At 34.0% G+C, this 72,089-nt stretch overlaps 4 protein-coding genes across 5 annotated transcripts; 2 read left to right on the top strand and 2 right to left on the bottom strand.

The window, feature by feature from the left end:
• The first annotated feature begins 24,701 nt into the window (after positions 1-24,701).
• On the top strand, positions 24,702-42,798 carry LOC149426351 (uncharacterized). Of its 2 annotated transcripts, none has more exons than XM_089650784.1 (5): positions 24,702-24,904; positions 40,274-41,233; positions 41,494-41,581; positions 42,190-42,331; positions 42,639-42,798. In XM_089650784.1, the coding sequence occupies exons 1-5, from the start codon at positions 24,884-24,886 to the stop codon at positions 42,793-42,795; spliced, it is 1,368 nt and encodes a 455-aa protein (XP_089506910.1). In that variant the 5' UTR covers positions 24,702-24,883; the 3' UTR covers positions 42,796-42,798. The 2 variants fall into 2 exon arrangements, with proteins under 2 accessions (XP_089506910.1, XP_089506904.1); XM_089650778.1 differs by having other exon boundaries at positions 41,488-41,581.
• A 1,377-nt stretch (positions 42,799-44,175) lies between these two features.
• On the bottom strand, positions 44,176-51,007 carry Dera (deoxyribose-phosphate aldolase). Its single transcript, XM_089650794.1, has 6 exons — positions 50,783-51,007; positions 50,276-50,469; positions 49,141-49,297; positions 46,686-46,915; positions 44,600-44,746; positions 44,176-44,390 (listed from the first exon to the last, which is right to left on the bottom strand). Exons 1-6 carry the CDS (start codon positions 50,823-50,825, stop codon positions 44,184-44,186), a joined length of 978 nt encoding a protein of 325 aa, XP_089506920.1. The 5' UTR covers positions 50,826-51,007; the 3' UTR covers positions 44,176-44,183.
• Positions 51,008-52,824: 1,817 nt separating this feature from the next.
• On the top strand, positions 52,825-60,752 carry Dus3 (Dihydrouridine synthase 3). Its single transcript, XM_089650768.1, has 2 exons — positions 52,825-53,140; positions 58,182-60,752. The coding sequence occupies exons 1-2, from the start codon at positions 53,131-53,133 to the stop codon at positions 60,068-60,070; spliced, it is 1,899 nt and encodes a 632-aa protein (XP_089506894.1). The 5' UTR covers positions 52,825-53,130; the 3' UTR covers positions 60,071-60,752.
• Positions 60,753-62,412: 1,660 nt separating this feature from the next.
• Positions 62,413-68,241, bottom strand: LOC149426348 (AFG1-like ATPase). The gene is made up of 7 exons (XM_089650759.1): positions 67,706-68,241; positions 65,916-66,101; positions 65,368-65,612; positions 65,118-65,289; positions 64,888-65,031; positions 63,780-63,896; positions 62,413-63,578 (listed from the first exon to the last, which is right to left on the bottom strand). The coding sequence occupies exons 1-7, from the start codon at positions 68,093-68,095 to the stop codon at positions 63,456-63,458; spliced, it is 1,377 nt and encodes a 458-aa protein (XP_089506885.1). The 5' UTR covers positions 68,096-68,241; the 3' UTR covers positions 62,413-63,455.
• Positions 68,242-72,089: the final 3,848 nt, after the last annotated feature.

The raw sequence follows: 72,089 nt of genomic DNA, 5'->3' as shown, positions 1-72,089 counted from the left end.
GGGGAGACTCTTTCTATCCTGTGGGAATCATTTTTGGTGATTCGCGATAAATAAATAATTATTCACTGGATAAAAAACACGACACTAAAACATGAAATAGGCAGAAGCTTAATGAGATAAACCTCTATTTTCAAACCAGACTTCCATTAGAAGATTAGTAATAGAAAATAGAACGACAATCGAGACGTTCAATTTCTTTCATTTGAACAAACTCGGGAAACTTATTTAAAAATGCTCAGTAAATATTATTGTATTTCATTTCGTATCGCCATTTCCTTCACATTATATTCTGTCAACGCTAATCTGAACGCTCTAAAAATTAATTAAAGCCATTTCTTTAGTTTCGCATTTCACGATAATATCTTTGTTTCGTAAAGCTGTCCATAATTTGGGTTAAGCTTTTTGCTATATTTTCTTTGGTTTTACCACTTTTTGACTAATTAGAGTCTGTTTGGGTTTCGTAACCGAAATTTGGAGCAATTTGAGCTTATTATTTTACAAATCAAAGATACAATGAAACCGTGTTATGTCAAAACCAGAATTGAGACCGAATCACCTGTAAGCAGGTACGTAGGTAATAATGTAATAATATTCTGATAGGTGGTGGCCACTTTCCTGTTTATTTCTAATAATAATACCTATGTTTACTTTAATAAGTCACGTTTTCAAGTGATAATTCTCACGTTTCTTCGACTATAATAACATAAAAACGATCCAACGAGCAGCTATAAGCAAATTTAATATTATGCCAATATGAACATTAAAAAAAAAACATTGCCTACTTGTAAAAAAGTATTTATAAACAAATATTCCATATTCTGCTCAATTGAGTATTAATTTACGATCCTCACCTGTTCTTAATGTTATTTTAATATTAACAAGTTTTTTTATAATAAATTACTAATAGTTCTTCTTCCTCTTCTGCTGGTTCTCCCTCCTATCGGAGGTTGGCTATCATCAGGTAATATTCACCCTGCAGTCTGCAACCCGAACTCAGCAGAACTGCACTTGTACCAGGCATATAGATTACGAAGCCATAAAGTGCTGTATATGTTATAGTGCCTGTAGGAACCCACTTATAATTTCATTGATTTTTAATGTAATTAACTGACCATTTTTACTCTCCATTACATTACTTAGTTCTCCCCTTAGATGATTTATATCATAGCCATTGGTAGGAACTTAGGAACTCTTCCATTTTACGACGAACTCGGATCCGGTGCAGTCAATGGAGCCTAAAGGATTCTGAACTGAATACTCCCTCCGTAAACACGACTTATTCTCAATTATGGAAGTATTTATTAACGCCCAGAAAAATAAATTTACTACACGAGTGTATTTGCCATTAGTTTAAAATATATTTTTTTAAATTATGTAAACATATGTTAAAAATATAATATTATTTTTTATCAAATTATGTATATATGTTTGGTAAATAATAAAAAAATTAAACTTTTTCCTGTGACTCGTTTGGTAAATATAAGACAATTTAAATTCACATATTATTTTCAATATTTTTTAAGCTGTCACACATAATTGTATCTACTTTGGTATGTAACGATACTCTGGGCAAATCTTAATTAAATATTGAAGACAATATTAGTGATTTTTAAACGCAAATCTGAAACAGAAAAATCAGAAAAGGAAACGGCCACATCTGGGACTCGAACCCAGGACCCTCGTCTTTCCGGGACAATGCTCTACCAACTGCGCTAATGGGACCCTATCCTCATCGGTCACTTTTAACTGTATCATACTTCGAATAAGAACTACCAACGTTGTCTTCATTTTTTCACCGCACATTTTTATTGGCAACTATCTTTATGTATGATCGCAAGATTCAACCCGAACTAAATTGTTGGTAGAGCATTGTCCCGGAAAGACAAGGGTCCTGGGTTCGAGTCCCAGATGTGGCCGTTTCCTTTTCTGATTTTTCTGTTTCAGATTTGCGTTTAAAAATCACTAATATTGTCTTCAATATTTAAATATTATAATTTGAGGTTTTACTCAATAAGTTATTCCGAAAAATAATAATTCATTTCTAGACTTGCAGAAAAAGTCAATAGATGTCGCACATTAAAAATAAAAACAATAAGATAGGTTTATCTATAAGACGCTGTCTAGGATTGCATTTAGTTCGGGTTGAATCTTGCGATCATACATAAAGATAGTTGCCAATAAAAATGTGCGGTGAAAAAATGAAGACAACGTTGGTAGTTCTTATTCGAAGTATGATACAGTTAAAAGTGACCGATGAGGATAGGGTCCCATTAGCGCAGTTGGTAGAGCATTGTCCCGGAAAGACAAGGGTCCTGGGTTCGAGTCCCAGATGTGGCCGTTTCCTTTTCTGATTTTTCTGTTTCAGATTTGCGTTTAAAAATCACTAATATTGTCTTCAATATTTAAATATTATAATTTGAGGTTTTACTCAATAAGTTATTCCGAAAAATAATAAATCTTAATTAATTAATTATTAATTACTTATATGTTTACAAATACATACTTACAAAAAATGTGGGTTTCTTTCAAACTGAACATTGAACATTATTGAACATTATAAATGATAACAATATGTAGACTTATAAATAATTTGTTCATTATTATTCTATTTCTCCATAAGTTGAGCTCCAGGAGCTCGTGTTTATGGGAGGAGTAAAATAAAACTAAAAGTAAAATGTGTTTACATTCTTCTACAACAATAACAAAATGTTGATTTTCAATGCTAATTACTATTATCAGCACGCTTTTTCTAGATTAAAATAATGAAGATTGATTTACGAAAGTCCTTGATAAGACTGTGAAACGTCAGTAGAGAATGATTGGCTTTGTTGTTTCACTGAGAATCTCCTGATTCACACACCAGCAGCTCCCACATAGTCAAAGGTATGTATTAGTAAGTAACTAGGCAGGTACCTACTTACTCACCTGCTTTGTTTTTATTTAATAAGGTGAGTTTATTACGCAGCATCTTCACATCTGCAGGAGAAGTAGAATCTTACCCGTGCGACCTTTGATGACCCTCAAGCACATTCCATTACACTATTCCTCCATTTTACGACGTCACAATCAGAGGCGCATCATCTTCTGCAATGGGATGGCCAAACCTCTTGGATTTTCCTCTCCGCAATAGCCGTCACTAAATTAATCAGTCTTCGTTAATTATCATTAATTACATTGTATTAACTTAATTTTTAAGTACGAAAGTAAAAAAGAATGTGCTGTCTTATCGAAAAAAAAATGTTTTTAGGAAAATGGTGTGAGATCCCTCGAAGCGTGTTTGGTAAAACCGGGTACTAAAGAATTACCATACCTACTATTGTCAGATATAAATTCTGCAACTAATAAACTTACGAATACCTACAATAACAACACGACAAAATACACTATTCCACTGCAACACACATAAGCGCAATTACATTACGAACTCCCCAATAAAACGGTTTCACACTATGGGAAACCAATACTTAGGTGATGTCGATATATTTAATATAATCACGTAAAAGATTTATTTCAACACTATTCCTAAATGGAAGTTGTATTTTTGTAAACCAGTCAAATCGCTGTATTTTTTTTAATTTATGTTCTTGTTATTTTTATTTTTGTTTCTTGCATATATTATTTTTAATGTAATTTTATTTTTATTATTTCTTTCTCATGTTTCAAAATTGTACCACCTACATGTAAAAGCCCTCTGGGCGTTAAATAAATAAAATAAAATAAATTAGAGGCTTGCGACAGTAAATTGTCTGGCTCTTGGATGTATTTTATTCCAGAAACATATTTTATATAATTATATCTATTTTTTTAAAAATATTATAATAATACACTTATTATTATTGTTTTATTATTTAGGATATTACTTACTTTAGAGGTTTTGCATTGAATACAGGCGGCTGTACTACTCGCGCCGGCTCTGGTCGCAACAATATATGTATTAGCACGGGAGATCCCAGTGAGGATATCATTGTATCTATTTTTTACAAAAAATATAATAAAACACTTATTATTATTATACTATGCTTGTGCCTCGCATGAATAAACAGTGATAAATCAGTTGCCTTTACAATGATTTTACAATTAGAGGGAAATCATTACTTTTATATATTGCTTGGAGTTAATAATGGATACATTATTTATCAATAAAATGCCCAAGGTAGGTACAGAAAATTGGTTTTTATCGCTGTTTTTTTCATTCCTATGTAAATTGATTTCTTCCTTAATTTCGTGTAAAAACTTGTTCGTGGGCAATTTTAATTAGGAATGGATTAAATAAACTAAAATAAAGCGCATATTTAAATGTTCACAACAAAATTTATTGGATTATATTTTATCAGAGATGTGCTTTATTTCAAATAAATCCATTTCAAATGGAAATGCAAAATGCAAAATGGGTATTTTCCATTTTGCATTTTAAATGCTTTTCTAAAAACCATTTTCCATTTTGCATTTTAAATGCTTTTCTCAATGCATTTTCCATTTTAAATGCTTTTTGCAACATTCTTCATACTATTTTTACTCATCTTTTTTTCATAAGCCCCAAATATCAGTCGGTCCTCAACCTCGCCATGAGAGATAATTTCCATTTGTCAAGTTGCTCCCTGGTAGGAGCCCTGGCAATTGGGTGAAACCATTAAAAAAAATACTGATTCAAATACTGAACATGGGGCCATGACGCTGTAATATTAAATGTTAGATATAGTTTCTATGTTTTTACGTTGGCAACATTAGTACCGCGCAAATTTTTTGTGGTTTCATAATCTGTAGTCGTGGTGTTTTTGGATTTACCATCACGTATAATGTTTGTTCTACATTGATGTCAATTATTAAATGACAAAATTGTTTAAAAATTCTATAATTATTTTAATTGTTTGACCTGAGAAACCATTTTGCATTTTCAATGCATTTTGAAAATAGGTATTTTGCATTTTGCATTTGAAATGCTTTTCTAAAAACCATTTTGCATTTTGCATTTTCAAATGGAAAAGTTTTGACCCATTTCCATTTTGCATTTTAAATGGTTTTGGGTACCCATTTTGCACATATCTGTATTTTATACATTTTCTGATGAAGAAACCATTGTTTTTGAAACGTGATCCTTTATTGAAAAGTGGAGTAAAAAAAGTTTGTTATTTAATATTAAAATATGGCCAGAAAATTATTTTTCTATTACTGAATAAGAGACTATATCTTATTTCCGTTCCTTTTATGTACATTTATTGTGTACCTACTTACCTATGTATAGTTATCAGTGGCGGTTTTCTCTAAAGTGCGTTTGTGCGGCGAACCCCCATTAAAAAGATGAGAAAATAAAACAAACTTGTTTTATAATAATATAAGCACATTATAGATAGCACGCTATTAAAATTTCGCCTTCAAAACCCGCGCCACCGAAAAATACGATACATATTCCAACTTTGTGCGAGTTGTAATCCGCGCCAAACTCTTCATACAAAAGAATTTTAGCCGGTACATACCCTATGACGGTGACATATACAAAATTTGGTCTTTCTTTGCAAAAGTAAGACAAATTGTGTGCGCCGAACACGCGTTATGTTATCACGTGACCTCCGAACATTGACGAATGTAACCGAAGAAACCCGAGAACTTCGCGGTCGACGTTTGAACTTTGAACCATAGGGAAGCAAATGTTATTTTTTATGTTATATTATGGTATTTAACTTTGTAGTCATTTTTGTACATATTTTTGTTTTCTTGTTTCTGCATTTCTCCAACCGTTTGCTTATGGCATTTGCAAATCTACTACCTATTGAAGTAGACTTAGTAAATTTATTTCGTGCCACCTTTATTTGTTTTTTTTTTAATGTTTTAAATATCTATTATATATTCTACGAAATTATTCTTCTCGAAAAAACAATAATAATTAGCAACATACATTGAGTGCTATAAAAACATTAAACAATTTAATTCCTATAAAACTTTTCTCATTATCTAATATTTGTGTCTAGTGTAAAGTGATTTAAAAACAATAATATGTAGGTACCCCTCCCACTAACTTTATTTAAGTTGTGTGACTGCTGCCGTATTCGACTATTTGACGAAGGACAACAGTAAGTAAATTTTAATTAGATATGTTTATCTTCTCTTGAATTTCTGAACCCCCTGTTAAAAAGACCACGAACCGCCACTGATAGTTATTGTGTACCTACTTACATATGTATATTTATTGTGTACCTACTTACCTATGTATATTTATTGTGTACCTACTTACCTATGTATATTTATTGTGTACCTACTTACCTATGTATATTTATTGTGTACCTACTTACTTATGTACATTTATTGTGTACATACTTACCTATGTATATTTATTCTGTACCTACTTACCAATGTACATTTATTGTGTACCTTCTTACCTATGTATTTTATCCACCTTTTCCTTAAGGGGATGCACTACGTCGTGTAATATTTTAAATTGAGCAGCTTTCAATAACAACCCTTACGTAGATGGCGATAAGGTTTAAATTCCCGCTTAACACTATCCGCCTGTTTTGATTTATGCAAGAAAAAAACATGGCCAAAAAGTGCCTTTATTTTATTTTGTGGTTGTTGAGGCATAAATATTTAATTTTTTTTCGATCATTTTATAAATAACTTATTTTGCCACATTATACAATAAAATCATAACCCAAAATGGGTTTGTAAGTAGGAGATTTTGAACTTTAAAGCAGTTTTCATAGGCCTTATACATTATTTTTTTATGGGCTTATAAAAAGACTTATCGACTATTTCAAAGGCCAAGATGTATTCTACTCGCAGTATTTAATTAAAGCATCTGAAACATTTCTAGGCGACCAAATTTTCAAACCAAAAACACATGATTTTGCATTACTACGTATGGCATCACCTTAAACATTTCATTGTGTGAGTGTTACGTTAGAACTTAAAACTCAGACAGTCCTCTCATAAATCATGTTCTTTTACCGTTTCTTTCACTTGTCCTACCAACTTTTGACGTCGACCAAAAATAGAATTAAAAATGTGTTTCTTGGTGGTTATTTTGAGAGGTGTGGAATATCAATAGATTATTTTGGTTTTATATTATTTATTGACTTTTTTACAAGTATTATATTGTATGATAGAATGGAGAGAGTGGTTATTTAGGTGGTGTACCATTCACTCCATTACATCGACATTATTTATTTTTTGTGAGCGAAGAACGAAGAAATAATAAAGTATAGGTGTATTATATCTATGCGCTAGTGTCGTGTACACAGACATAGGAATTAATAGACGAGAAGATAATGGCGAGGGGTAAAATCAACTGTTGAAGAACGAAGGGGGTTAAGCTGACTGTGATTCGTCAATAAATCAATCTGACAGTAAATAGGCATCTCGCATTATAATATCACCATTTAGTTCTTAAAAGTAAAATCTGCCTTTGAATGAATAGACATTTTTACATGGGAGCGCAAATTACTCGCCACGTTATGAACTAATTTGCGAAGTCCAAATTCGGCAAAGTAAATTTCTTCTGTTTGCAGAGTCGTAGTTAGTTTCAGAGTATTTAGTTAAGACACTTTTATAAATGTTCATAATTTACTTCCCAGCAACCCACCAGCTTTGTGTTTCGCGTCCAGACGTTTCTCGATGTGATAGTAACAACTGATTCATATTATACGATGTGAATATGCTTAAAATAAAGTAAAATAATGCTTATATATGGAATGTAATACGACAATTGGGTTTATTCTCTTTTTCACATCTATTTTTACAAGTTTTCATAGTACAAGTCAACATTTTGCCGTGTTATTTCGTAAAATGAACCGATGATGCCTCGACCATAGTTCGCACAAGAATGATGACGTCACGTTTTCAAATTTCACTTGAGGCCATATGCGAGCCCAGCCGGCTCAATGGAACCGGTATGGAGAGTGGAGAATAATACGCTTTTAATCACTTAGGGCAGGTCTACTAATATTCATATGTCTATGGTCGTGTACAATTATCAGTGAAACAATCTCAGAAGATGACAGAATCTTGCCCTTGCAAGGTGTTACAGGTAGGTTTTCTTAAATAGCTCAACTCGTCATCCCATAATAGTAATAATAATTACAAATTATCTTTGGTCTTGAATTGACCGTCAAGAATAACGCGCTGTACGTGTTATGTTACTCTGACTTCCTATGAGGGATCTAATCATAATGATTGAACGTTCATAATTGGATTTGATATCACGACATTTCTAATAATGCTTAGGTAATTCACTCCTACATTAAATGCTGCTGGGTTGTGGCGAGCCGACAAATGCCAAACCGGCAGACTAACTTCTCAACTTTACATCCAATAATATTATGTATGGAAGGAATACAAATAGACTGATTTGAATTTGCGTTTATTTGAGTTAAATGCGTATAATTCAAGGCAAACGTAACTTATAACACTTATTCTACATATTTACTTCGAGCTTTTTTTAGTACCTTTAAGAAATATACATCTACACAATATCATTATGTTCACGTGTAAATAGGTACCCAATAAATTAATATCCTAAGTTAATAAGTTTACTGGCATTTGGTTTGACTATCGTTAGTAAATAAATATGAATTTGAGCCCGGGTATTTTGGGTTTTAAATCCAGTAAGGACCAAAATAAAAATAAAACAAATTATGAAGGTACTTAAAAACTTTTTTTTTCACTTAGAAGATTAAACGGTGTAACGTATAATTTAATCGCACCAGATTATTCAGGTAAGCCCTAACCCATCCATCCACTCCTACTATAAAATGGACGCTTCGGAAAAAGCATAGGTACTGTTATTATTTTGTGAGACTGCACAAGAGTCCCAACTGTTCCCAACCGTCTGGAGTCAGAGATAAATATTGTGAGGCTGAAACTATTGGGGAGATGGTTAAACGACTGCTGAGATGGTTGCTAGTTGCCAGGTCACTTTCGCTAGGAAGTACCTGTACATATTCGTAAATAAAAAATAACAACAGTTTTTACAAGTACCTAATCTATCACTAGTTTAAAAAAAGATTTTAGATTGAATAAGCTGTAAATAGTAGCATACAAGTTGGCATTCCACATTTTTTTAGTCGAATGCAATAATTTTATTGTCAGCATAATTTTCGTTGCAGCAATAGAATTTGAAAGGCGTCGAAAATCATGAATTACAATGGCAACCGAGAATGTGACTTTTATTCCATTTTCTCTATTTTTCCACAATTAATTTATTTAACAATATAATTACGTACCTGTAAATTAAATGTTTTATGGTTAGGTGAATGAACACTGCGTATAGCTAATGAAATATCTAAACGTAAACAAGTTTCATAGAAATTAATTTAATCATTTTTTTTTCACACGGCGTGTTTGCTAATTACATTGTTGATGGATTTAGCTTATCTCAGCTATGATTGTGTGGTGACCTTTAGTCTCAGATGATGGATCTGCTTTGTTGCCTGTAATGTTGATGTTTGAGGCGAGGGTCAACACACAACAACACCATTCTGCTGAATGACTTACTCTAGGTCGCTTCTCTTCGTACAAAGCGACATCCGAACCAATCCTGATTTATAAAATGATCTCTCATAATAATTTTACTACGTTGATTATGTTTCTATTAACTAAAAGCTGGCGCACGGAACACTTCATGAAATTTGTAGAAAGATCTACTTGGAAATTCTATAAGGTCTATGACCTAGGCCAACCTTACCCTTTCAACTCACAGTGTTTATTAATAATGCGTATTAAAATTAAATCATTCGCATTAGAAAACATTTCCCACAGAACACAACCAAAGATAGAAAAAGAAGGAGAACTCATTGAAGAAGTTATTAAAAAAATAGCTTGGTATGTAAACTGAAACATATCTGCAAAACATTTCGTCTATTAGTCTTGAACGAGAGATATAAAACAAGTTCGAAAGATGGTTATTTCATAAATATTTATTGGTACGTGTTGCTAAAGGAATTCGAGTCATTTTGTTATTATGAATGTTCACCTACTAACTTAAATGCCAGAATGTTTTTTTTTATTTTACAAATGTCGATTTTTTTTCTCGATTAACTTTCGCAGTTTGCATTTTTCAAAGCCCACCAAAATGTTTGAAATCTGGCGGGGTACGCGTGACGTCATACGTACCTCGGTTAACTCTAAGGGTAGGTATACATTTGCGAACCGTGCCATTTGCGGTTACTTCGTTTCTTTCCCATAAGTTGAGGTTCAGTTCGGCAGTTCGGCTCGCGGATTTATACGTAGCATAAGGTCAATCCCACTCGAGTCTGTATGAAAATAATAACTAAAAACTTTTCAAATATTTAGCAACATTTCAAAAAAACAAGAATTCTTTTTAAAAATTTGTATACTGCAGTGATGAACCATGTGCGAACATATGTAGGACAACTTGGCACAAAATTGGCCGAATACTAGTGCACGCTACCGACCGAGGCAGCGGTGTAAAGGCTGTCAGAATCCGTCGACCAATCACAGGGCGTTTAACTCTCTTACGGTTTAAATCATTTTTAAATGACAATTTATTCATTATGCGTATCAAAAACTATATGTAGATGATAAAACTAATATTTTAACAACCAGCTTTTGTTGGTCTAGGATGAATATGTGTTTTTAAGTCAAAATATTTTTTATTCACTTACGCTGTTATAATTTCATGGAATGTGCCAGAGGGTGCTGTTCACTGTCAGGGCAAAAACAAAAAAGGCGTTCTGGCGGCAGATCGCGGTCACATTTTGGTATCAGGCGTAAATACAAAAATTTACCGCACAAATTGGTTAGGTGACCACAAATTATACAACCAGTTAAAAATTATACCAATTTTATAATGAACTTAAATTTTGGATAAAAACTTTTTTCTGAAGTGTTGTAAATATTATGCATAAATTTCTGCATTTTTTTAACACAATTCCGTAATGTTTACCATAATTGCTACCTATATTCAGCGTTAGCAACGAATTAAAAAATTTGAGCAATTGCTTGTCGTTTTTTCCTCCCAAGTGTCCCTGGAAAAACACCCCTTCTCCTGTGAAGATAACTAGCTAACCTTAACCTATCAGCAGAGAGGTTTGTGAAAACATATTTAGAGAATCGAATGAAAGTAGGCAACTAAGGTCCACTATCTATTGAATAAATTTTCCTCATTCATAATCGAACAATGTAACAAACTCTGACAAAAAAACAAGCGCGGTTTAGGTGAAATTCTCGTCGGCTTAACTACCTACCACTCTTTAATCATTATTTGTAGCCATATCAAATAAATTGGTCTTATGTAGTAAAAAGTCAAGATTTGTGCGTATAGTAGAATTGGCTAAATTAACAATGCGTAAACGGTTTCTTTTGAAATCATAACGAACGAATAGTTCGGTAACAGGTGCACCTTACCTCCGTTACAATGAAATTTTTTGTACATTGATGTTTTCCATGCATTACAAATTGAATAAAATAGGCATTGTACTTTCTATTGGTAACTAGTTTTGAATCAACAACGTCATTTTGAAAGCGTTACATAAAAAAATCCTACATTTTGGAATACCGTTATCGTTTCGTTAGTTATGGCAATGAGCTTTAATAATAATATACTAAATAATATGTAATTATTCAGTATATATGACGGTTATGTTTTTTTAGATAATTTAAAATAGTTTTTTATTTAATTTAAAATCTACCTACGCATACGTAAAAGCGTTGAAAGAGGATTAAAAACAATTTAAGAAAGTTTTTCTGTCATATTATATTGTTCCGACTTTATGTTTGGATTAAATCTTCCCCACGGGAAAAACTACACTTCCGTACAATTCCCTTCCACACACTTATCCAAAAATGATCATCTAGTCAATCCACATTATGCAAGTGCATTATATAAGCATAATAAATACAAAACAATATAAGAACAACACGTCAACTATCCAGAGATCAAATGGGAAAATAATTCACCGACTCCAGATATTTTCATATCAACTTCTAACTGGACCTATAAATCCTACTGATCCCACAATATAAATATTCAAAAAATCTTTCGTAATCCTACATGTATTTAAAATGATAGATTTTAGCATTTTCATATATAAATTCTTTGATAGATCTAATACGCCTAAATTTTTAAAGAGAGAACTAGGTATAATGCCAGTTGCCGAAATAACAAATTGTAATTTTTATTTTTTTATTATTATTTTATTTTTATTTTTATAATTATTTTTTTTTATATATTCAATAGTTTGTTATTGGGTTTATAAAAACAGTTTATTTTCAACCAAGTTCTGCTGTGTAATTATTATTACGCGTGACAGCTGTTTCGCCCTCTGAAGGCATTATCAAACAGTTTGAACAGCTATCATGCGTAAAAATAATTACACAGCAAAACTTGTTTAAAAATAAACTGTTTTTATAAACCCAATAACAATATTATTGAATATATAAAACATAAAATGGAGTTCTACAAATTAAACTTGATAACAATAATGGTAATATTTTTATAGTCTGAGAATGCCAAATTCTTTTAATCTCATTTCCTAAATCTGTGTATTTTCTTATTTTTTCAGAAACAGATTTTTGAATAATACAGGAATTTGGAATAGCGACTTCAATGAAATATGTTATTTTTTTAAATTAAGTCATGTAAAACTATATCGGGTCTATTATGACTAATCGTTCGGTCTGTTAGTATAGTTTTATCATAATATATTTTATAAAATTCATTTTCTAAAAATGATTTTGTATTCATAATATGGTACTATATTACGGCAGTCTATCAAGTTATGTTTAATTAAAAAAACTTTGGTGATAACAACAATATTTATAAAATTTACCTATGCCTCAGGATCATTGCCCATCAAAAAATAATTGGAGAGAGCTCAAATGAAACTTTAAAAATCATTAGTGATTCAAATTAAGATTATTTGTAAATTTGTGATTTAAAACGGTCAAAAATTTTAACGAAAGAAATATATATATTTCAAACACAGAAGGCACCACTTTATTGCTTTGTTCCCACAATCAGTCCCAATTTTTAAAATTAAAAATTTATTGAACGCGAATAATTTACGCATCTCATTACGCATAAAAATTTCCCATAGCGCACATTACCACAGACAACAGAAATTAGTTTTATTTGAATGAATGATGTACATAGGAGAAGTTTTCCGGTTACGATAAACCAAAAAGCATCATAAATGTTATTTTTTATTCAAAAATAAAACACTGACATAATATCTCAGATTCATAATTACAGGTCACAAGGGCAAGTGAAGTAATCTTTTATAATACCAATTTAATCAATCAATTTTTCCTCGCCGCCATGAACAATAATTATTATCCCGCTCGCTATCCGCATGATGGATTTTGTGTTGACAGACTTCATACATAAGTAACACCTAATTATAAACGTTGCAATACTCCTTTTAACCGTTCTAAAATTTGTCGGATTTCCTTTTCATAAAAACTGGTCTGTGACAAAACGAATCCAAATTGTACCTTCTCAAATGACAAAAGTAGATCAACAAGAAAACATTTAAAAGCAGACAAGTAGGCACTGTACCGGCGATAACTGCTTTTAGGCATTTTACTTAGGTACTTTATGATTTATCCGGATCAATGCATGGGATGTGGTGAAGTTTTTTCTCCACTTTCAGACCAAAGTATTTTAAATTTATAAAATATAATGTTTCTGCCACAGAACCGCCCTAAAACTTTGTTTTAAATATGCATATAAATTATTGCACTGTGCAAAATCGGGCAATCCTTCTACACTCTCTCCCTCTACTTCAATCATCGGAAGAGAGAAGATACGTGGAAATTTGGGCTGCTGTGTTAATCGTACCAGTATTTCAATAAAAGTATCTTAGAAGATGGAAGAACTAACCATTGATCCTTTCGGCACCAATCCTACACGAGGACACATGCCAAACGGTACCCAACACAATTCATGTTCCCAATTGTCATTTTACGAATGGTTCGTTTTTGAACTCAACAGATCAGGTGTGTAACCACTTGTCAGTTTTTGTGTTTCCTCACTCCTACAACATATTTTTAAAACCCAGGTTCATCCTTAAACCAATCCCCAAATACAGCGTTGTTTCGTGGAAAACTTTGGGCCTCCTGTACGGAGTTGAGTATAGTGTTTTTTTTTTAATTTTTATTATGCAGTTAAGATCGATGAGTTACGCTGAGTCAATAATAATACCAGGCCACAAAAATTATAGGGCTCATCAGTTCGATGCGTACAAATTAATGGTATTTTAATCATCCATGGTCTAATTTCATTCCTCGTTGGTATTAATGGATTTCAAGTTTTTTAATGTGTTTTGATGTATGTACATAGTTACCAAGATAAGATACTTGTCGCAAAAAAGCTCATATATTGGAATTAGCATCTAAAGTGTTACATAAGATAATTACTCTGAAACGAATTATTGGTAGATACCAAAACAAGTTACAAGGTCTCGGGAAGTGAATAAAACTATGTCAAAATTATGACCGTTTTTCAAAAAATTCTCATAAAAAGTTCATCGGTTGACACAAAGTGCTTTTTGCGTTAAATTGTGGATATGCAATAAGCAAATGAGCGTGTCATTCGTTTTTCCCCGCGAGCCGAGGTAAATATGCCTGGAAACGAGAATGCTATGGAACAGCGAGCCGATGTCGCAACTAGTACCCCGCGCATTGTAGGGAAATATCACCCATCACTAATTGATTTATCAACATTACAAACAAATATACGTATCAAATTTAAAATAGCGTTTCCCACGCGTTGAGTGTTTTCATAATTTCCACACCAGATTTTCATAAAGTCAAATTACCTGCCTACAAATGAGAATCGTTTAAATGGTCAACATAATATTGGGGTTTTAGTCAGCTCTAAAATTAATGTTTTCTTTCGGTAAATATAGTCAGTTGAGCAGTCACCTAGTTAGCAAGTAGAACTAACCTAACTAACTAACTAACCTAACCTAACCACGTATTGAGCATGCTATTTTTTTCCAGATTGATGTCCAGATGATTGAATAGATGTTTTTTCGCTTGCTAACCAAATATTTAAATGATGGACCTTTTAATTAAGTATTTCTAAATTAGAACTAAATCCTTTCACATTTTCGTTTTTTCCCACAGATAAAGAAATATTTCCATTTAGCCAAATAGCCCAGCGCTTTGTCTCACTTACACAGACTGATATCGTAGATCTCCAACCAGGAAATGTATGCCTTGATTAGGCAATTATTTGGATCAGGAATCAAGCCCCTCAAAGCACTTCTAGTTTTCTTATTTATTCTATGGTTTAGCCATTTGTAGTCAATATTAATTCTACAGATTTTTCATTCATTTACTTGTTTCCTGCCAAAACAGTTACCTGCAATCTACAATGTATCGTTTCCGTAATAGGACGGTGGATAGATATGTACGTAAAACGTAAAAGGTAATAATAATATTTTACAGTTGTTAAGCATCGGAGAAAGTATTTATGTAGATTGTAAATATGTAATAACACCTATTGCAATAAATCGAAATATATTAGTACTGATTGTTTATTATTACAAAATAGTAAGGTATCGAATTCAAATTGGAAATTCTAAAAAACTCGAAAGCGTGCTTTTTGTTTCATCTAAATATTTTCTAGTTGCTTACGCAGTTATATTTTGGTGTGTACATAAGTTTTTTCTTTCGGCAGTTATTTATAGTGGTTGATTTGGCTCTACGGGATACCGCCTTTATTTCTGAAATGCTGTAATTTGAAAGTACCCACACTTACCTACTAATTCAAAAACATCAAACGGTACGATAAGCCGCACTTTCAAGACACTAGAGCTCCCAGAATTCTTGACACATTAGCACACCTGTAAACCAGTTCAATGCGAGGACGCACAAGGTACCTAAATAAAAAATTTAAAACATACATATTCGTAAAGCATGAATTAAGTAAATAGATACCAAAGAAATTGTACGATAATGAGTGTTTGCATTGAATCTGAAGAAATTTTAACATCTACAACGGTCCCATCATCTTAACAGAAATTAAATTTTGCGCACTGGTGGGATATGGCCTAAGTATACATTTTTCAAATGTTTTGATTAAAAAGGTTATCAATCATAGAATAAAAATATAATACTAATATTTTTTATTTATTTAAATAAATATACACGATACACGAAACAGAACATAACACAGAAAATAAAAAAATCTTTTCGGACAGCATTGCAGTGTCCATCATCAGCAGATGTGTAATCAGGTTACACATCTGCCCTGATGATGGACACTGCAATGCTATCCGAAACGTTGGCTAAAGAAGGAGATAGCGCAACACGGCATAATACCCCAAAAACAAATCTCTATAATGTACATATTTAGTTTTAGTACGTAAAATTTTGTATGATCTAAACAAATATACAATTTTCAAAAATAATGATATATTGAAACAAATTCGACTTTTTTTTTATTCTTCTCTGAAGACGGCCATGATAGGCTGATAAAATAAAATAAAAGTGGAAAAAAGTTTTAAAATGTTTCAACATATCCTTATTCACCGGTCAGTGGTTGAGTGGGCATAGCGTTTGGGTCTCACCCGAGCGTCGCGTGTTCGATTCCTCGGCTGGCTAAGTCCTCCATCACAACACAAGCAACATTTTCGGCTTTCTGTGGTGGTAGTAGGAGATTTTCAAACATTGTTGGGTTATTCGTAACCCGGGAATGTTTGTCTTTCTTTTTATTTAAAAAAAAATATATATATATATATACAGGGTGTCCGGAAACTCGTAGTACAAGCGGGAAACTGGTGAATCTACATCACATTTGGAGTCGATTTTGTAGTATATTTTTTTTTTATTTGAGCTTTCGTTATCGAGTAAATCGAGTTTGAAGTTGATTTTTTTTTTTTTTTTTAATCAAATTCTTATAAATTATTACTGAAGATCAAAGTGCCCAACTAATTAAAACTATTTGAAAGTAAAACAAATGAAGAAACTCGGATTTGAAGCATTATTTTGAAATCACCCTTCATTTAACCCGGTGTAATCATAAAATATTTCTGCTCTGCAGGGTTAAAACATCTGTTATTCAACCCTTAACACCAGAAAAAACTTTAACCCTAAAATAGCCGAAAAATATTTTTTTTTGGTTTTTTTTTTTTTTTGAAAATGCTCAAATCAAAAAACTTTATGTTTTTTTGGGTTCCCCATGTGGTGTAGATTCTCCAGTTTCCCGCTTGTACTACGAGTTTCCGGACACCGTGTATATATATATATCGTTATTTTATGCATACATTTTAACGCAATTATTATTATTATTTTATATCTACAATAATATTTTACAGACTTTATAAATACACTCTTTGGTACCCAAAATCTATCAGAATAAAACTGTAGATTTTAATTTAAAAAAACAAAGCCCCGCCGAGACACTCATTTTTACCTATGTATAAATGTATATAGATTTTCACGGAAATATTTATATTATTCAAGAAGTTCTACATTGGGATTCATAGACCATAGACGCATGGTCACGTTAGGTATATTAATTATAGCTGCTAAATCATTTTTATAAAAATTTTTAATGTTTTTCTTTCAATAAGATGAGGGTAGATACTTTCAATATAATACACGCAGATGAGAATTCTTAGATACTTATAATAAGTATAGAATGGATTAATGTAATAATCTCACAGAAGGTAATAAAAAATGCGCATCAATCGTGAGACGAATGATTTATAGTTATACGTATAAAAAACACCAATAAAGAATTGATTGGACAACATTTGGATATCAGATGAGATATAAAAACATCTCGTAAAAGATTATGATTGGTTCGAACTATGTATGACTACTTTAGTACCATGTCTTGGAACTTTATAGAGCAATATAGGTTCCTACGCGTTAAGTACACTGCTGCGCATTGACCTTGGGTCTAGGGAAGACACAAGGTAAAACCTGAGCAAGTACAACATCTCGTCTTCTAAACCCGGAAAAGCTGACCCTAGTTATTTAACTATTCTTCTCAAAGGATTGGTTTCCTGGGTAATAAGTAATGCCCATTAATAAAAAACATTACAAAATAAGTAAATACAAGTATACAAACTTTATCAAATAATAACAACACGCTTGGAAATAATTGTAATAATTATTATGATGAATATCATCGGCAATTTAATGCCGAAATTTTAAATTGATCCATTGAATCGTTTTTTTATTGAAACGTGTAGGGAAAATTATTATGTTCATTTATAAATAATATCAACGTGGTCTTTTGATCTTCGTGATAATCATGATAAGGAAGCAATGATCCCTGATCATACAAAACTCGTCAGATCATCAATCATTGATTTTTAATAGCGAATATGAAAACCCCTCATATGGTGCTTAAAGTGAAGGTTATTTTACGTCAACCCTTATAAAATAAATATTGACTATTTACGTCTTGTGGACTACGACCATGGCCGACTTTACTGATACTTTGAATTGTAAGTAAGACCTCGCTGAAATGCACGACAAACCTTGTTTGGCACAGCAAGGGTAATAACAGACTAATAGTTGTTTGCTCCCGACAACAATTTTTGAATGGATTGACTCGAATGCACCCGCCACTTTTCTGAACCGTTTTAAGTACCGATAGGTCTCCCTACTAGCGATGAGTCGTTCTTGGATAAGCCGCACAATTGAGCTAGCTCTTTTTGATGAGCCGTATTCTTACGACTCCCTATAAACCGCACCACGACTCAATTCAGTTTTTTTTTCAGTTTCAGTGCCGGCAACCCGGGCGTTTATTTAAGGTTGGTTCTGTACAGATGTTTTTTTTTCATTACCCTCCTCACTAGACAAAGTCTGTTCTGAGGCTGGTTGAACGGCTATACTTTTTTATCGTGTGATATTTTAGAAAAATAGCGCAATTAAAACCATCTTTGTATTAATTTTTATTAGTTATTACATACTCAGAGACGTAAACGGTGTCCAACAGTCCGACAACTGGACATAACGTGCGGGTACTGCTAAAAGTTGGATACCACATTTTTTTTGAGAGGTTGGATGATTTTAATGTTTATGTATTATAATCTAAGTCTGGAATAAGCTTGGGTCCCCTCTTATGTCGGTAAGTAAGTTTTTAGCAACTGCTTTTTTTTTAAACTGTAACATTATTTTTTTATTATTTATAGACAAGAAAATATTTTAAAAAACACTTACAAAAATAAGCATCTCTGTTTTATAAGCAAAAAAAAATATTTTTTTTAATTAACGTTAACATTTTTTTCCAAAGTCCTGATTTTATAGTGAAGATACAACTTTAAAATTGAGTTTACTCAAAAACATGTTTCTGTTAGTTACGAACTTTTCGCAGTAACCACACGATATGTATTTATGCCTACTAACTATTTAGCATCTTATCATCTTATCTGGTACCAGTAGTCGTAAGATCATTCATTCGCTTACTTTGGGAGCTGGGAGGGAGCTGGCTTTGGGAGGTGGGAGCCGTAGCGGGGGAGCCGTAGCGGGGGAGCCGTATCGGGCGAGCGTACTATTCTCATCGCTCATACGCTCTGAGCTTACGGCTCCCGTTCAATTGACTCTTTGAGCTGGTACCGTGGTTCCCGCTCGAGTCATGACCCATCGCTACTCTCTACCAAGGAAAACGTTAAATGGACGTCACATTTCTAAACAATGGAGATATGTTTTTTCTTTCGAGAAATACTTACCACAGTAGATACAATTTATGCACAAATGGATACATACATCATACATGCGCATCTTCATTTTAAGATTTTATGCATATATTAACCCGTTCTTATCCCTCCGTATTATCTATTATGGTAAGACGGTAAGGGCACAGTATCTACAGCATTATCCAAGTTCAGGGAATTAATTTGCTTTTTGAATTGTTAACAGTTTTGGTTACAATCATTTTGTTTATAGATAATAACATATTTTACAAATTTGTTAACACATATTATATAACATTTCATAGTATACCATATCATTAACATTTAATTATATTACATGCATTTGTTACATTACTTGTGGGTGGTAGATCAATGGTACCGTCAACATGAACATTTGAACAACGCACAACGCGCTGAACCGCAAAGACTTGAACATTGATAAGAAGGCCCGAAGTTATTTTGCTAGTAGGGAGAGGCCATCGCGTTGTGCGATGTTCATGTGGACAGAACTGATGAAACACAAAGGGGTAAAAGATTGATAAAAATAATAACACCAACGTTCATCTAATAAAAAAAATAAAACGGGAATATTTTATTAAAGTATGCTAAAGTCGTGTTATTTTCTCTATTAATTACCTTAAGGTCAACATTATAACTTACTACGTTCAGTTGAACAACTTCATGACAATGGTGCGGTTTTCGTAATTTTTTTCTCGTGGTGTTTTTATCTAGCATCATTCAAAGAGTACCATCCAATTAGACAATGAAGTTTTCATCGGTGATACCTATCGGTGAAAAAATCTATTTACTTTAAAGTTTGGGTAATATCTCACCTTGGTGAAAATCATGATTACCTGTACTTAATTAAATTGCGATTCGAAGCAAACACCTTAACGGCTGGATAACATAATTAGTAAAGAATTGACCTCAAGTATATTATTTACGTAATTAAGTTTCCTATATTATTTTTTAATATTTGTTTACCGACGCTCTGATGATCAGATTAGGAATGGTGGCTTATTTGAGGAACACATTTTTTTATATTTGTTTACCGACGCTGTGGTGATCAGATTAAGAATTGTGGCTTATTTTAAGTAACGCATTTTTTTAAATATTTGTTTACCAACCCTGTGATGATCAGATTAATAAGAGTGGCTTATTTTAAGGAAAGAATATTTTCATTGCTTGAGATTGTTGGAAGGTTCGTCAAAATTATGAAATCTAAATTCTTCGGTTATTTTATTATTTCTTTGCCTAATCTAATTTAAATAAATAAAATAACAATTTTTTTAACGCCATCATTCTATAAAAATATGAACATGTTTAAAAATATATATATCACCTCTTATTGTAATATTTCTTGTCTGTACATACTTATTTGTCTATTTTTATATGTATGTACTATTTTTTAGTACCCATACTTTATATCCTGATAAAGAAACCACCGGTTTTTAAACATGTTGATAATTCTTACTAAGGCGATGCACTACGTAGTAATTCAAAATCATGTGTTTTTGGTTTGAAAATTTGTTCGCCTAGAAATGTTTCAGATGCTTTAATTAAATACTGCGAGTAGAATACATTTTGGCCTTTGAAATAATCGAGTATTTTTTAGATAAGTTTTTTTATAAGCCCAGAAAAAATAATGTATAATGTCTATGAAAACTGCTTTAAAGTTCAAAATCTCCTACTTACGAACCCATTTTCGGTTATGATTTTATTGTATAGTGTGGAAAATTAAGTTATTTATAAAATGATCGGAAAAAAATTAAATATTTATGCCTGGACATCCACAAAATAAAATAAAAGGCACTTTTGGTCATGTTTTTTTCTTGCATAAATCAAAACAGGCGGATGTTGTTAAGCGGAAATTTAAACCTTATCGCCATCTACGTAAGGGGTGTTATTGATAGCGGCTCTATTTAAAATATTACACTACATAGTGCATCGCCTTAAATAGTTGTACAGACAAAGTTAGACGTTTTATTTTATTAACCCCTCCAGCGTTTGAGGGTCATATATGACCGGGAGTTCATATTTTATAAAAGTACTGATGTGGAAATACTTTTTTTTTTGACATTAGTAAGAAAATTCATTAATAAAAACCTAAAAATAGCCAAAATGAATCATTCATATTTCGCGCCGCTGACGTAACAGTCGGTTCAACTTAAAAAAAAAATTATTATATGAACGAGATAAAAGTGAAGGTACAGTTTTCTTACGATTTCCCCAAACAAAATGTTTTAGAAATTTCAAGTTTTCTAATTTTTTCTATGACTGGAGTAAAAATTCAATTAAAAATGTGGTTAGAGTTTTTGACAACATTTGTCACGTTTGATAGTAAAATTTTATTATTTAAAAATAGTAATATTTATTTTAAATGCTTACACCGAAGAGATAATTTTATCTTGTTTCTAAAACCATATTTGTTTTTACAGAAAGTAAAAAAATAAGGCGCATTTGAAATACACAGAAAACGTTGCAAACTGTAAAGAAGTGACGAAAGTACTGAAGAATTAAAATAACGCCACACAGTGGTTATTGCTATTAGTGAAGAAAATAATCCAATTATTTTAATATGGAAGTCAGAAAATAAATTTCATGAATTGATTTTGCTACAATTTCTAGACGACGCGACGCGGGAAGAGTTAGGAAAGGATTAGAATTTCAGGCGGTGTACTTGAACTTTTGCAATTGATGAAAGTAGTTACTTAAGGCATTGGCAGTAGTAGCCAAGCGGTTGATCGCGAGAGGTTTTATACTTTTAGTTTGTAATCAAAAGTGAAGAAATAGATTTATTTAAAATAGGTAGAAATCGAAAACTGCAGATGAGCTGCAGACAGTAATTTTTTATGGTATTTTTGGCCGGGAGACAATTGTCATAATTTGAAGCTAATGGTACTCCAATAATAACTTTATCTGGGCCAATGTATTCGTCCGATTCTGCATTTTCTCAAATTAATATAATTGTAAAATTATTAAAGGTAGGTATCTACTTCACCAAAGATTACCAATGCTATTCCTCGTTATCCTAAAGATAGTGAAAAATAATTTCGTTTTCTTTATTTCATTTCTTCTTTTGTACCTTATTAAAACTGGAAGGATGGTAAGTGTACTTTGGTTTGCTGTCTTGATATTCCCTTATGCTAATGCGAATGGGGTAGGCCATTTTAAACATCTCATTGCTGAGGCGCCGTATTTGAAACCGAAGCGATCTTGGGGTTGTTGTGTGGAGAGACTTCTTAAGGCAAGGAACTTTCCAGATTGCTTTAAAATTGCGAAGTTAATACCAATTTACAAATCTGGGTCTAAAACGGATACCTCAAATTTCCGGCCTATACCCATTTTACCAATTTCATGAAAAAAAAATTGGATATGTCATTTATGAAAGACTAAACAAGTTTAGATATAGACATATGAAAAACAATACGGTTTCAGAAAAAATCCATTACTCTTTCGGCAACGAATGTCCTCATAAATAAAATAAGAACCAGCCTAGACATTGGAAATTATGCAATAGCAATTCTCGTAGACTTACAAAAGGCCTTCGATACCGCGAGTCATGAGATATTACTAACAAAAATAGAAAAAATAGGTGTAACTGGTCCTATTCTCCAACTCATCAAATCGTATCTAAACAACAGAATGCAATATGTCAACTTAGATAACAATAACAATCAACACAATGACATACACAATGGAGTTCCTCAAGGATCTATATTAGTGCCACTCCTTTATCAAATAAATATAAATGATATAGGTTAATTAAACCTAAATGGCAAAATTTTCCTATACGCAGATGCTGCTATATTTTACTACGGCAAAAACTTAGAAAACTTATTAGAAAAGTCACAACTGTAATTTGACATATTAAACAACTGGCTAATTAAAAAATATATTAACAATTTATATTAAAACCACGAGTTATATGATTTTAAACTCACCAAAAAGAAAAATTCCATCTAATAAACCATTGCAAATAGAAGGAAAAAAACCTACAAATTTCAGATGGTGAAAAATATCTGGAACACTTCAAAGAAAAGATGGAAAGACAAAAGAAAAAAATATCCAAGCAATTGGTGTATTTGGTAGAATAGCCCATCTTCTACCAACACAAGTAAAGAGGGATTATAGTTTAGTTTAAACTATTCCCATCTAAATTATTCAATTTAAATATGTGGAACACATACATTACATATATATAATATAAAGTTATAAAAAAACTTTTAAATTTTAACCCAGATACCCCCACCAAAAAAGTATACTAAGAAACGAAATTACTAAAAATCAGAAAACTGTACGAATATAACATATCCTTATTAATCTACAAAATCCAAAATGGATTTATACACACAAACACAACCTTTATAAAAACATGACAAGTACATGAACACTACGCAAGACAACATAATAAACTATAAATGTTTGCTCTTAAGATCCGTGATCTAAATTAAAATGTACTTACGTAAGTTATGTAGTAAACAATAATATTTAGATTTTTATTTTCAATGTGTACTTTTAAGTTAAAAAAGTGAAATGTGTACATTTCTTTTAACTTAAAAAGTCTCACAATGGACTTCGCTGTAAACCGTTACCTTACTTTCGGACTTAAATTTTCTGCGCGGTGGCCTGAAGTGGCGCTTGGTACCGCCGCTCCAGAGTGTAGGTACGTGTGGCGGAGCCTTATGTGTGCAACGGCGCAAAAAGAATCAATGGCGCTATTTCTTTGGAGCGCCTTGAATCGGCCATCTTCCATTACAGGGGATATAATAAAATACAACTATTTTAATAACAAATCAAGTGTCAGTCGCCAGTAAAATTGTTCTCAAGTCAGAAGTACAGGCAGTGGCACCCCTGACGTAGGGTCTGTTGAACTGCGTCCACTGCACAATATTCTAATGCAATAGCAGCGGGTAGCGCTGGCTTCAGGTTTCAGGCAGCCAGCACAGTTTATCCATAGATTCTATCTCCTATTCAGCTCTTAGTTAGCAGGTACCAAGGCAGCAGGTCGCAGCAGGTATCATACCAGATACCCCCGCGAATCAGAACTACCTCGCATATAAATGGATACGCCGGTTGCGGGCTGCCATAACCATAACAGATTTGACCAAGTGCGCGCGCGACAGCAGTAGTTGAAAGCGAACCGCGTTACGGTTGATAAACTTTGTTCGTTGAGGCTTTTTTTCCTCCAGTAAAGTAATCAGTCTGTGATCGAAAGTGACGACAGAGGAAAGTGCAGATCAGTTTATCAAGTGAATCGTAAGCGCGGGAAAATGACGCTCTTGGGAAAGTTGGTGAGTTAAAAAAATATGTTCTTCGATAGCTATCTATTATCTATTGCATTCGATGATAAGATAATAAATATAAATTCGTTAAAAAAATAGGTACCTACATTTAAGTATTAAAAATAAGTGCAGCTCGTAGTGCTTGTAAAGCTTTGAAAACTGTGCGTGACTCAGATTAAAAATGAAAGAAAATAAGTCTGATAAACTTACAAAAAAAGTTTTCATTTACGTATGAAAATTAATTCACAGATCAGATAGCTTCCTAGATAGGAACATGTACATTGGTAATTACGATGTCTCGACACAGGAATTTCCCAGCGAGACAGGTATAGATGAATCCAGTATAATGATGTTTTATCATGATAATAAATAATAGTAATAAATCAAATAAATATTAGAGGTTTTTCCCGAGTGTAAAAGTTATCTATTGTGGCTTTAAGCTTTTGATTAATTAGCTTTTAATGTAGTAACTGTACTCTGTTATTACCCAAAGTATGGCACCCACAACATAACACAAAGGATTTACTACGAACGTAGGAGTGAATGAAGAAAGAAAATAAGAAGGATTTATAAAAACCCTTAATAAAAATAGCATTTCTAGCTAAAAGTTGCATGTTTCAACTAGGAATGTTGGTGTCCCACCAGGGAGAAAATAAGTGTATATTTCACTCACTAAGCTCTCCGAAAAAAGTGATCCCATACTATAAACATAACTTTTTAGCTTTCGTCAATTAATTAATGCCATCCATGGGAAATATGTAAATATTATCAAAATAGTAATTTACTACGCAGCATTAAGATTGCGGAGTGAATTTGTTTGAGGGCAAATGTAGCATCTTCAATTTCTTGGCGTGTACTGACTATTTTAATAATTTTAGAATAGTTTACCGAAAAATTGAATTTTTGGTGTTTATAGCGAAAAAGATTATCTGCCCTCATATTTTAATCTAAAACTCTAACTTATTAACATATAATACTTTAGATGCCAGAAACGACCAGTTCCATGGGACGGTACTAATCTATTGACGACGATTACCTACAATAAATTAAGGATATTTAATAAACATAGCTTGCTGAACCGCAAACTCTAACCGGGAGAAAATAAAGCTAAAGTAGAAGAGCAAGTAAGAAATAAATCACTTTATTCGGGAAAATTATGGATATATAAACATCGTGGATATGGCACTGCGCGCTACTGAACTGGACTACATTTAGGCAAATATAAATTAAATTTTAGATGGATATCTGACTAAATAAAACAGCAAAATTTTCTAACCTAACTACCTATACATTCATAAAGAGCTTGAATTCCTATAAAAAAATATTTTTTATTAGGTTCATCACAAATAGTTTTTGACAAGCTAAAAGTGTTTGATTTAAAAAAAAAGTTTCCTTAAGTTCAAAGTTTGTCGAGAGATTTCGTATTCCCTTTTATCTCCCTTTCAAACCACCTTCAGTAATCTTCTTCTTCGTTTTGATACGCTTACTACGGAGCCTTTATGAAATATAATATACATATATTTATATATATATATAGTAAAAATGTATATATATACCGGTCAGTGGCTGAGTTGACATCGCGTTTGGGTCCCACCCCAGGCATAGTGTGTTATATTCTTCGGCAGTCCTCCATCACAATACAGGCAACATTTTTTGCTTACTTATTTTGTGAGTTTTTCAAATATTGTCAGGTTATTCGTAATCCTGGAATGTTTGTATTTCTTGGTCTTCGAAAAATCGATTATAGCGATTTGGATTTGTAATTTTATACGCGTTGATCTGGTCAAGTAAACATCGAGAAATGTCAACAGGAAATTCCTCTTCCTCGCCCAACTTGGTATTTTGTCCATCATCCATTTCCTGACCGCTACAATCACAGGGCCAGCCGCAGCCGCTGTTTATCGGTCTAGAAAATGCAATTTAAAGAACGCCCGTTCTCCTTCGTTCATTGTTGCAATATTGATCAAATTACGATAATCTGAATTGTGGGTAATTTTCCAACCATTAAGTATTGCCTTGACCATGCAAACAGCGAGAGTCTTGAATGTTTCTCTGGAGAAATGTAATAACTATTAATTGACCATCAACCATTGAATATAATAAAGACTTTTCATTTCGTTGGGTTTCGATTATTGCGTATTATAATATTAGTGAACCAGAGCGTCTTTCTGGGAGCAATCATTTATGAAAGTAAAATTACGCTCTCTGTCTTTTGTTCTCGAGGGAAATCGTAATTTATCGGTTCAATGTTATACATAATTTATTATTCATCCGTAGACAATGCCATTTTCTCCGTGTTTAAATTTAATGTGAGCAGTGTCAATTGTCACTCTCGAAAGATCACCATCTCTCTACGAATATAATATAATATTCTTACTAACGACAGTGGTGTAAATTTTATGCAATTGATGAACAACCGTGCATGTAAAACCCTTACTAATAGAAACTGACGTTTTCCATAAAAGCCATAAATACTCGTAGTTCACGGAAAGATATGTATATTGTTTATACAGCCAAAGAGGGTTGTTTTTCTGTTGTATAAACTTGAAATTTCTCATTAATTTCGAAAAATTTCTAAGGTATTTTAAATGGGCTATATATTTCTTCTTTTTGAAGATGTCATAAAAACAAATACCATTTTTAGAAACGAGATAAGATTACCTTTTATATTTGCGTATAAGAAATATAATCTATAATATTTATAAATTGGTATATATCAATTTGAAATGTGATTTTATTTTTATTTTAAAAAACCTACACTTTTACTTGTAGGGAATACGAAGTTTCTAAAAATGATTATTTTTATTTGGGGAATCTACAAGAAAACTGCAATTTCATTTTTTATCGCGTTTATACAATAAAAATTTATAAACAATGTTCAAATAATTCCCAGAGAAAAAAAATACATTTTGGATTCATTGTTTGCGCCATATAAACTTTATTTCTTGGATTTGTATTTTCCTTCATATGCATATGGCATATGAAGGAAAAATGAAAAATGTTATTAAAAACATAATTTTCACAGAATTATTTTATATATTCTTACAGTAAATTCACGCGGTAATAGTCAATTAAAAATAATATTTCAGAAATAACCTTACCTATTCAATACTTCGGGGAACTTCATCGTGTATCAGTGTGCCAAAATGCGACGTTGCCAGCTCTTTTGCAGCCAGTTAAAGACAATTTTTATGAGTAAGAATTCTAAATAGAAATTGTACGGTCTTTATTCAATGTGTAACTAAAACACCGTTCAACGGTTGGAAAGTGTTTTTTATTAGTGAGAAATAGTGAAAGATACTCCCTGTATTTCCCTGATGAAAGACCACCATTCAATGACAAAAGTGATAAGAAATGACAAAAGCCTTGCGCGTTTAGTGACTAGATCTGAATAGCCAAGTTCTTCAATCTTTCTCATCCCCATCTCCTTCCCTTTCCCACGCACATACATACTTTCGACATTCTTCAAACGGGGATGCCATAGTCCCACCCAATCCGGGCGGATGGGAGCTCTTGTGCGGAATGCACACAAAAATAAATAAAACATTTATGTTTTTACGTGAATTTTCTATGGAATTATTAAAATATTTTCTACACAATGCACAATACGATTAATCGATTTTCGTGACTTTACAAATCCAATTTCGGCTATTGCAGAATCTTACGTATTCAGTGGCGTGAATACGTGCAGATTCGACTCATTCCATGTTACGTACCATTAAAAAATAAGAGAGAAGCGTGAAATCATTCTTAAATTGTTTCCGAATCTTATTATAAGCGGTCAACAATTCGGTGCAGTGCAAGTGCAATAAATAGGTAGCTAGTAAAAAGATAAATAATTTGTTTGGAGGGGAGTTCTAACAAATAATATATTTGGCACGTTTGACAATCATGTGAAAAATCAATCACAATACGGTGACATTTTTTAACAAATAACTTTCGGAAGGTCTAAAATACATTGATATCACTTCCATTGCATCGTGGCCCCTTCTCTATGCTTGTTGTTGTATTTCAAAAATGGAATTCAATGCCAGAAAATGTCAAAACAGGAGCGAAATTTAAAGAAATTTTAAAATTCTTTTCGAATTAATTATTTTTTGCGCATTGTTTTTAATCCAAAAAATTTTGTCGACGATTTTGACACCTTTGAAATATCACGCCCCCACCCTCGTTTCGTTTATATTTTTTCTATTGGATACAGGCAGAATATTATATTAAAAACTAGTGCAGACTTCAAACATTATCCGTATAGACGGAAAAAATATAAAACATTAGAACTATGAACTATTTTTTATCTATCGGTTTTGAGTTCATGATGTCTACAGTAGCGACGCCCCAGACTGTATAGATAAGTATGATAATCTCCAGATCGCTAAATCAAAAAGGTCTATAAAATGAATAAATCCTCGATCATTATTCCCGGTATGCAGGCATCTATCTATACCTACATACATACAGCGTAGGTGTGTAGATTTTATGCAAAGAGCCGGATTCCTGTTTTCCATAAATAGATTTTATGGCTGTTGAATACAATCTTCAACATTGCTACGTTTTCAAGTGATATGAGTGCATTTTAGTGAGAATGGATTCCCAGATGAAATTTGAAGAGGCAACAACAATGCAGTCCATTATTATTTCTCCACGAAGAAAATGATCTTGTTAGAAAAGTGATAGCATGCAAATTTCCTACAAAGATATTAGTCATTCAGAATATATCGAGAATGCGTCTACTTTTCCTAATGAATGTCACGACGGAATGCGACAATATCAGTATGTCAATTTCAATATCAATATTTGTATGAACATTTGTTCCTCGGTCCTTATAAAACATTAGCTTTTAACTGATACTTTGTTAGGAACACTGTCAATTCATTTGTTAAAGGCCTGCAGTCCAGGTTTTAACAGGAAAACTAATAATTTGACCATATTTTTAATAAATTAACATTAATTTATACCAGTAAGTTTTCTCCGTTTGGTTTTCTTTCCCATACCTACTCGCTTGCTGTGTTATGTTGACGTTCTCATTATGAAATTAAATTTTATTTTAATTAAGAGAGGTACGTCTGTCAAGTTGCTCTCTGGTAGAAGCCTCTGACAAGATAAGCCGAGTGATCATTACTAGACATTACTGATATACAGATATACCCATAACAACACGAAATAATCAAGTACACCCTAATAAATTGACAAACATCTATGATAAGTGGTCTATTCTAAGTCACAAAAAAATATCATTTCCATCTCAGTGGTAAATAATTGGAAAGTATGATGACTGACTGTAGAAAAAAATGTTGTGGTGTTTCAGTGAAAATTGAATTAATAATAACAAAAAATCGTAGCAGCGCGACAATGAAACTTTTTGTGCGTAAAAAGTCGCTCGATGGTCTTGAAAATAAATATTAAAACGAATTATATAAAAAAAGATTGTGGCATTTCTTTAACTGCTATTAACCTATGTCTATCTGAAACATAAAACTTTGTGTTTTAATTCCACGGCAAGTATCTACCTACCTATTGCAAAAATATAATTTTGTTTTTTTGTAAATTTATAATATAGATATTTAAGTGATATGTTTCAATTAGACATGGCAACATATATTTTTACGTAGTGTTGGTAGTATCGTTTCTGGCGCCAAACAAACCATGGACCTAAAAAGCCCAGGACAGAGCATTAGTACGATTTTGTATGAATGGCATTGAAGCCAAATTTATGGAGAGAAGAAATTGATGGGCAGCCATCTTGTATGACAAACTTTTGAACGATTTGCATGCAAAGTGATTCATAATGAACTTTACTAATTATTTTTGTTATTTGTTTTTGGGGTATTATGCCGTGTTGCGCTAACTCCTTCTTTAGCCAACGTTTCGGACAGCATTGCAGTGTCCATCATCAGGGCAGATGTGATGATATACTTTTGGCCGTACCAAATACTTTTGGCCGTGAAAATCTAATCATATTTTACTAATTATATTTGTGTGTTGTTAATGCAGTTATAACGGCTTATGATTTTTGGGTGTTTGATGAGACAAGGAATCGAATATGTCATTACAAAATTTAAGTACGTTTTGGCATTTTGATTCATCATCTCCCTCACCCCACGGCTTCAAATTGTTTTCGAGTAGCTTTATCCAGGGCTTTTTAGGTAAATGAAACAAACGATTGAAACTGAGCTAATGGCAGTATTTATTTGATATAACGTTGAATATATCGTTAAATGATAATATCACTAAAATATCTATACCCAGTACACCTTTTTACATAACAAAATCAATAATAAAAACATTCTTATTCCACAGAAGTAAATTATGATCAGAAAGGGTTAAAATTCAAATAATATATGCTGGGTAGAACGGGTTCCTTTCCTGCGTTAACGTTACTTTCGTGCGGTCAACATTGCAACACTGAATATATATTCAGAATAATTCGATTTGTATAGTTTACCAAATCATGAAACTGATCGAAATAATTGGTTATGGTCGGTTGCCCTCTTGATTGTTAGGTAGGTAGATACCTACTACCTACCGAAATCTGTTTAGTGCGGTTAATTTATTATTTCCATAAATCGTGTATAACTTATCAGTTTAAAATGGTGCCAATTGCCAGCTTTTAAAGAGATTTTCCAGAACCGTCCGAGGTAGAATAAGACAAAATGAGAAATTTGAAAATCCCACTCTGATTGTCGTAGGTCCTAGGTATTTATGAAATATTTGTGAAAACATCAAAATATCTTTTATTATGAGAGATTCGACCAGTTGCCAAAATTTTCCTCGAATTTATGAACGAAACGTTGTATTAAAGTGTAGGTATTTGAAACGATATTTTCGTGGCAATTTTACAAATCGGTACAAATGAATTCAGCATGAAGTAGCAAAATATAATTTATTAATTATAGATTTTTTTAAATAAAAATACCGTACAAACGGACAATTCATCATGAATTGATTTATTATACTCTGTAGGTAGTAGCCGTACCTATACAAATGACAGTTTAAAAAAATACCCCATAATACAAATCGATAGCCTTAGGAAGGTAGGTGCCTACCTACATTAAAGACCACACATCGATAACATAATATTTTACCCCAAAAAAGCTAGAAACTTCTTTCATAAGAAAACAGATTATCTTTACAATACTTTAATACGTACGTTCTGTAGTCAGAAGGGGTGGGCACTGTTTAGGTATCTACCCCGGTTATTCTGAACTAATTTATTCGGAAAAAATTCTAATTTGGTCCTGGAAGGTTTAAAAAATGTCAGTTTTTAAATCGAAGGGAAAACCTCACACCCTGTTACATTTTATAATTCTAGTATTTAATATTATGTATTTTAAATATTTAATATTTTATTTGATATTGTCAATTTGCAAAATACGTAGGTATTGCATCTTTGTAAAAATGATTTATGTGTGTGTCACCTATATAGAAAAGCAAGATATAATCACGAAAAAAATTTTTAAGAATGTATACTTTTATTTAATTAAAATGTTACAGGTCTTCTACTGAATAAAGAAGAACATAATAAATGCCATTTTATTTATTGATCCAAAACTCTGACCATTCTGCAGAACTGTGTTTTATGTAAGAGGACAGAACGTGCTAAATGGGCTAGAACCAAACTGTTATAAGTCAGTGGTGACAGTAGTTTCCATTCAGATCTATTTATTATGGAAAGCATTTATAAAGTGTTCATCTTTATTCCATGGTCACATCGTATATTGGGTTATTTTTTTTTACTTGGTTGACCAGAGTCCAGCCTTTCAGCCCTTTATTTGGGCGATCACACTGGGCAAACTAACTAAACTATATCCTGTTGTACTGCTACGTGCTTTGGTCACTCCAAGGAGTAGCACTCCTTCATTGGGAATTATAAAATATGGAAACCACATCTCGAATGCTTGGAGTCCGTTAAGTGGCTTTTTTGGAGCCAGATTGTACTGTGCATGTTATTATCTAGTACCTATCTAGGTAGGCAGGGTCGGCCCTGTGCAGCCGCAATTGGAGCAGTCTGCTTCGGGTGCCGTTTTGCCAAGGCGTCCAGATCCAAGGAGCCAAGGCGCTAAGGCGCTGTTAATACATGACACCAAATACATCGCCCTTGGGTTTTTACTAGCGCCAGGCTGACTCTGTAGGTAGGTATTCACCTAGCGCGTTTCATTTTTCATTTCAAAGGAGACTTCGTTCTGCCTTAACTTGAGCAAATAATGTGGTTTAATTGTTTTCTGCGTTTTAACAAATTCCGTTAGTTATCTATTAATAATTTACTATCTATTTCTCTGATAATCTCTTCTACGTGCGTCATTACATTTTATTAGTACTACGACAGTAATTACTGAACCTATCATAATAATCATCTTTGGAAATGTAGGTAGAGTAAATATTTTAAATCAATTCCAGTGGTCAGTGGCGTGTAGTCCATGAATACTGAAAAACTGTACTTACCATAATATAAACAAACCATGAAATTAAATTTACAGGTGATACATTTCGTAAATGCGATAAATTTCTGAACGAAGTGTATTTTTTCCATATATACAGTAAAGAACTTGTTTGCTCATTTATTCAGTTGACCACAATAATAAGCGAAAGTGATAATAAATTGTCAATTTTCTAACATTACTGCATAATTCATTCCCTAACTTGAAAACTATACTCAGCCTACCTTTCGTAGAGCGATACACCCAAAGATATTAGAAGAACGAGATGTGCTATGCGCAGTTCGTACTGAGTGGAATTGTTTTGCCGAGTGTCGCCGGTTTTGTTCACCAATACTACTGCACATCTTCGCTTACGCTAAGGTATCCGCACTAATACATAGAACAGATTTCTGTGCGTACACGTCCCGATACCGTTCAAAGTACCCTAATTAGGTAGTACTCCGGCTACGGTCCGGCGGCCAACATAGCATATCTCGTTCTTCTAATATCTTTGGATACACCCCACCAAGTAATTAGTTACCTGTCACGGAATTTTTTGTTAGTCGTGGAAGATTGAAAAAGATGCATTAAAGTTCCTTTTTTTAATCAAAGTTCAAAATTTCACGTGTTTTGTAATTTCTACACAATTTTGAATGTTTTGTTCTCTTTGTTATGAACTTTTGCCAGGTTATGTTTGAAGGTTGGGAAATATGCATAAATTATTTTAAAAACCCAAAAAAGAAACTAATAACTTATTTTGTGCATGTTTTTCCATTTCCCCGACTTAAAATGTCCTTTATTGTACCTAGTAATTAGGTAAGTTGAACCAATTAATTATTATTTTTTTGCATATTAACTATAATATAGTGAGATGAACTTTAGATATTTGTAGTTAACATATGCGTATAAATACTTCATATCAACAGGGTAAAATACGCCATAACTCCAGGGTATTAATACGTCATAACAATATTAAATAGCAAAGTACAAATATACGTCAGAGCAATATGTACTAGCAATAGGGTATAAATATATCATAGCAACATTAGCAGGTACCTATCTACGCATGAAGGTATGTACACAGGTATCAAAATCATAATTGTATTGAACAATTCGTTCTACTTCTAACCATGCTATTATTTGTGAACGCAAACCATTGATAGATATCTTCCGTTTGATCGCTTTCGTTTGATTAATTCCGAATAAAAACAACAAACGGGTAATGAATAAAATAGGAATTTGCGAACCACAAGCAGCGGCTATGCACAAAATACATACCAATTACCTACTACTACTCTGACTGTGTACGACTGTGGGTGTAGGTTATTTACTTGTGCTGCTCCGTAGGTCTGCAGAAGGTTTCACAACGAGGAAATGCTATTTTTTAGTTCAAAGTTTATTTTTCCCGTTTGAGCGAAAAAAGATAGTAATTGCGGCCATTAAAAACACTTGGAATTAAGGTTCGACTGTTTAAAGGCGTGACAGATGATGAGGCAATATTGTTCTGAATAATTATAACTCAGCCAGGTCTGCAGGTGACAGGTGGCAGGTAGCCAATAGATTCTAAATATTTTACACTGTTTTTTTGTCTTAATTCAGTGAGCTATTCAATCACTTTATCTAACCAAAACAAGTTGTTTAAAAACATTTTCCGGAAACTCTCGATGGCCTTGGGACAGTTATTGAATAAAGATTACCAGATATCTTACTAATTCTCCAGTACAGTAGTTTGGCAAACACGAGCCAAGTCCGGGATAATTTGAATCGCTTGATAATGTCTTGTTTTCCAACCCATCTCTTCGCTAGAAAGCTGGACGAGCGAGTTTATTTATTTGTAAGAAACAAATAGATTTTTAATGCAAACATAAATATGTACATATGAAGTTTAAATAAGGTTAAGTCGGAAAGTTGTAATGCTAATGTTAATTGGAGATAGGAGTTTTATTTTGCAACTAGCAAGGAAGTAAAGAGAAGGGGAAGATAGGATGGGGATGGGAGATGCTCTCGATAAATTATATATTCGTGTTTTTTATCTATTTTTTTAAATTTCTAAAAGACATTCATTTCTAATGTCATAATTTAGAAGATTAATAAAAACCACAATAATGCTTTTTTAGATAGCACGTAGGTTTAAGAAGAATGTTATCTCGTGTATCATAGACTTGGAACTACCAACTACATACCATCTACACAAATAATATGTGATTTATTAAAAAAATATGTAATACAATACATATTATGATTGGCTTAGCCGCTCATCTTACTGTGGCATTCCTTTGTCGAGATTTGCAGCTTTACAATTACAATAAATGTAAAAATTCATAAAAACTTAATAAAATATTTAAAACATAAACCAAAAAAAGTATTACAAAAATAAACACTATTAAATAAAGTTATTCAAACAAAATTACGTTTACAGTACGTAGTTGGCAACATAGAATAAACAAGAAAACTAGAAATGTCTTATACGATACGATACGATTGTACCACCCCAGACAGGAGCACTCCTGTCCCGGTGCGACCGGTACACCAGGGGGCACTGATTTGTTAGGACTTGGAACACGTGCTCTGAGGATGGGAGGAGGTTGGAGTTAAATCGACCGGCATACAGGCAATATTGAGATTTATAAATAAGCCAAAATTGGAATTTAGGAAGGGTAGGAATAAAGGAATTGATTCAGCGTTTTTTCCTCTTTTTTCTTCCGTTTTCCTTCTTTTTGTTTCTTCTCGGCTCTTCTTGGATCTTTTGGCTAGTCTTGGCTCTTCTGGCCTCTTTTGAATATTCCTGTTTCTTCTTGGCTCTTTTTGTCTATTATTATCTCCTCTTGGCTCTTCTACCTCGTTCCTCCTCCCCTTACTGTTTATTCTGTCGGGTCACTATTCTCAGAGTCCGTTTTGTGCATGGTATATGTTTTCGGTGACCGGATAAATCATCAAAATGATAATTCATCACATTTTTAAAAAGTTATATAAAGTCATGGAAAGTGATGAAACAAAAACTTTATTAACTGGGTTATGTAGGTTAGGTTAGGATAGGTTTAATTTTTTTTTTCATCGTTTCTAATGAATTTATATCACTTCTTAAATGTGTGTTGAATTGTCACTGTGTTGAGTTATCATGGAACCCTCTGCCCTTCTTGGATCTTCTTGCCTCTTTTTATCTCTTCTCCCCCTGTCTTGGCTCTTTTTAGTTTTTCGGGCATCTTCTAAGAAAACTAGAAATGCCTTCTATACCTACAAATTTGATTGAAAACAAGTGTGAGTACCTTTTGGTTCTAGACCATTTAGCACGCGCTCTGTCTCTCTTACACTTCCTTAATTGTACATTGCCATCTCATTAGAATTTCGTAATCATGGTGAAAAACAGTTTTGTATGGAAAATACCTGTGGTGGCTTATCAGTCACAATCATAGGATGACCATACTATCAATGACAGGAGGTATATAATGAATAATTATTAACAACAAATAACACTAAAATAAAAATAGGTAAATAATAACAGATAAGTAATAATAAGTAAATAATATAATAATAAGTAAGTAATTATAAGAACAAGAAAATGATCGAGGTAGTTAAAAACTTTTCAGATGATATCAAAATGACTTTTGGTTTAGATAAATGTAGAACGATCCATATAGAGAAAGGCAAAATTGTAGATGGGGACGAGAGTATATTTAGAAATTTCCAAATTACTAGTATGAAAAGGGTTGGTTTATAAGTATTTAGGATACCCACAATCAAATAGATTAGACCATAGTAGTATTAAAAATGATATTAGGATTAAATTTCAAACTAGGATCAGGAAAATTTTAAAATGCAATCTATCTGCTAAAAATTTAGTAAAAGCAATAAATACTTGGGCAATACCTCTATTAACGTACTCATTTGGCATAATTAAATGGTCTAATACAGATTTAGATAACTTAGAAAGATTAATTAGAACTACGCTAACAAAGTTTAATTGCCATCATCCAAATTCAGCTATAGAACGAGTTAATTTACCTAGAAATTTAGGAGGTAGAGGTATAGTCAAAATAACTTCTTTGAAACATAATCAGGTAGAAATGCTAAGAACTTTTTTCCATAGGAAAGCTCATAGCTCAGAAATGCACAAAATAATTTGCAAGGCAGATAGAAATATTACACCTTTAAATTTATACGATGAGAATGCCAACATTTTTATAAATCCCAACCAGGAATTATTAGATTCCTGGTCAAATAAAATTTTACACGCAAAACACTTCAATTATCTCAACCAAACGTATGTTGACAAAATTTCGTCAAACAAATGGTTGAGTATTGGAGAGTTGAGCGCAGAAATAGAAGGATTTATGCTTGCCATTCAGGATAGAGTCATTAATACTAAAAATTATAGAAAGCATATAATCAAAGATACAAATCAAATTGATGATTTGTGTAGAAAATGTTTGGCTTTTCCGGAAACTATAGAACATATTATATCGGGATGTTCTATATTAGCACCCTCCGAGTATACATTTAGGCACAATCAAGTTTTAAAAATAATTCACCAAAATTTGGTAATTAAACATAACTTGATTGACTGCCGTAATGTAGTACCATATTATGAATACGAACCAAATTCATTTTTAGAAAACGAATTTTATAAAATATATTATGATAAAACTATACTAACAGACCGAGCGATTAGTCATAATAGACCCGATATAGTTTTACATGACAAAATTAAAAAAATAACTTATATCATTGATGTCGCTATTCCAAATTCCTGTAATATTCAAAAATCTGTTAGTGAAAAAATAAGAAAATACACAGATTTAGGAAATGAAATAAAAAGAATTTGGCATTCTCAGACTATAAAAATATTACCATTCGTTATTTCGGCTACTGGCATTATACCTAGCTCTCTAATTAAAAATTTAGGCGTATTAGATCTATCAAAAAAATTATATATAAAGATGCAAAAGTCGGTCATTTTGAATACATGTAGGATAACAAAAGATTTTTTAAATATTTATGTTGAGGGATCAGTAGGATTTATAGGCCCTGTTAGAAGTTCTACCGAGCCGAACCCTCTGATATGAAAATATCTGGAAACGGTGAATTATTTTCCCATTTGATCTCTGGTGATTTGACGTGGTGTTCTTGTATTGTTTTGTATTTATTTTGCTTATATAATGCACTTACATAATGTTGATTGACTAGATGATCATTTGTGGAAAAGTGAGTGGAAGGGTTAAGTTTTTCCTTTGGGGAAGATTTAACCCGGACAACTAAATCGGAAGTTTAAAAAAAAAAAAAAAAAGTAAATATTATAATAATAATTAAATTAAGTAGATGCATACTTTAATGGCTTAAATTACACAAATTAGTTGTTTGTTTTTTTATTATCTATTTGCCGTGTATAGAAAACATTAAATAAAGGTATCATCATATAACAGCCCCATAAAAAACTGTAAAAACCGATTAAACTTTACAATAGCGGTAATTGAATAATTTGTAGGTAAGTATAGCGTTGATCCTTTAAAACATCACCTCTAGGGCATCGGGCATCGTACGCAGCATTTTTTTCCCTTTGTAAGTTTGTTTAAGTACCAAGTAATTAAAAAAAGATGTACACAATATCAACACCAATATCAGTTTTTGGTATGCTTGGGTTCGGCCAGAGAATGTGAAACTCGACGGAAAAAGTGAACAAAGAGTGATGGAGACAGACAACTATTTTTCTTATATTCTGTTTTTTTTGCCGCCCAAAAAAAATCAGCAAGGCCACGTCGTGTTTTCAACAAAAACCATAAAAAGATCACGTAGGAACACTTATTGGAAATTCCAAAAGTTGTTATAGATCTTACAATCTTAAAGCAGCATTCATCAATGCTATTTGTAAAAAAACTCGTTAAATCATTCGATATTGTATTTGTGTTTTGCAGACCGTTAAAATTATAAATAAAATACAGGTACTGCAAACCTATGAATATTTTCTCATGTTATAACAAATAAGATGAAATCAAAAAAAAATTGTATAGGTATCTATCTACTTGCCAATTAATAATTTATTTTAGTTTGAAGAATATTATTTATTTTTAAAAAGGCGTTAATAATTTTAGTGAAATTAAAATTGATTTCTAAAAAAAGAAGTCGTTTACGTTCATTTTTATGATCAAATTTTCTCGGTGAATTTTAATTCGATTAATAATCGGTTTAGGAATCGATTTATTGTTGATTATTACAACTACCATTGAATTTAAATTGTAATATTTCGAATGAATTTTAATTGATTAGGTATTTTAGAATCGAAATGTACGCTTGAATTTAAATCGACTACGCTATCATTACGGCTCCCGAAAATGCACCATGTACCTATAATACTTATTATTGCAAAACTGTTATTTTTATTCGTTTCTATTTAATCCTGTTCGGGTATTTTATTCAGTCATTGATTTTAACAAAGTTTGTAAGTGATTACGACTGTAATTTTTTTAAGTTATAAAATATTGTATAATCATAATATCGTATAAGAATAGTGTCACAGTTTTCAAAGTTTCCTGAATTTAAGTAAGTACCAAAAAATGGAGAAACCTCTGAAGCGTGAGAATATCTGGTCTTCTCTTTAAATACTTTTCCTTTCGTTGGCAGATTGATGTTATTTATTTCACAACAAAAACCTTCGAGATTTCGAGCGTATCGCGAATGAAAGCCATTCGATAGTAGGCAAGCACCTACCTTCAAATGAAGGTAATGATTGTTACCTCCTGGCTTGAGAGAAAGCATCGTGTGACAGAAAGATCGATCAAACACTTCAGTAGGTAGGTACCTAAATGTAATTTTTGGAAAAAAAATATAAATAGGTACCTACAGAGAGAGTGAAAGACAGAAACGCAAAAGATTTCCGTCTAAAAGGACCGTGTAGAAGAGAAATTAATAAAAATGAACTAAGTACCAAGTAAATTTTTATTTTCTATTCTTAAAGTTTTATGTTTTGCAGGTTTTCCTGGTTGCCACTTCAATTGTGACCGCACAAGGATTTCATGAAAACCAGGAAGAAAATTCGCCTGCAAAACTCATCAGTCAAGAGCAATTAGCCAGGATATTACAAGCCCCGCTTTTCAGAAGTAATGCCAACCTAGGAGGCCAAGCACAAGCCTACCCCACCTTCGCTTCACAGCAGACCTACGATGTCAGCGAACCCGAGGAGTTGGCAGAGGAAACCAAGGCAGCTGCGACCAGCTATGCCCCAGTCCCGTCTGCTAATCTCCTTCCACCTAGACCTGATGCCTCGGATTCCTATGCAAATTATAGGACCCTGGATCAATCACAAGTTCGCCCTGACACTGCAGGTGTTCCCGGTTCTTATAATGCCGACGCTTTAAAGTATACACCTAGGTATTTAGGCCCCATCCCCAATCCAGACTCATATTTATCCATTAATCCCCACACCAAGCAGTATGACCTACCTTTACCCCCTCAACCAGCCTCAGAGCTGCAAGCGCCCATATTCGAAGCCTACATTCCTTTCAATTCAAATCCCCAACCCCAACAACCCTTGAACCAATATAATTCTCCAAATGGTGATGCGTTCAGCCTTGTCCCAGCCAAAGCTCTGGAAGCTCCCTACTCAACGGAATCACAAAATTACGAATTAGCAGACAGCGAGTCTATCAAGCCAACTAGAACACCCACCCAGTATTACCCCAAAAAGTATAACTCAAATTCTGATGACTTCGAACCTAAGAAGGGAGGCAAGAATGAGTTTGACGGCGATGAACTGGTTGACGTCACCAAGCTAAGGAAGGGACCGAAACCACAGAAGCTTTCTCTCAGCCCTGTTCAACCCCAATCACTTGACAGCGAAACTTTGAAAAGTTACCAGAAGAAAAAGGAAACAGAGAAGCAAAGGCATAAATTTGAGGAAGCACAGAAGAAAATCCAGTTCAAGAAAGAACAGGTATGTACATTTTAATCGATTGATTTAATTACCTACTTCCATAAAATTTTTGTTAAAAAATCGGAAATGTCAATATCTACTGTAGATAATATTGGAAATACGTACAAAGCTAAAAATAATATGTAGTTCAGCCTTTAACGGCCTGTACAGAAAAGTATGTCGATCTGTAGGTACCCATTGTTTTTTTTAAAACGAACTGATTGCACACAACAGTAATATATAGTTACTTAATAAAGTGATCATAAATATTCTAGCAACAGCTGGAAGAAGACACTTTAGCGAGAGCAACCGGAAACAGCGAGCCTATTGTGTCTGAATCTGGTTTCAATGATTACCACGAAGGACCGGGTGAGTGATTTTTTTATGATAAATATCAATTCTGGATAAAGTTTTATTGTATAGGTGCGACCAAAGATATTGGAAGAACGAGATATGCTATGTTGGCCGCCGGACCGTAGGCGGAGTACTACCTAATTAGGGTACTTTGAATACTATCGGGACGTGTACGCACAGAAATCTGTTCTCTGTATTAGTGCGGATACCTTAGCGTAAGCGAAGGTGTGCAGTAGTATTGGTGAACAAAACCGGCGACACTGGGCAAAACAATTCCACACAGTATGAACTACTCATAGCACATCTCTTTCTTCTAATATCTTTGGGTGCACACAAACCTCTCCCATTTCATAACTTTCTGCATGGGCCCTAGTAGTCTTTCGTTAGCATAATCTTATTGCCTTACCATTTTCATTTTCCATCATGGTTTGGACGGGGTGCATCGTGCATTCGGGATTAAAGTTCTTTTTAAACAATTAGACTTTGATGCGTTGCACAGTGTAAGCCTTCTGGTGTCCAGCTTTGAACTTAGACCTATTACTAATCACCTACTTGACTTTGTTCTAAAGTTTTAATGGGCTTGCAATCATGATGTACATAACAACCAATCTATCTGTCTTCAGAGGTTGGTTTTGAATCAGAGCAGTCGGCAGCAGAAGGCCTAAGTGATGCGCACGGAGGGGCAGGGGGAGATCGCACGGAGTTCCGCATGCACGGGCAGCACGGTCCCCACAGCTACGAGTTTGGATATGACACGGGAAAAGGGTAAGCATTCATCTACTTCATTTTTAACCTATTAATAAACTTTTTTACTATTTGTATATTTATGTATTGTATTGTTATTGTTATTAATTATACATATATGTATATAATAATTTGATTTTTTTTTAAAGAGAAATATTCCTAGGTCATTCATATTTTAAATCCCCGTACTTCCATCATTATAAGCGGAAAATGAAAGTTGCAGGATTTCTAACCCACGACCTCCGGGTCTCGTCTTACCACTTACCAGTCTGCTAAGGATGTCATCAAAATCTATCAGGAACTAATGCATATCCATTTTGAATTTCAGAAAAGCCCGCCAGTTCAGATACGAACAACGAAATAACGACGGATACGTCAAGGGTCACTATGGATTCTATGATAAACATGGCAAACTTCAGTTGGTCAACTACGACGCACATCCACAACACGGATACCACGCTGAAGGATCCTTTGGAAAAGTCTAAGTGTTAATAGTTATCTATGTGTGTTAAATTTATATGGAACATTCCATTGATTCTATAAGAATTAATTAAGTTGTTTTGATGAGAAATAAGGTAGACTCAACCTGAGATTTGCAAGAGATCATTTTTGAGAAACTGTTAAAGCATCATGCCATTAAAATAAAAATTCATAAGCAGTTTTGTTCATGAGTTTATGGGAATGTTATTGGGCGCTTTTATAATTCCCACGGCTACGGCACAACAACAAAAAAAAACATAAAACGTAGGGTCTTTATCACAAGCTCTGTCTTATACACTAAATAATGATGTGTAAGAAAGAGCAGTTGGAAATTGATCAAACGTCTGCTTCCCCCAAAGGAAAAATTATCATATGCTTTATTTTATTGTTATTATTATTTATTGGATAATTTGTATAGCGCCGCTTTTGTGAGATATCACCTTAAGGGCGCTTTACACTAGATTCAGGTATTAAAAAAATATAGCCTTCTTTACACATATTAAATAAATAAAACACCATTGCCGTCGTTGTGCCGTAGCCGTGCCATAGCCATAGGAATTATAAAAGCGCCCACTGACACACGAAGAAGCAAATAAATTAAGATGTTATTGTGTGTAATGAAGTTTTGTTTAAATGCGCATCTAAGAAAATTACTAAGCAATAAAATTGATGAAAGCCATTAACAATAGGTTAGGGTAATAATGATACAGGCTGCGTCTGCTAGACAGACATTGTATTACGAAAGTAATAGCTTTTCGGAAAATGCATAATATTTTTATAATCTTAATACTATTGTGTGTTTCCTGGGACTTTTTCTCGGTGTTTTCCAGAAGTTGGAGCTCTGAGAAATCTATTATTTTTGAAATGTAAAATGACCACGAAAGAATGCGATCGACAAATAAAGACATGATGAACGAAGAACGAACTGAATATTAGAAAAATAAATATATAAATTGTAAGCAATTATTATGTTTATGAAAGCTAAAAGTACGTTGTGGCAATTTATGTAGAACATTTAATGATGCAATACCAATATAAAGCGAAAAGCAATAAACTGTCTAATTAAATACATTATAATATACAATCCACTTGCAATATATTGGCTATGACATAATTGAAGAGGGTGACTTTTTTTCTCAGAAAACTCAAGTGCTTCCTAGGATGTATAAAAAAAACAACATTATTTATTATTATTATATTATTTTCAATATTTTTTACAGTTGTAAATAATAAAAAAATGTTTGTACCTATGCAAAATACAAATCTTTCATTATAAAATAAATAATATGTATAAATGATAATAAAGTATACCTACAAATATTATTTTACATGTGTACATGTACAGGCATGATTAAAATAACTTTGAGCATGTAAAAATAAAACTTTAATGTGTTTAAATAAATGAAAATTTACTACTTTGGCAAATAACTTTACTGTTGAGGGTATTAAACCAGTTTTCTATATCTCCAAGTAATCCAGAGGCACCAATGCGGAACAACTCAGGAGTGAGCCATTCATCTCCCAGTTGAGTCTTCACCAGGATTAACCAGTTGATGGCATCCTGGCATGTTCTGATACCACCAGCGGGCTTCAAGCCAATCTTAACAAATAAAAAAATTGTTAGAAACAGATAGTAGGCACCGACAAAATAATTATTTTGAGAATGCTTCTTGCAAGGGTTTAATTTAGCAGAAAATCATCGGAATTGCGGGATCCGGAATTGCAAACCCTAGAGGTGACTGTAAAAACGCTACGGGTTTTGTCTATGGTTAAAAAAAAAAATCATTTAAACAATATTAGCATGCATACCTTCTTTCCAGTTTGCTGTTGGAATGCCAGAATGGCCCTGCACATGACCAATCCGACTGCCAAGGTAGCATTGACTCCTTCCTTCCCCGTTGAAGTCTTGATGAAGTCACAGCCGGCGTGCATGGCTACCATGGCCGCTTTGTAAACCTTAAACCAAATAATATGATTTCATTTGCGACATGGTTCAGAGTGGTATATAGATTTGTTATAGCCCTGGTGAAAAACTACCGTTCAGAATCGAAATGTTGCTTGAAATGGCTTTAAGCGTGTTTGACAAACAGATGTGACTAGCTAGGTACTTCTCAACCTTCCTCCTTCCCACCTTCCCACTCACTTCAACATACCCCAATTGGGGATGCCATAGTTCCACTGGCTTCAGGTGGTTGGGACGCTTCATGTATATAAAATCAGTCAATGGAAAGGAAATACTACTTTATTCGTTGATATAAAACACCAATCTTAAATAATGTTTAGTAACATGTGGAATACCAAGAAACGCACTGTTCTGGTTTGTGTTATTGAAAGAAATGACAACAATGATGTTGTTTGTGAAAACTTTCTAATGGAGTTAAATTGTATCAGAACAGCAGGTAGGACTATCTTTATCAAATAATTAGTAACTATACCGTCATACTGAGGTGGGGACAGAGGATGTATTGTCTTACACATCTGTCTTGGCAGACCTTCCTTCGCGTTGACTCTTTTACTAAACACACTTCTTCAGCTAGATATCATTACATTAAATCAAACAATAATCTTTAATCATTTTTATTTTATTTTTATGTGACACCTTACAAGAGCGTCCCTGCCTGTGCAGTGTACAGACAGGGGAACTATGTCACCACCCGGTTGGGCGGCGTTGTGAGGCGGAATAAGGTAGGGGCTGAAGGAAGGGATTTGTTAATGCGGGCCTTGAAGAGGCTCGGATTATAGGAGGGAGGAAAAGCAGATCCCGGTAGCTCGTTCCACATACGAGCCGACTTACACAAAAACGAGTCGTAAAAACGGCCCGTTCTCATGAAGCCAACGTCAACCGTGAACGGGAGTTCAGCTCGTGTCCGTCGAGTTTCGCGCACGTGCACCGGTGCATCAGGAATCAATGCTGCTAGCTCCTTGGAGCAGGCTCCATTGAAATACCTGTAGAACAGACACAGCATGCCTACATTGCGTCTATGCATTAGAGAAGGCAATCGGTCTGTTAACAACGGATTGTCAATCAGACGGATCGCTCTCCTTTGCACAGATTCAAGCAGGTTTATTAAGTATTTTGGGGCACCAGCCCAAAGGTGGCTTCCAAATAGTTGGGCGGACTTGAGACTTGTACAGGGTCAGCAGCTGGTCACTGTTGAAGAATCTCCTAGCCCTGTACAAGACGCCCAACTTCTTGGAGGCCTGATTTACTCGGGCTTCTATGGATCCCCGGTACTTGAGCCGGTCTGATATAGTAACTCCAAGCATTTCAATGGAGTCTTTATTGGGGAGAGTGCTCCCATCAAATTGCACCAGACAGTCATTGATCTCCCTCTTTGCCGAAATCAGATACGCTTGGGTTTTTGTGACGTTGAAACTGACCAAGTTGGCCTTACCCCAGGCACGAACCATCTCGAGGTGGTGGTCAATTTTTTGCTTCAAAACTTCCCGAGCTGTTCGGACATCATAGGTGGAAGGGGGCCTGTCAAAAAGATAACCCTCGTGAACGGTGCTGTCATCAGCGTAGCAGTGAATTGGTGCACATTCAACGAGATCGTTGATGTGCAATAAAAACAGCGTCGGAGACAGCACAGATCCTTGTGGCACCCCCGCATTGATTTGGTGCGGTGAGGAAGAAGAGCCGTCAACCACGGTTTGAATTGTTCTTCCCCTCAGAAAGTCCGCAATCCAACTATGCAGGGTTGGGTGGATCCCATACGATGGTAACTTCCCAATAAGCGCCCGGTGCCAGACTCTGTCAAAGGCTTTGGAGATATCCAACCCAACGGTTTGAGTTTCACCAAAACGCTCCATGTACCGCCCCCAAATATGCGTCACATATCCGAGTAGATCGCCACACGATCGGTTTCATCACCTTGAATTGTTTATAACTTACATTAGTCATGGTGCCCAGTTCTCCGATTGCTAAGATAACTTTCATGTGGGTCTCTCCGCAAGCCTCACGCATCTGCCGAAGTTCGTCAAATAGCAAGTCCCATTTTCCAGTTAGCACGAGACTGCGGTCTATCACCACATCTATTTCGGTTGCTCCGCTATCGACAGCAAATGTTATTTCTTTCAGACGGGTCTCCAGGGAGTACTGGCCAGTGGGGAATCCGGTTGCCACTGTTAAAATAATTTTAACAAAACAGAACATTGAAGAAAAGTGAAGAAAAATAACAAACAACAAACTTAACCTAACCTACCTTAATCCAGAGTGGAAGATACATAATCAGTATCGCCCTGGTGAAAGACCACCATTTAGACTCGATAACGTTGCTTGAAATGGCTTTTCGTTTGATGACCAAATCTGATTAGCCAGGTACTTCCCCACCTTCCTCTACTCTATCTACTTCCACCCCACTATTTTTAGCCTCACAACATATCTCAATTAGGGATGGCATAGTGCAACTGGCTCTAGACGGTTGGAAGCAGTTGAGCGGTATCACATAAAAAATAAAACAATAAACCCTAACCAATTCCTTTATCGTGTTCTGGTTTATACTGTTACCATTATACTGTACAGATTTAAATGATAGATCTCAATCATTTAGGGTAGCCCTTTCACTTAATTAATTATTCTCATCGGCAATGAAATATCACCTCGTGGGAACTGTAAGATTTAAGGTACTGCGAGATGGCTATGAAATAAGGGCTTCAACTAAAATGATTTATTTATGGACAAAGTGCTTTTCTTAACAGAACACATTTGAGTAATAGCTCTAAAATTTTTTATCCATCTTTAAAATTAAATATATATTAATAATAAAAATAAATCTAACATCATACATGATAAAGATATTGTGATGAAGATAAAAGGATATTTGTAGCAAACGAAGGGTGAACTGTGACCCAAGTGATAAACTTTTAACATTTTGTTTACAGATATAGCAGTATGTATACATATTATATACGAAAAAACTGGGACGTACATTAGAACTAGCAGATTGTTAGACTTTAGGCAATATTTGATGGTAGTCACAGACATAGGAATTAATAGACGAGAAGATAATGGCGAGGGGTAAAATCAACTGTTGAAGAACGAACGGAGTAAGGCTGACTGTGATTCGTCAATAAATCAATCTGACAGTAAATAGGCATCTCGCATTATAATATCACCATTTAGTTCTTAAAAGTAAAATCTGCTTTTGAATGAATAGACATTTCTACATGGGAGCGCAAATTACTCGCCACGTTATGAACTAATTTGCGAAGTCCAAATTCGGCAAAGTAAGGCAGCTTCTATTTTCAGAGTCGTAGTTAGTTTCAGAGTATTTAGTTAAGACACTTTTACAAATGTCTCATAATTTACTTACCCCAGTAAACAACGATGAGCACACTTGAGAATCGCTACATTGTGATGTGATAGTATATGTTTCTAAAACTGATCCATATAATACGGTGTGAATAAGCTTAAAATAAAGTAAAATAATGCTTACTTATGGAATGTAATACGACAATTGGGTTTATTCTCTTTTTCACATCTATTTTTACAAGTTTTCATATCACAAGTCAACATTTTGCCGTGTTATTTCGTAAAATGAACCGATGATGCCTCGACCATAGTTCGCACAAGAATGATGACGTCACGTTTTCAAATTTCACTTGAGGCCATATGCGAGCCCAGCCGGCTCAATGGAACCGGTATGGGGAGTGGGGATAATACGCTTTTAATCACTTAGGGCAGGTCTACTAATATTCATATGTCTATGATGGTAGTATTATTACGTACATTTTTAGGAACATGTATGTCGAGGGCACTCACTTTCCCGAAGGACCGGATAGGTCTGTCTGTAGATTCTCAAGTCAAGAATCTATTTTTAAATAAAATTAAGCTACTGTTTAATGATTCTAAATGCCCGCAATTGTCACTGCACAGTAGCGAAGGGTCATGATTCATTTTCATTATCGTACGGTTCAAAGAGTCGACTCAATTGAATGATGATTCAAGTGAACGGGAGCCGTGAGCTCAGAGTATATGAACAATGAGAATACTGCGCTCACCTGGTACGGCTCCCCCAATATGGCTCCCAGCCTAAGCGTATGAATGATCCTACGACTCTTGGTACCGGATAAGATGTTAAGTAGTTAGTAGGTGTAGGTACATATGTCCAAGTCTAGATGTCTGACCGTCAGACACCGTTCACGTCTCTGAGTATGCAATAACAATTAATACTTGGATAATGTTACTGCGTTAATTTTTTGAAATATCTCCTGATAAAAAAGAGTAACCGTCCAAATACGAATACGGCTCATTGAAAAGAGCTAGTTCAATTGTGCGGCTCGCAACTGCACAGCTTACATAAATATATCGATACTATTAGGAACAATAATACACAAACGATGCATACCGGCTGCGATTTGGACAGGAACTGGAAGATTCATAGACTTGAGGGCCTCTGCAGCATCAGCCACTCGGGATGGATAAACACAAACAGCAGCTGTGGTAAACTTCTCGTAATCCTCCATCACTCCGTGGTGACAATTTAACGGTAATGGCGTAGCCGCCTGCAAAAAAATATTAATAAAAATAGGATAAGGTATAAATAGACACCATAAGACATACCAATGAAATTATATATATATATATCATTTAGTCTGCTATTTTCGTAATCTTATAATTTATCTAAAAATAAACAATTGAGAATAGAGGCATTATAATATGTACATAAAAACAATGGATCTTATAACATTCACGAATATTTTAAAACAAGTACCAGGCACCGAGTCACCCAACGAAACAAATAATGAAGACCATTCGCTTATGTTTACCATTTGTTGCTAATTTTACATATCAACACACTTCATGCGGGTGAAAACAAAGATCCCGTTCGAGAAAATGGATTTGGTTTTAAACTCCTATATCTTTGAAGATATATATTTTAATGATATTTTTTTTATATAATAACAACCACAATCAAACTATAAAAGTGTTGTCTGAAATTAAAGCCTACTTTGTAATACTACGACTCCACAAACTGAAGTGAAAGTTAGTGTTGGGACGTTTAGTGATGTTTTATGTGCAAAAAATTACTAAAATTATTTCATTACATTACAAAAAAATTGACTTTCATTTTGGCACAAATCAATTACTTTTGATTTATTACCCGTTCTACTGCTTTAATATAATTTCCTTTTGATAAACTATTCTTCGACACAAAAAACAAGAAGATGTGGAAGACATGCACATATCACATTTTTGGGAACCTTACAAAGAGATTGGTATATAATATTCATATAAAATTATCACACAGCAATTTCCGCTGTTCGAATAGGTGAAAAAGTAGAACTACTCTTCACGCCAACAGTGTGTAAAAAAGTGGGGTGTGAATTCGAGTAGTTATCATTATAATTATCATTGTTCTTGCTGGTTTAAATCGGTTAGTTGGTCAAACAATTCAAAGCATTGGGTTCCCACCCAATTCTTTGCTAGCTAAGTCCTCCATCACTTCACAAGCAACATTTTTTATTATGATGGTAGTGTACCTTGTAGCAGAGTCGCCGGACATTGCACTTTGTGTCATCTCCAGCTAATGTGGTCAGGTCAATACAACTGACCGCCCTCATGAGCCAGGCAGCTCGATTAGTCTTGTCCTTGATGTTATGACTCAATAAAATATCTTTAACTTGGTTTTCCACGTTATATAAATTGATGTTAACATTTTCAATCAGCTCGAAATCTGTATAAAAATAAATCACATTCTAAATTTTATTCTATATTGTAAACACATAATTAATTGTAAATATAGAAGAACAAAAAATTTGCTCTCCATCTAAATACTTGATATATATTATAGCTTCTTAAAAATGTTAAGTTTTAATTGATTCGTATAAAAATGTAGGGAAAACAAGAAAAATAATTTATTCATAAAAACATTCTGTTCTGAAAAAAATATTTTTTCCATAATAATACTAAAAACAAACGAACGGAAAAGTGTACGATATCCAAAGACAACCACGTGATTATAATATTACTAAGGATTGAATACTTACCAAACTTTAAGTTAAGTTTAACTGTTTCATCTATGTCCGTCATATTAAAATAGATTTATGCAATATAACTCTTTAGACAATATGTCACACAGACAACTCTGCCGAATTATCAAAAATTATTCTTATCGAAAATGTTTGATAAGGAAAAGTCTTTTATCATCTTCTTATCAAAGTAAAGTTGTCAAACGGTTGTCAAATTCGGTCAAATTGTCAACAATAGAGATGGTTCAGATGGCCGATAATCCCATACCGGTTACAAGGAACTGTTTCCTTTGCTGTCACTGGAACCGTCGAAATTATATCTCCGAGGAACCGGCTATTTTTGGAACTGGATCCTTTTGGAATAATTTTATGAATTTATTTTATTTCATAAATATCATTGTCACTATCAAAAACTATTTTTAATTACAGCTATTTGAACTTCACTTTGTTGGGAATGAATCAATGCAAATCTTGGAAGTGCAAATTAACCCACTTCCCGACATCCGATCGAGCTGAAACTCGGCAAATAGACTCGTTCTTCCATCACATCACAATAGTTAATAGACGAAATAAATTTCAGTTCTACCCGGCATTTGGCGGGGTTGTAAGCGCGGTTGATTCCAGTGCCTGGGAAGGAGGGTAAAAATCCACACAAAAAAAACTTTTAATTGGCTACTAGACGTCCCAAGAAAAAAATGAAAATAGTTGCAAAATAGAAAAAACAACTTTGATTTATACGGGTTGATATTATAATTAAAAAATAATAGAAATCGTAAAATTAGGTGGTGAAGGAGGAGCGGTTGGAGTTAAGGGGGGGTGAAGGTTTATGTGAATACCGCACCAGAGTGTCAACTGCTCCCAAAGGGGTGGTTAAGGGGGAGAGAATGGTGGGGTGCGGGGTGTTGACGTCTTATATTTTTTATGTGAATACCGCACAACTGTCTGGAACCAATTATAATATGGTATCTCCAATTGGTTAGATGCACTAAATATCATGTGCCATACAAATGTTAAAGAATTTCTTGTTTGGTCTATTTCACCATACATTTCAATTCGGGAATATATTATAATATGGCCTACGTATTTGTTATGTGAGTATAGCGCTCTTGCGAAACTACCATTACTACAAATATTTTGTAGAGGTGAGGTTTTATTTTCTCTCTTAAAATTATTAATACTATTTGTAAACTAAAATAGGAAAATATTGGTCACACCTAACATTTTACCTCATTTCAATATTTGAGTAACTCATACAAACTAATTCTGAAATTGCGTCCTACCCAACACTACTTCCTTACTATTCCGGAAACTAGAACCGCAGTGACAACGCATTAAAATACTTGAAATTTGTTGCCACAATGAAAACAATCTGCAGCTCAGTAGAGGTGGGTCCTATGAGTACTTTTCGTTACTGGGTACAATGAGTACAGGTACAAAGAAATACATGGTAAAAATACCGGTGACAAAATACTCAAAAGTATTTAATACCGACCTGAGGATTGATTCAGAATAAGTCCTGAATTCTGCTCACATATTCCCCAAAAATTTTTCAACGTAAGCTTGATTCCCCATTAATTATTAGAAATCCATGGGGGAGGGGTTGTTACAGAATTTCTGTGGCACGTAATTCCTCACAAGATATTTCAAATCCTTAGGGGGGGGGGGGTTGTTACGAAGCTACAGTGAAAAAAAAAAATTTTATACCCATCAAAAATACCTACTAAAAATACCCATCAAGAATACCCATCAAAAATGCCCATCAAAAATACCTACTAAAAATACCCATCAAAAATACCTACTATAAATACCTATTAAATAACATTCAAAAATACCTGGTAAAAGTACCTATTAAAAATATTTTGTCCCGGTATAAAATACTTGTGAGTATTTTGGAGATTTGTCACAAGTACAAAGTATCGCATGAAAATACCCGGTACTTTTACTGGGTACGATAAATACGCCTCACATCTACAGCGCAAGGGCGGATCCAGCTTTGGCGCCAGGGGGGGGTCACGTAGTCGTGGTCAAGTTTTTTTTTTTTTTAAAGAATGACAAACATTCCCGGGTTACGAATAACCCAACAATAACTCCTACCACCACCACAGAAAGCCGAAAATGCTTGCTTGTGTTGTGATGGAGGACTTAGGTCCGGTCAGTTACAGTTACAAGAAGTTATAATTTAATTTTGATAATAATATATACAAGTAAAAAGTAGGTATTGTTGGATATGGTAACACTAGGTATATCATTAAGATTGTCTTTTGCTCCGCAAGCCCGGGCGGCGTAGGCTCGTGTAATGTCAATTGTCAACCAATTCAGTACAGATTACAATTATTAATCGTGTTCTTATTTCACCACAATATAACATGGTGTCAGGTGTGTCTTCAACATAGTATTGTGTGTAGGAATCTTGCAACTTTTTGAATTTCCTTTTCCTCATTGTAGTTATTCGCCATCATATATAAAATAAATGATTGCTTAAAACGTTTCCACTCGCCAACCATATCCGTAGCATTCTGCATTTGCAGAATTTGACTCGACATTATTATTGTAACACTTTGCTTGTCACGACAAAATAGACAAATAATAACAGCTTGTTGACCGTTATTTCTTTGCTTCCTGGTAAAGAATTTGAATCGTTCCACTGTTATATTCACTGAAGGTATGAAGTGTCTATCCAGTCTATCGAAGAGTAGAATAATGCCTTCCAGCGTGCTCTTCTCAATAGTGAGGCCGAATGAAATAAAAATTTGAACTCCTTTAGGACCAATCGTGTGCAGCAAATGTTATTAATAAATGTAAGTACTGTACTTCCATATTTAAGAGGAATATAAACGCTGGAAATATTTCGATTCTTGTGCTTTATAAATTTTAAAACCGAGCGCCTTGCACCGTCATATTTTGGCCTGATTTGCACGAGGCAAGTAATTTGAAATAAATATTGTTGCCATGACGCGGTGCTTGCAATACGTAAGAAGCGCCCAGCGAGATCTCCGTTCGCCGATGCTTCCATACGCTTGTTAATACCTTGTTACCTGGTGGATGAATACCGTCCATTCTATTTTGCCAGCAGCGGCCGAGCCGGCAGCGTAGTCAATATTATCGACAATCCTCAAACTATGGGGAACGCTAATAAAAGTAAATATTTATAAAATTTGAATTGATTTTATTTATTTACAATCCAAACAAAAATATTCTGAAAGTGAATTATTAATAGGTACATATAAATATTAATAAAAAGAAACTTGATTAAGTTGAATATAATATGTATATATATTAACAAAATGTAACTAATACGTTCTTTTACAAAACTAGGTATATGTACTTTTATCAAATTTACATACACTTTATCAAATTTCCACATCTAAAATTTTTGTAAAATTTATTTACAAATAAATTTTTTGGAAACAAATCAACAAACCAATCTCAATATTAGAAATGATGATGGGACAACTCACAGCTAGGTTTAAATATATTCTACAATAGATGCATCAATTTATGGATACATACACTTAAAAAAAAAGGTTAAAATAAATAACTTGCATCTAGCTATTCTGAATTTATCCTAAAAGAGCATAATTAAAACAAATACAATAGATATCGCGGGTTCGAACCCCGGCAAACAAATCTCAGTATTAGACATTTTCAAGGAACAGCTCACAGCTACATATATTTAAAAATTATTCTTATAAAATATTAACTCTGATCTACCAATACCAAGGGCGGATCCAGCTTTGGCGCCAGGGGGGGGTCACGTAGTCGTGGTCAAGTTTTTTTTTTTTTAAAGAAAGACAAACATTCCCGGGTTACGAATAACCCAACAATAACTCCTACCACTACCACAGAAAGCCGAAAATGCTTGCTTGTGTTGTGATGGAGGACTTAGGTCCGGTCAGTTACAGTTACAAGAAGTTATAATTTAATTTTGATAATAATATATACAAATATTCTAAGACGTTCCGTATTTTTTTTAATCGTATTTTTGAAACCCTGGTGATTTTTTTAAAATTTCAACTCGAAAAATCAGACAATTTTTTATAAACCGGAAAGACGGGACATAATTTTATATGTGCAAAAAAACGGTAATTAACTAGCCGAAAGTCATTTAAAAAAGAACGTTTTCCACACGAATGTCACAAAAATGGCATGAAATTGTACGGAGTTCTGTTCATAACATCTGTCAAAACACCGCCATCTTTAGCAAAAAGCATAAATATACCAAATCACCTACTCATGCAAAAAGTCAAATCAAAGGTTAAGTGGTTAAGTTCGCAGAGAACAAACAATAAATCTAGTGAACGTTAAACGTCAAATTCAAAAATTCGCCGGATATCAAAGTGTTGCCGTATAAAAAAAATAATCAGTGTGGAATTTTACAAAATTAAGCGAACATAATCGGAGACGGAACATTTTCATGTAAATCATTCAAAATCCATCATTAAAAATAATACTATGCATTTCTAAAAAAAATTACTAACGTTTTCGTAATCTTAGTAAAAAAATTAACCACACTTTTAGCCTTCATTTAAATTGATTTTGAAGAATTTGTTACAAATATTAAAAATGTGTCCACTTCTGAAGTTATTAATTCATCATCTAAAAAAATAAAATCTGGTACTTACCGCTAAGTCCGCTAACTTTATAGTTATACACGGGTTATAAAGTTTTAAAATCGTTGAACGTAAAATATATTAATTGTAAGGTATTGTTTTATTAATCTAAAATATAAATAACTTGCATCCCTCGTGCGGCATAATTTTTTTTTTTTTTAAATTCAATTATAATTTCGCCGAAATAAATTAAAATGTTAGCCTTGGGCAAAACCTCGATGAACGAGGTTGTGTCTCGCCTTAAGAATTGCTTTAGGAAGTATAGGAAGGCTGGTAATTCGCGCGGGCGCGTTAGACCTGTCCAGACCTGTCAAAAAACTTCCGAAATAATAAGTTCTGTAACTTACTAAAATTACGTTAAGTGACTTTTGGTGTCGTTTACATTGGGAATTTGGCCAAACTCGCCTTCAAGAGCGATTTACAGGAAAAAAACTTACGAGTCTAACCCCAGCCTTAGAACATTAACAAATAACATTTGAGTTTAAACACACATACACTGGCATAATGAAGAAACTGATTAGATTACTTACCATTTCTTGTAATGAATTGAATTTGCAGCAACAATTTTTAAGAACACTATTACTTATATTGGAACTTATTTTTTTTAACTTAGTAAACAAATAAAAGTAAACACTTTATTAATAAAGTTTAGTCGTTCCGATTGAGGTTAGGTTTTGCTAGACGCTAGACGTTAGTCGAAACAAAGCGCGCGCAAGCGTCACACGTGGTTACACGAAATGTGTCATAATAATATGAAAGGTGGCGGCCGAAGCGCGCGCCGGTGGCGGTGCGCGGTGACGCGGTAACATTCAAATTTTCGATGCGTTCGTTCCCGAATAATGCGTTTGCCGTCAAACAAAGTACTATATTAAATTAATTAAATATTGAAAGTACTTAAATAAAATTTATATTGTGACAAAAAATATATAAAAACATTATGTTTAACAATTTTAATTAGTGGTCCACCTAGGTCCTGGATGGGCCCAGGACCTAGGTAGTCATGACCCCCCCCCCTGGGCTGGGATCCAGGGGGGGGGTCATGACCACCGTGACCCCCCCCTGGATCCGCCACTGACCAATACTGAATTTAAGCATTATATTCGTCAACCTAAAATTTCTCAAATGAAAATATTCTACATTAGATACATCAATTTATGGATACATAGACTTAAAAAAAACGGTGAAAATAAATAACTTGCATCTACCTATGCTGAATTTATTCCAAAAAGAGCATAATTAAAACGAATACAATATATATTATTTTAAAACAAAAAGTAAAATTTCGACGGCCTCCATGGTAGAGGGGAAAGGCTGCCAGCTAGCGATCCGGAGATCGCGTGTTCAAACCCGGCAAACAAATATCAAATGCAAATATCGCGCAAGCGTCACACGTGGTTACACGAAATGTGTCATAATAATATGAAAGGTGGCGGCCGAAGCGCGCGCCGGTGGCGGTGCGCGGTGACGCGATAACATTCGAATTTTCGATGCGTTCGTTCCCGAATAATGCGTTTGCCGTCAAACAAAGTATTATATTAAATTAATTAAATATTGAAAGTACTTAAATAAAATTTATATTGTGACAAAAAATATATAAAAACATTATGTTTAACAATTTTAATTAGTGGTCCACCTAGGTCCTGGATGGGCCCAGGACCTAGGTAGTCATGACCCCCCCTGGGCTGGGGCCCAGGGGGGGGGTCATGACCACCGTGACCCCCCCCCTGGATCCGCCACTGCTACAGCGCAGTTCAGTTTAGAACTTTTCCGCGAAGGGTCTTACAGAATTTGATTATCGGTTGCTTACCGACCCGTGGGACGATGGGCTAAGTTTGTTTCTTCGTTTAAATGTGATTTAAAAAAAATTGAAACTAATTTTAAGAAAAATTCTGAAGCCAAGACTTTTAACGGAAGAAAGCCAAATTTATTGCAAAAAACTCGCGCAAAGTTCAATATATACTAGGGTCCTTGGACCTCGCGTCCAAAAAACAGTGTGTTTCTAATTTTCTCTTTTGATAAATCAAAACGAAAACTTCCTCCGAAAGACTTTAGACAATTTGTCCAAAGAAATAGCGCTGTCTCAGTGTAATTTTTTTGAAAACTTACTTCAGGCATGTAGGTATCTTATATTAGTTATCTTACATTAGTTATTCCGATTTGTCAGCTTTTAGTATGATCCACTCTCATGCCAACTCTGGCGGGAAAGAAGGTAGTATCCAACATGGCCACCATCTTGAACCGGAAATGGAACATACAAAGAAACTTACACAGAGATCCTTGATATGGGGAAAATGCGGGGATTCTACAATATTATCAGAAATATTTATAATAAAATATAAATATCTCCTCCAAGGTCGTAACTCATTTCGATCAGCATTTTAATCATCCAACCACAATGAAAAATAATATCAACACTTACGAACGATAATTTCGATTTCTTTCGCAGCAAAAGTTTAAGCCTGTACTGGACGAAAGAGAAAATCCGAAAATCACTAAATAATAAAAATGCTGATTATAGAATTTTCTGTACTTTTGGAGTAGAGGAGTAGAGGAACTTGTGGGGAATTTATTGTGGGTATTTTAGAATATGTCCATTGGCAACCCTTGTCCTGCGCATCCTGCGTCAAATATTAAATATTTGATTTGAGGTTATGAAAAATAATACCGTGCTTGTGAATTCAGTTTGCGCTATTTTACTAATATTTAAATAATCATTGAAATTGGTAGTGACGGTGGACAAAGACTCCTAGAAGGTAAAATACCTTGTCACTCGTACTGTCGAAAGCCTTTAAATAATAAAATGGCAGGGAATGGTGTATGCGAAATTCGAAAAGAGTTCGTTATCACTGAACGAAGTCGCGTTATTGTCTCTAAGATTAGCGACGATATTCAAGTGATCGAAAATAAAGAAGAGATAACTTCAAATGAAGACCCGATCCTTGATGAATGTCCTCCGGCAAAGAAAGTTAAAATCAATACTGAAGATGAAGTGAAAGATACAGACTCTGATAAACCAACTGAGCGCAGGCCAAAACAAAAGCCCAGGGGTCAGAATAAAGGGCGGCCTAAACCTGCTAGGGAGGCTTTGGAGCGTCGCCCATGTCCTACAATCGTTAACGTTACAGAAGGTTCAGTTCCAAAACAATGCCAATACAATGGATGCAAATTCATACACGATCCTTTGGAGTTCCTAAAAATCAAACCTTCAGATATTGTGAATGATGATGGTAAATGTTACGTGTTCGAGATGAAGGGCGAATGTCCATGGGGAATATCTTGTCGCTATGGTTCTTCACACATATCTGCTACAGATGGAAAAAATATTATCGATTCTGAAAAGAAATCTAAATGGACTGCGAATAAATTAAATACAGTTTCGTATGAAGTACTGTCAAAACTTCAAAAGAGAAAGTATGATTTGAAAAAGGCAGAGAATATGGTCGATGATATGAAAAAAGAACGCTTAAATAAAGAGTTAGAAAAAACCACCAAAGATAAGAAACAAAAAAATGTTACTGAAGAAATAAAGCCAACTGAAAATACGAATAATGATGAACCAAAACAAAAAAAATTAGGTACATCTGGTACAGTCACTGATGAGGATTTAATTGCTCCTCAATCAAACGAAAAAAAGCAAATTGATTGGAAAAACAAACTCTACCTCGGGCCACTGACTACGTTAGGCAATTTACCCTTTAGGCGTATTTGCAAGGAATTCGGGGCTGACATTACGTGTGGAGAGATGGCCTTGTGTGATTCTTTACTGAAGGGTACATCGCAAGAATGGGCTTTGGTTAAAAGACACGAGACTGAAGACTTTTTCGGAGTTCAAATATGTGGCAGCAATCCATACGCTATAGCAAAGACAGCTCTAGTTCTGCAGAAAGAAATAACTGTTGACTTTATAGATCTTAACCTGGGCTGTCCAATAGATCTAATTTACAAGAAAGGAGGTGGATGCGGGTTACTTCTCAGAGCCAACAGCTTAGAATCGTCGATCAGGTGTGCTTCACAAATACTAAAAATTCCGTTTACTATTAAAACACGAACAGGCGTATACCAAGACACCAAAATAGCCCACCACCTGGCTCCCAAGTTTGCAGATTGGGGGGTATCCATGATGACCATCCATGGAAGGAGCCGTGAACAACGATATACGAAGAACGCTGATTGGGAATATGTGAATGCATGCGCCAAGGCAGCTAGTCCTTGCCCAGTGTATGGAAATGGTGACATTTTATCATATGATGATTATAAGAAATCTCGAGAAATCGCACCCGATGTTTCGGGAGTAATGATTGGACGAGGAGCGCTGATAAAACCTTGGATTTTTACAGAAATAAAGGAACAGAAGCTCTGGGACATAAGAAGCTCGGAAAGATTTGACATTTTGAAGAAGTTCACAAATTATGGACTGGACCACTGGGGTTCCGACACCAAAGGAGTTGAAAATACACGCAGATTCTTGTTGGAGTGGCTCTCATTCCTTCATCGCTACGTTCCTGTGGGATTGCTGGAGAGACCTCCGCAACGCATCAACGAGAGACCGCCATATTACAGAGGAAGAGATGACCTAGAGACATTGATGGCTTCTTCTAATTGCTCAGACTGGGTCAAAATAAGTGAAATGCTAGTCGGTCCAGTACCAAATGATTTCCTATTTTTACCCAAACATAAAGCTAATTCATATCAGTGAACAGTTTTGTCAGCATTACCAAATAAAAAGTGCTTGTTTTAACTTTAAAATATGTGTATTTTTGATAGAACAATAAAAAACAAGGTTTAACAATAATTTTAAAATACATTAAAAAAGAAATTAGTTTTTACGTCAATAAGTAGGTATATTAATTCTGTACAAAAAATATGTAGCCTCTTTTCAAAATTGTTAAAAATAAATAATTTATGAAATTAAAGCGTTGGAAAGTTTAATTTCACCTGTATTTAAAATGACTCCTTTTTAACTGCTTACCAAATGCAGTAAAAAAGTTATCGAAATAAATATATTTTCAACCCTAAATGGATAAATGATCACCAAAATTTGACACCCTATTTTATACTAAAACATTACCTATATATTTAAGTTTACATTAGTCAAATAAAGTACCTGACACCAAAAATCATACCGTTTTTTTCACATAGTAAATGTTTATCAAAATTTGAACCCCAACTTAAGGCGATGCATTACGTCGTGTAATATTTTAAATTGAGCCGCTATCAATAACAACCCTTACGTAGATGGCGATAAGGTTTAAATTCCCGCTTAACACCATCCGCCTGTTTTGATTTATGCAAGAAAAAAACATGGCCAAAAAGTGCCTTTTATTTTATTTTGTGGATGTTCAGGCACAAATATTTACATGTTTTTCGATCATTTTATAAATAACTTAGATTTTATAAATAACACATTATACAATAAAATCATAACCGAAAATGGGTACGTAAGTAGGAGATTTTGAAATTTAAAGCAGTTTTCATAGGCCTTTACATTATTTTTTCTGGGCTTATAAAAAGACTTATCTAAAAATTACACAATTATTTCAAAGACCAAGATGTTTTCTACTCGCAGTATTTAATTAAAGTATCTGAAACATTTCTAGGCGACCAAATTTTCAAACCAAAAACAAATGATTTTGCTTTACTACGTATGGCATCGCCTTAATCTGAAATGTCATCTGAGCATGACCCTTTTGTTACTCTAAAAAAATTTTGGTGTCCCAAAAAAATTAAGTTAGAAAAGTGTCTGTTTGTTGAATGAATGGAATTTTGTATTGTATTCATCAGGAAGAAGAGTTTGTATGTAGATAGTTTTTTTTTTTTTTTTAAATTAAAATAATAACAAAAGTTTTGTTTTGATCTATACCTACATTTTATTGCAAGTGTTGTAGTTGGTTTTGGCAGCGTTAGCGTGAAAATTGGGTGTAATAAATTTGGTGAACATTTACTCAATTTGGCTTCAGTTTACATTTTAAAGTTACAGCATCACTTTATCGGTTATAAATACTTCTTTAATTGTGATGCGGATTTACTATTTTATAAATACGCTTTTGATACACATTTCTTTTTTTGGTGATCTTTGTCGTTTTAAGGGTAAAGTGTTTAGGGAGTCAAAATTTATTTTGGTAAACAATATATTTGTTGCTAAATATAAATTATACATAATAAAATTGCTAAAAAAATAATTGTTCACAAAACAAAATGTTGATAAGATTTGGGATTTCACAGCCAAAAGTATCTTAGTTATCTTGATTTATTTTTGGGGTGCTATGCGCTACCTTCTTCTTTAGGCTAGCGCCACACTTGACGGAAATTCCGTCGCGTAACTTCCGCGACGGAACGCCAATACATGTAATTGCATATAAATTACAAATAGCGGGCACACTACGCGGAAGATCGGTCGTTCCGTCGCGGACAATCGGTCGCTCCGTGGCGGACCGCCGACACTCGCGTCTGTTCCGTCCTCCGCGCACCGATCTTCCGTCGGCGGAAGATCGGCAAAGTCGCATTCCAAGTATTTGTATGCATCGCGCCACATTCGGCGGATAACACGCGGCGACGACGAACGCACAGGATGTTCGACACTGAAAGATTTATTATCGAAGTGCAAAATAGAGTTTGCCTTTGGGAGAGATATAGCCGTTCTAAGTTTTGTATTTTGCTTGGTAATATAGTCCTTCGTTAAATTCAGCAATACATCAAATGATTGTATGGACATTCGATAATATTCGAATACTTTATCTGGATAATTTCTTAGTTGCATATACAAGGTATGAAATTGTCCAATTTCTAGTCGAAGAGTATTTATGGGATGAACCCAATATTTACGCTTTCTTTTTCTTTCTTCTTCTAATGCCTCATAAATAGCTATCACTTCTATCGGATCCATTACGACCACGCTGTATAAGCGTTGGCAGTCGACTGATAATCCGCCACTGAATATTCAGTGTGGCTGCAACGTATGGTAACGGATTGACTCCAGCGGAAGATCCGCGACGGAATTTCCGTCAAGTGTGGCGCTAGCCTTAGTCAATATTTCGAACAGTTATAATGACAATTATGCATCTGCTCTGATGATGGACAGTGTAACGCTGTCCAAAACGTTGGCTAAAGAAGGAGGTAGCGCAACACTGCATAATACCCTAAAAATAAATCACCATAAGTTGATTTACTCGATTGTAATAAACACTCAACTGTAATTTTTACTGTTTTCTTTATATATTTTTTATAAAGGATACTTTTAAACTGTATAAGCGTAAATTTAAGTCACTGTTCGGAATCACAAGCCAGATACTTTAAACAGTGACGTAACTAACAGATTATTCTGTAAGCAAGCCAAGGTATTCGAAAGCCTACTGAATAAATAATAATACATGATCATTTTTAACACATTCACACACACAATGTCTATTGATGTCGTTTTTGAGGAGATGCGACACGACACAGCCAACAGGAAAGTTAAGTTTTCTATTGTAGTAGTACATAGACCGTCTACTTGTGTCACGATGCGAACCCTTCCTTACTTGATAGTGTCACACCCGATACGTCGATTTTTACCAACTTGGTTGGAAAATTTTTGTTCCTTATTCAAAATACAGCATGCATGTGTCGTATTACAAACCTCTATTTGCCGGAAAGTGTCCATCAATGTTTTAAGGAAAACACGCTGTAATCTAATACTTATCATTCTTAATACTTTTGTGCATAAATTTATGCATTAATTATTATAATTGCTCAAAGCTTGCTCTACAAAAGTTAAGTACATGGTGTGGCTGCAAGATGAAATATATAGTATACATGGGCGAAAAGGATTGAATGAAATAAATGAATTAATTCATAATAATATTGAATTCCAATTCGGTTGTCTGTATTTAAAAAAAAAATATGCAAGATTCATAAAATATGAGAATTGATGGGTAAAACTAAAATAATTGAATAAATTCATTTGGCGTGGTGAACCAGACTGCCCATGTTTGCAAGGAAAAATTTACTTACTTATAAATTAAATACTTTGTTTACACCACTTTTAATTAATAATAATCTACGTGTTTCAAAGCCAATGGCTTCTTCATCAGGATAATTATAATTTACTTATTTGAATCCCATTTATTCCAATATTCTTGTGTTTGCATTTCAATAATTCTTGAAATACAGCGGTCGAAAGCAAACAATTCTTCTTCTCCTGTAAATATGCTGGCGCTGGCTCCTTCCTGAAATTTTAACATTAGCTCAAGTTATTATTGGATTTAATATTATTTTGTCAAATAATAACCACTTCTGATAACATAAGAACCTAATTATATTCCTGCTAAAATTTAAATTTTATCTAAATTTGTTATATCGATAAGCAAAATTAGTATTTTGTTTTGGTAGAAAATAACTGTATACCTATATAATTTAGGTTGACTCACCGAATTTCTGTCAATTCCTAAATCATCCATGAGCATTCGAGCATTGCGATCATCTCCTGCTTCGGCACCATCATCCATGAATAACTCTGTCACAGGAACTTCGGAAGACATAACAACCTGGTAAACCAAACAAAACAATTATAATAACAATATTGTATCAGTCTATTTACCGCTTCTGTGCCAGAATTATCTACCGTCAATGTAAAATTTTATCCTTTGAAAGCCAGCTTTCCCTATTGCATAGGCAACACATTATCTGATAAGACGGTATAATTTACAAAAACAACAATTTAAAGAAAAACAAGTGAGTTATTACGAAAATAGAATGCACAGCGAAAATTTTGCATATCAAGAAGTCAATTGGCTTTATGATACAAAGTGGGGTAAAAGTAATGTTATAATGTGAATTGGCTGACAATTTGTTAGAAATGAAAAAAATTGGGCTCTGTTTTCACGGAAAGTTTATTTGAAGGCGTGAAATTGAATAAATGATATCGGTCAAATAACCAACTCCTGAGTTGATGCACATTTGTGCTCGTTTTATATGAAATTGGGTAGGGGTAAATAGAATCATATAAATACGTCATCTCAACGTGGCCTAATCACAGCTTAAAATGGCGAAACAGCTTTCACAATAATAAAAACTAAAATACTTGCATAACTGAATAATATTTTTTAATTTAATATACATTAAGTTAAAAAATATATAGATGGAGTTCTATGAATTAAACACAAAATAAAATAAAAAAGTGAACACAGTGTGTTTGTTAGTCGAATGTGTTTCTGTTCACATCGTTCTGCAAAGGTTTTTGTTTGAATATGTTTGCAAAATGGAGTCTCCTCGCAAACGTAACCTTAACTTTAAACCAAAAAATCGAAATCTTACGAAAGTTCGCAATGTTGTTTATGAAATATCTGTTTTAATTTTTAGTATATTTTGTATATATGCACTATAATCCTCTGCGTTCACTGTCTTTTAATTGGAAACTTGCTCGGTTTTTGGGGTGGCCGATTACTGAGAGAGTACTGTACTTTCTGCTTCACTAATCCTATGATTATAATATCCTGTGGTTTTTCACAGTTCTATATATATATATATAGTACTTACTCTTGTTCTGTTGTCATACAAATTATCTATCAATGTAATAAATCGCCGGCCTGAAGGAAGCTTAGCTTTTATTTGAGGTACGTCCCTTATAAAGATTGTGTGGAAAGATCTGGCTAGCATGAGATAGTCACTAGATCCTAAAGGCTGCAAATCAGAAAACAAATACATTATAATTCCCTGTTATTGTTATCTGTTGATTTTATTCAATGAAAACTAAACTGAATTCTTACCCTTTCACACAATTCTGAAAATGTAGAATCTAGAATTTGTCCGCAAGTTTTCTTGAAGTCCACGTTTCTACCCATTATATTAATAATTTTTGACCGAACTGTATCATTCTCCATTGAAATTAAGTATTTGAACAGTTTGTCAACTGGATTATCAACCATATCTGGAGTAACTCTGAAATTAACATAAATTATAAATAAAGCTAGTATTTATGTTTTAAAATACTAAACAATAGTAAAAAAAGTGACTCACACAAAATACGTTCCTCCAGATTTATTGTCAGCTGTTCGTCTCCGATAATCTATTCCAGAATTTAGAGGTAATACTTTGCAATGATCTTTTAGAACTTGAATGAAAGGTACAAAATTGGTCCGTTGCAAACCGTTCTTGTAGAGATCATCAGGAGCCCGGTTACTTGTGGCAACTACAACGCAGCCAATGTCAAAAAGCTCAGTAAAAAGGCGCTTTAGAATCATGGCATCTCCAATATCCGTGACCTGAAATGTTTACATTAAAATAATATTACTAACACTCTGAAAAACATTTCTTTGTGAGCCCGTGAGTTCAGCATTCAAATTGTACATACAGAAATATTTTGTATTCAACCATCTAGATGAAATATAGAAAATCGAATACGTTGTTTGTTACATAATGTTTAACTCGTAGGACCATAAAATCTGTACTCCAAAGAGAATTCTTAGGACGCATCTTCCAATTTAGGAAACCTTGATAATTTATGGACATAATAGATTAAAATGGTGAAGACGTTGGAATTGAACAAGTCTGTAAATTGTTATTACTTGAAATTCATCAAAGCACAGCAGATAGCATTCTTCCAGAATGGACTGGGCCACCGGCGGGATGGGGTCAAATCTGGATGGCTTCTTCCGGTCTCCCTCCTGCACCACGGTCTTCTTCAGCCTGTGGATTCGGGAGTGGACGTCCAACATGAATGCGTTGAAGTGAACCCTCTTTTTCAAATCTATCTAGAAAAACAAAACACAATATTTCTAACCACTCTGTCATTATAACTCGTTAAAATATTTCAGCTGCCAGACTAAAGGTTGTTATAGTCCAAGTACCGTGAAACAACCGGCCAGCGATGAAGTAATAACAAAACTTGAATAGTACTTTCACAGTATTCACTTTTTAGCTTTGATGAATTGTTCAAATTATACGAACGTCCTAAGAATGTATAGACATATAATCTAACTAACTAACCATCACGCAGTTTCTCCGCAGAGGTAGGCAGAGAGGACAGACTGCCAAACAACTCGGTCTTGGCACACACTCCTCATTATCATTCATACATACTCTTCATATCATTCTGACTCTTGACATGGCCTGACTCAAGTATCTGATTCACTTGAACATGCCATTTTTTCCTCGGGCATCCCGACTTCTGCTTCAATTCACATTTGTGTCACATATTCTCCATATAATCTTTATAAATACAAATGTTCGTTTGTTCAAAATCTTAAATCTCCAAAAGTTCTTCACCGATGGCTTTAAAATGTTGACACAATGTTGAATTCGAATAACTGTGTTTTTATATACCTATGATGATTTATATACCTAGATGCCACCTATGACAGGTAAAAACATAATTATTTTAAAACAGTATCGTCTGTTGGACGAACATGCTATTTTGAAAAACAGTGCCATCTGTTGGACGTAAAAGTAATACATGCTATTTAGTCTAAGATCCCTTACCATCCCATGCGATAGAAGAGGACAAAGCATAGCAGCTGTCCGTCCATTAAAACAAAGAGAGTGCGCATGCTATTTGTTCTTGAAAATGAAAAGGATAGCGATAGACTCGTGCAAGGTACCATCTGGTCTAGAGTGCACAGAGTGCACGAGTCTATCGCTATCCTTTTCATTTTCAAGAACAAATAGCATGCGCACTCTCTTTGTTTTAATGGACGGACAGCTGCTATGCTTTGTCCTCTTCTATCGCATGGGATGGTTGGTTGGGACCTCTCAGTCGCACACGAGAATTCGCGGCATGTTTTCAAAAAGTTTTAGTTTTCAAAATTCGACAACCGGAATTCGGGACTGATTTTTAGCAGGCAACCTTATACCATCGTGTTCATAATGAAATAATCTTTAATTTCATATAATTTTTATTCAATAATCAGACCGGTGCAAAATGCTTTTTCGATTTACCTGTTTATACATGGCAACTTGAGAGTTGTGACCGGAAAAGAGTAGGCAACCTAACGTTTGCATATTCTATGGGTTTCATACTTTCGATTGGTATAGAATTTCTATAATAATCAAACAGGCGAAATGTTTAAAAAAAATTTTTTTTTTAATTATTAATTAATCATAGCCTGGACTAAAATTTGATAGGCAACCGATAGGTATGCAATATATTTATTGACATATTAAATTAAATATAAAATACGTTTCATCAAATAAACATCTCGGTGACGGTCGTTCTTTAAGGGATCCTATACTAATTGTTTCTCTATCTGACAGACTGATCTATAGCAATGTATGACGGGGTTCAGCTAGTTTAGTATAAATATTATACATCAAGAAAATATAAATATCATTAAAATATTAATAAATAAAAGATATTTACCTCAACACAATCAAAAAACAAATCCATGAGCATTGTTTTACCGCCACCAACACTTCCGTAAATGTACAATCCTTTAGGGGCAATTACTTTTTTTCTTCCCGATGAAAATATATCAAATATACTTTTCTTATGTGTTGGGACAGTGTAAGTTTGAAGGGTTTCATAAACCCTTTGTAAATCTGTGATAACATTCTTTTGGTGCTCATCGTACTCTAATTCGCCTCGTTCGAGTTTTTTCGTATATAGTTCTGTGGGTCCATTGTGAATATCTGTTAGATTTTCTCTTACATGACTTTTGAATTCTGCTATGTTTACAAAAGTATATTTTTTTATGGTCTGCCGAAAAAGTCCACGGCCAAATTTATTCACCAAAGAGTACACCACGGCCATATTTTTTATTCACTTGAAGATATTTATAGAAAATTTAACATTACATAATATTTTTTATGAATGACGGTCGAATATTCACGATTTTGCCTTCACTTTAAAAACAAGGATTTAGTTTTGACAGCACATTTTACAGAAAACTTTTTTACCATTTGAATTTGACACAGCGAATGACAGGCAGGGCTGCCAATGCAAACGTTCTGAAATACCCAAAATAGACGTTCAAATTCCTCACAAAATCCCCACAAGTTTCTTTACCTCCAAAATGACCCAAATTCTGTTGAAATTAGCATTTATTTTGAATTATCTGGTCATTTTCGGGTTTTCTCTTCGTTCAGCGTTTAAAAATAGATTTGCCTTTGAAAAATTGTTACGAAGAAAATTAAAGTACATTCTGACAATTATTATTGTAAAAATAATTTTTTATTATGGTTGGATATCAAGAAATGCCCAAAACCCCGCATTTTCCACATATTTTTGAAAAATCTTAGAAATTCCTCACATTTAGGGAATTCTCCACGAATTGGCAACCCTCATGATAGGTGAGGAATTCATTGGTGTTGGCATTAAATAAAATAACCCTTTCCTCAAAAAGTGCCTTACTTACATTGAAACAAATGGATATCGCTAAAAAATGAATATAAGTTGTGCTTTGTAACTAACTAACCATCACGCCGTTTCCCCGCAGGGGTAGGCAGAGAGGACGGACCGCCAAACAACTCGGTCTTGGCACACACTCCTTGCCTCATTCACATTCATACATACTCTTCTATTGTTCTGACTCTTGACATGGCCCGACTCAAGTATCTGATTCACTTGGTCGTGCCATGTCTTCCTCGGGCGTCCCCGACTTCTGCTACCATTCACATTTGAATCGTATATTCTCCTTACACTCCTTTCTTAGCTCATTCGCTCTACATGCCCAAACCATCTAAACGTCCCTTTCTTGATCTTACTCATTACGCTTACATCAGCCTTGCACTCTTTGCGGATATCCTCATTCCTCACACGATCATACATGGTTTTACCACACATACGCCTCAGGGATCTCATTTCAACAGCATTCAATCTACTTTCATCCTTTCTTTGCCAGTTCCATTTGTAAAGCAACTAAAATAATTACAGATTGATTTTATGTTTTAACGTGACCTATATGATTTTATTTTTATTTTCATAAATTGGAATCATCATAAAATATTGATAATCAAAACTAAAATGAGAGCCCAAAATCGATTTTAGAATTTTCCATCCACCCACCCTCTCACCAGGGCGTCTAGAAAATTGATGCTAATGGTAATAGTAAAAAATAATAAAATTTGGCTAATTTAGATAGCACCGTTTTCGTAAAAAATCACCCCAAGGGCGCTGTACAAATATATTTATTTAATAATAAATACTAAAAAACTACCTTCTTAAAACTAGTGACTTACAACTAACACTTGTATCTAGTGACTTACGACTAAGGCCTATAACTACTGTCTTAATGAAACTTACAGCTAACATACTCACATTTTAAAATACATCGACAAATACTCTTTATAATTTTAATAGCGCCAGAAGAAGGAGGTTCTATAATATTAGGGTGTTTCACATTTAATTTTAGAACAGGGGTGTAAAATGCGCCCAATGGGTTAGCTGGATTTATAGAAAAGTATACATATGTATCTTAAATGAATGAATGAAATTAATTGTCGATTTTTACCGCATTTAGATGATTCATCTGCCAACGATTAAACCGGTTGACGGGTTATGTTCCAACTGATATTGTTCATTTTTTAATTTATTTATAACAAAACAAATTTGGAATAATACACATATATATACAATAGATAGGTAGTCACGCGAAGCTGCCACATGTCTGCTTGTCTGCAGGTTATTTCCGAATCGGCCAAAGCTGAAATCGAGGAAATGCTGGAAGAGCATGAAGGCCATAATATGAGAATTGTGTGCCTCTAATGCAAGAATATCATTTGTAATACCTTGGCAAATCTTGTTTTCTTTGTACAATGTTTAGTTAAGTTCGTAGGAACCTTTCAACAGAGGCAATAAAGTACTTGTGTACTCATATATTATCACTTCTGGACCACTACAACGGAATCTTTGCAAGTCTTCCTAAATGCCAAACTGGTAAACTACAATCAGTGTTCAACACCGCAGCAAGGCTAATCACCGGGTTATCCAAGTTTTCGATCATTTTGGAACCCGTCCTAAATCTTCACTGGCTGAAGTGTCCTGAAAGCATCCAGTACAAGTTATGCTGGATGAATATCAACTAAATGATAACTGAATGAACTAACTAAATGAACTATCAACGAAATGGCGCTATATTTATATTATATATAAATATAATTTTAATTATAAATTTAAATTTATAATATTTTTATATTTAGATATAAAATAAATATATTTTTATATTTCTATAATATATAATATTTCCCTATATTTCTGAGCTATGCATTCCGGAAAATACTTGTCTGAGGCAGTCAACTCTTAGATCAGTGACATCATTCGCAATTATTGGAAGGCTAAAAGAGACTTAGCGAAATCCGTATACTAAGTTTGGTCATCGTGCATTCGGAGAATCCGGCCCTGAGGCTTGGAATAAACTTCCTATGGAATTGAGATGTATAACCAGCCCAACAGAATTTAGATCAAAACAAAAAACTCACTTTTTCAGACACTCATTTCCATAAATCTGTCATTCTATCCAAATATTGCATTTTTTGCACAAATATTCAAAAATCGCCCTTGGGGTGATTTTTCACAAAAACTGAGCTTTATAAATCAGCCAAATATTATTATAACCATTTAGTCATCAATTTTCTAGACGCCCTGGTGAGAGGGTGGGTGGGTGGAAAATTATAAAATCGATTTTGGGCTCTCCTTTTAGTTTAGACTATCAATATATAATGATGATTCCAATTTATAAAAATAAAATCATAAAGGTCACGTTAAAACCCCTGCTCCTTCAAAACACAACTTCTATTCATATTTTAGCGATATCCATTTGTTGTTTCTAGGTAGGTACGGCACATTTTGAGGAAAGGGTTATTTTATTTAATGCCAACACCAATGAATTCGTCACCTATCATGAGGGTTGCCAATTCGTGGAGAATACCCTAAATGCGAGGAATTTCTAAGATTTTTCAAGAATATGGGGAAAATGTGGGGATTCTGGGCATTTCTCGATATCCGACCATAATAAAATATTATATTGATTTTATTTTTGTGGTATTATACCGTGTTGTGCTACCCCCTTCTTTAGCCAACGTTTCGGACAGTATTACAATTGTCGGAACCTTTGATTTCATATTTTTATTATTCTGTGGTTAACATCTATATTTTAAGATAAAGTTTGGTATTTTTTCTATCAAAAACCGTTAAGATCATATTTCTAGCTATGACGTTAAGGGAGATGCAACGATTTCTATGAGACCATAAAAGCTGTTCCGAAAAGCGAACAAATTGACTTTACGGATAATATTGTTTGTAAAAAAATCTTAACAAATTAGCCTTAGGAGTTAGGATTAATTTCAGGTGTTATGATTTGCACATAGCCTCATAAAACAATTAACAATCAACAGCAAATACAGTTTGGATAACCATTGCAACCGGACAGTTTAACGGTCACTACCTAGAAAAATAGTTACAAATCTTGCCACAGGAACGAGGAAGATTAATTAGTTCCCAAAAAATACACACCAGGCAGGGAGGCGAAAGAGATATAGCAAACCAAGGAACGTGGAAGCGCCAGTTCCCGTTCGATTGTCAGCTGGGATCTAAAGATTTGTCTAAGGTAGTTAATATGCAAGCGATTCTACCCCAGCCCAAACGAAATGTGACCACCAAATGTCGCGATCATAAGGTAGTTATAAAAATAACCCAAGAATTCCAATAAGGGATAAATAAATAAGATCCGATGTTTAACAAAGCAATGTTAAATAACTAACACCAGACGGCTGCAACTGTCTCGCGGATTCGGAAATCGTGAGAAACC

Source organism: Hesperophylax consimilis, chromosome 1, assembly GCF_061612785.1.
Source record: "Hesperophylax consimilis isolate HC1 chromosome 1, BYU_Hcon_1.0, whole genome shotgun sequence".
NCBI lineage: Eukaryota > Metazoa > Arthropoda > Insecta > Trichoptera > Limnephilidae > Hesperophylax > Hesperophylax consimilis.
This window is presented reverse-complemented; position numbering and strand designations above follow the sequence as displayed.

Excerpts from the sequence above, each read along its gene's own strand:
- Dera (XM_089650794.1), bottom strand. The coding sequence starts at position 50,825 with ATGACGGACATAGATGAAACAGTTAAACTTAACTTAAAGTTTG. Across the intron at positions 49,298-50,275 it reads TCCGGCGACTCTGCTACAAG|GCGGCTACGCCATTACCGTT; the intron begins GTACACTACCAT and ends ATTTTTTTGCAG. Across the intron at positions 44,747-46,685 it reads AACTGGGCACCATGACTAAT|GTTTACAAAGCGGCCATGGT; the intron begins GTAAGTTATAAA and ends ATTTGGTTTAAG.
- LOC149426351 (XM_089650778.1), top strand. The coding sequence starts at position 24,884 with ATGACGCTCTTGGGAAAGTTG. Across the intron at positions 24,905-40,273 it reads TGACGCTCTTGGGAAAGTTG|GTTTTCCTGGTTGCCACTTC; the intron begins GTGAGTTAAAAA and ends TATGTTTTGCAG. Across the intron at positions 41,582-42,189 it reads TGATTACCACGAAGGACCGG|AGGTTGGTTTTGAATCAGAG; the intron begins GTGAGTGATTTT and ends ATCTGTCTTCAG.
- LOC149426348 (XM_089650759.1), bottom strand. The coding sequence starts at position 68,095 with ATGGCCGTGGTGTACTCTTTGGTGAATAAATTTGGCCGTGGACTTTTT. Across the intron at positions 63,897-64,887 it reads TGTATGACAACAGAACAAGA|GTTGTTATGTCTTCCGAAGT; the intron begins GTAAGTACTATA and ends TTGGTTTACCAG. Across the intron at positions 63,579-63,779 it reads TAGGAATTGACAGAAATTCG|GAAGGAGCCAGCGCCAGCAT; the intron begins GTGAGTCAACCT and ends TTAAAATTTCAG.